Source organism: Hibiscus syriacus, unplaced genomic scaffold (assembly GCF_006381635.1).
Source record: "Hibiscus syriacus cultivar Baekdansim isolate YM2019G1 unplaced genomic scaffold, ASM638163v2 tig00110108_pilon, whole genome shotgun sequence".
Taxonomy (NCBI): domain Eukaryota; kingdom Viridiplantae; phylum Streptophyta; class Magnoliopsida; order Malvales; family Malvaceae; genus Hibiscus; species Hibiscus syriacus.
This window is the reverse complement of record NW_024062592.1, coordinates 325459-397547: the sequence shown is the minus strand read 5'-3', so window position 1 is coordinate 397547 and position 72089 is coordinate 325459. Positions and strand designations below refer to the sequence as shown.

The 72089-nt window shown below is 36.4% G+C and overlaps 2 protein-coding genes, 3 long non-coding RNA genes and 2 pseudogenes across 7 annotated transcripts in view; 3 read left to right on the top strand and 4 right to left on the bottom strand.

Moving 5' to 3' along the window:
* The window catches only part of LOC120214768, a 4542-nt gene extending 1920 nt beyond the window's left edge, over window positions 1–2622 (bottom strand). The window contains exons 1-6 of one of the 3 annotated variants that reach the window (XR_005524898.1): window positions 2367–2622; window positions 1450–1779; window positions 1047–1087; window positions 698–793; window positions 550–613; window positions 318–472 (exon numbers count right to left, since the gene is read on the bottom strand). This is a non-coding gene — a long non-coding RNA (uncharacterized LOC120214768). The remainder of the gene's footprint in view (window positions 1–317; window positions 473–549; window positions 614–697; window positions 794–1046; window positions 1088–1449; window positions 1780–2366) is intronic. The other 2 variants (XR_005524900.1, XR_005524899.1) reach the window with 2 other exon arrangements.
* A 3951-nt stretch (window positions 2623–6573) lies between these two features.
* LOC120214817 lies at window positions 6574–20615 on the bottom strand. The gene is made up of 5 exons (XR_005524903.1): window positions 20050–20615; window positions 19631–19687; window positions 19505–19545; window positions 19250–19404; window positions 6574–6728 (listed from the first exon to the last, which is right to left on the bottom strand). It is a non-coding gene; the product is annotated as an uncharacterized LOC120214817 (long non-coding RNA).
* Window positions 20616–34854: 14239 nt separating this feature from the next.
* LOC120214769 lies at window positions 34855–36292 on the bottom strand. Its single transcript, XR_005524901.1, has 3 exons — window positions 36056–36292; window positions 35714–35783; window positions 34855–34905 (listed from the first exon to the last, which is right to left on the bottom strand). It is a non-coding gene; the product is annotated as an uncharacterized LOC120214769 (long non-coding RNA).
* A 13268-nt stretch (window positions 36293–49560) lies between these two features.
* On the top strand, window positions 49561–52684 carry LOC120214811. Its single transcript, XM_039212618.1, has 5 exons — window positions 49561–49717; window positions 50324–50748; window positions 51549–51595; window positions 51679–52593; window positions 52649–52684. The coding sequence occupies exons 2-4, from the start codon at window positions 50433–50435 to the stop codon at window positions 52570–52572; spliced, it is 1257 nt and encodes a 418-aa protein (XP_039068549.1). The 5' UTR covers window positions 49561–49717; window positions 50324–50432; the 3' UTR covers window positions 52573–52593; window positions 52649–52684.
* A 2322-nt stretch (window positions 52685–55006) lies between these two features.
* On the top strand, window positions 55007–57577 carry LOC120214810 (bifunctional phosphatase IMPL2, chloroplastic-like). Its single transcript, XM_039212616.1, has 9 exons — window positions 55007–55393; window positions 55477–55555; window positions 55629–55723; window positions 55821–55870; window positions 56330–56454; window positions 56599–56665; window positions 56869–56958; window positions 57067–57178; window positions 57302–57577. The coding sequence occupies exons 1-9, from the start codon at window positions 55090–55092 to the stop codon at window positions 57370–57372; spliced, it is 993 nt and encodes a 330-aa protein (XP_039068547.1). The 5' UTR covers window positions 55007–55089; the 3' UTR covers window positions 57373–57577.
* Window positions 57578–58224: 647 nt separating this feature from the next.
* Window positions 58225–62293, top strand: LOC120214760 (annotated as a pseudogene).
* A 446-nt stretch (window positions 62294–62739) lies between these two features.
* Window positions 62740–67808, bottom strand: LOC120214809 (annotated as a pseudogene).
* Window positions 67809–72089: the final 4281 nt, after the last annotated feature.

The window sequence follows — 72089 nt, the reverse complement described above, 5'->3', positions numbered from 1 at the left end:
AACCCTTAGATTCCAAAAAGTAATATCCCCATTTAAATGTCTAATCATTTGGCAAGAAACATTTAATTCGCAAATAGAAAATAAATTAAAACCTACCACATGAAAAATAAATAAAAATAATAATAAAGTGAAATGTGAAGCAACAGAGAATGTGAAACCTAATATTTAGAAAACTGAAAAAATCGCACTTTCCAGGGTAATATGTCTAAGACAAAAGAACAACATATAAACTAAGTTTCATAATTGAAGATGAATATGACCAACCAGGTAATAGAATTGGAACATAGAAACCATTGAATTCATGTAGAATTTCATACCTGAAAGTGAACCGCATGGATCAAATTCATCAAAGACCTCCACTTGATAATTTCAAGAAGCTAAATTACTAATATCAACGGCTGCTTGGTTAGGATTATTGTTGCTAGCAGGAGGAGAAATCCCGAGAGCAATTGCTACAGAAGTTTGGCCAACCCTATCATAAAAGATATTTTTCAGTATGCATCACCAAGCAAAGCACAAGTGAAAGTAACATGTCTTGAAAAGAAATACCTTTCACTATAAGAAGGGTTACCTTCCATCCTGAGAGTGATCATTAGCTCTAGCATCGCTTCCCCTGATAGGTAACATGATCAAGCTAATTACATTCCTCATGTCAAGCAAACACAATTGAAACTAACATTTCTCTGAAAAGAGATACCTTTGACTATAAGAAGGAATCTAAATCTCACTTACTGCTTCTACATAACTGCAAGGAGCACCAGCATTTTGGTGAGAATGCTTGCGCTCATGCTGCCTGCACAAAAAATATTTATTTTTTCAGAAAATTTAAGAAACAAAAAATAAACAATTATTGTCTAATAAAAGATTGATCAACCACAATTAAGGTATAGCCTAGATGTTTTAAGAATACACACTTAAGAGGTGGCATCCAACAAGTCTAAACTTTAAATTTCAACACTTGTAACCTCCTCGATTATTCCTAGGCTGCGATCTCCTTTAAGAAAACTCAACTAATACAAGTTCGTACTGCATCAACACATGGTTACCTTCCATCTTGAGAGTGATCATTAGCTCTAGCACCATTCCCCTGGCAGAGAAGATGATCAAGCTAATTACATTCCCCATGTCAAGCATATCGAAAAGGTAATACCGTACATAAATTTCACAAGGATCCTAAGCATTAAATCTAGAAATGTTATTTGGTTAAATGACACCCAAAGCACATTTGGATAGAAAAATTCCATGGAAAGTTGCCAAGCAAATGCAACATCTAAGAATCCTAATCTAGTGCAACAGAAACTATTAATACTTACACCTTCCATTTTGAATGTTTTTCATTATTACTTCAACAAAAATTGAGAAAAAATGTTGACATAATTTAATCAACAAAATTAATGTTTCATGAAAGAACATAGCAATATAAAGGCCTTAAAGTAAATAAGTGCATACCAAGAAGAAGCACCATCCTCATCAAAAACACTGTCTCTACCATAGCTCCTAGATCTTGTGCCTATTGATAATCATCAACACTTCTACCTCGCTAGTCATCATCCTTGTTGTGGCGGTCTTCATAATCTATGCCATAACAATCTCCATCACAATTGTTTGAATCCTCATATCTGTCATACCGATCATCATCTCTATATCCCTACTCAAGGTCTCTTCTATGACCATTCTGATCGTCATAATCCTTGTTTCCATAATGATCATTATCATATTTGTAGTCATGTCCCTCCTGAATCTGGCTTATACATTCCACCTGTTGATGTATTTTGAAACCTGTAGAACAAACAAGAAAATATTATGGAAGAACTCAACATCCCACTGATCACGTTTATGAAACTAGAACGTATATAAATGAAACTGAATTAAAAAAAAAAACTATATTAAGCTTGGAGCTTTTTTATTTGAGTTCCATTAATATGCTAATATTCTCAAAGTTTTATTACTCAAGAAAGGAAGAAAAAATTGATGTGAATTGGTGAATGCATGAACAATGAATATCTTACAATTAAAGGCAATGATGAGAAAATACAGCTGCACCTTTGGAGAGAAAATCACTTTAATCAATCTCAATAAATTTTCCACGGACAAATTAACGTGACATCAAAATGTAACTGATGTGTAGCATAAACGTGTCTCCCATTGTTATATGAACAACATATACAACATAACACATCAAGTATACTAAAGTTCAACCCTATAAAATAGATAATGTTTCATCTAAACCTTATAAAGCAAATACATTTCATCTTAAGAACCATGAAAACCAAAAGAAACTTCACAAAAGCAAAATGTCTGGCAAATCATATAAAACTTAAGACCTTGAAATCAAATGAATCAAAACAATAAATAGAAAGATGCACCTTGATATCAACACCACCAGCAAATATTCGAAGATCTTTGATAGATGAAAATGTGGCATCCTTGACACAGTTAAGTAGTGTATCCCCTAAACTTGTTCCATTGTCATTTTGGTCCCCTAACAATTTACCTCTGAAGTTTGAACTTCATGGATGCTATAGCAGTAAGGAGTACCTTCAGCACTTGCAGAATTGTAGTCTACTAAAAACAAGGTTAACAGACAAAAGTGTCCGTACCTGTCAGTAGAATAATTATCCACAAAACCACAAACCATAATCCAGTATACTTGTTGAAAACTGAGGAAAAAATTTACCACCACAAACCATTATCTCCCTCAAGATGATCCATTATGCAAAAATCAAATTGAACAAAAAATTAACATGCAATCATTATACAAAAAATTAACATATGAATTTCCAAAATCAAATTGAACAAAAATAAACATGAAATAAGCATTAAAAAATAGCAGGATTTCAGATGAATTATGTCTTCCCTTAATGTTATAAAAAAAACATGAAACTACATAGCAGAAAATAAACATTCAAAAATAGTAAATCGAGAAAGAAAGACTCTACACATATGAAGACAATCCAAAGCAGGTTGAAGGATTTTATATTTCAATTTAAAATCAAAACTGAAATAAGTCAGCGAAATAGTCTTTTAGGTTTTAATTTAAAATTCTCACTAGTATGTAACTAACAGTAGAAGTTTCAGGTCCCCAAAATGTAATATCCCTATTTAAATGACTAACAATTTGGCAAGAAAAATGTAATTCAAAGATAGAAAGTACACTAAAACCTACCACTTCAAAAAAATTTAAAAAATAATATATTGAAATTTGAAGCAACAGAGCATGCCAAACCTAATATTTGGATAACTCAAAAAATTACATTTTCCAGGACGATATGTCAGGACAAAAGAACAACACATAAACTACTTTTAATAATTGAAGATTACTATGAACTTATCCCGGTGGAGGATAGGGTCTGACTGAGATCGTCACTTACTGGTATTTGCAAAGATATTTTTGAATTTCATGTTGTGCATAAAGCATTAAGGAATGAGGGCATCAACATAAAGGTTGTAAGGTGGGGTTTTGCTAAGAATGCGTGCCTGGTTGTGTTCCAATCGGTGGAGGAGAAGAATTTAGCGATGGAAGGAAAATGGGAAGCTTTATCTTTCTGGTTTGAAAGGTTGGAGCCTGTTTTGGATGAGGAAAACATTCCCCAAGCTTTTTGCATTATCTCCATGATAGGAGTTCCTTTAAATTGCTGGTCCGTTCCGTTCTTCACTAGGGTGGTATCCAGGTGGGGTAAGTTAGTGAAAATTAAAGATGAAACTGCTCAAAGAGTTGATTGTAGAGTTGCGTAGATGCTTCTCAGGGTTGTTAGTCCTTTTGACATCCCTGATCATACTACCATTTCTACGAATGGAAGGAAATTTATGATAAAAATTAAGGTTGATGGTGGGGATGATTTCTTTCCTGAATTTTCAAAAATGGCCGAAGAGGATGTTCCAAAAGATCCTTGGGTGGAGAGATCCTCCGTTTGGAGTCTAGAGGATGTTCAGGCGCAGCATGAAGGTCACGTGGGTTGTCAGGATATGTCAAAAACCCATAATAGGGTGCAGGAATGGGTCCTAGGCTCACAACTTGGTAATATCACAGAATCCGAGAGAGTTGTCTCCTCTCAGCATGAAAAGTCAAAAGGCCTTTTTAAAAGTAAGAGAAGCGGGAAAAATACGGGGGGATCTCTATAAGTAGGACAAAGTTGACCAGGAGATTGGGCTTCATATAGGCCTTGGAGAACATCGGTTGAGTGGCCTGGATCAAGAAATTTGCCAACTAACTATGGGCCGACTTTCTTCTTCACCAGTTACAGTTAAGGATTCAGTAAGGACTGAAGATGGAGGGGGGTCTGCGGTTGGTTTTAAGTTGATAAGTTCAAGAGCTGGTTCACAAACATGTTCTGCAAGTTCATTATCCATGAAGACTGCTCCGGTTGGATGGAAATTCATCAAAAGTCACAAGAAAATTTATTGTAGGTCTAAGGATAAAAAGATCTGGAATCAGGTTGTGCAGGATTGTAATAATGTGCAGGATTACAAGGAAAATTTACGAGGGGCATCCAAGGGTGAATTGGGTAGAGCTTTAATTTCTAGAGGTTATCTTTTTGAAATTTAAGAGGCTGTTGGTTGTTCGGTAAAGGATATGGACAGGTCTAGGGCGAACATACCTTACCGGAGACTTAAAAGGTCTCTCATTAGGGAAGCAATATATCATGCTAGTGTTGATATTGTATCCTCTTCAGCTTTTCCTTTGCTGTTGGAGGAAGCAATTGCTACATGGGAAATTAGTAAGATATTGGGAATATCTTTCAAAGAGGGGAAGGAAGCTTTTCTACATAAGATTGTTGAATTGGAGAAAGGGTTTAGTGGGGCTACTTGACATCGAGTTATGTCCTTGGGCTATTTTGGGTTATATTTATTTTGAGTATCATGACTAAGCTAAGTATCTTGTCTTGGAACGTTAGGGAGTTGGGTAAAAAAGAGAAACATAGGGCTGTGCAGAAACTTGTTTCTGAGAAAAAACCATTGTTTCTTTTTCTTCAAGAAACAAAACTTGAAAAGCTACCAAGATCTTTTTTAAGGAGAAGTGGTTTGAATAGGCTGCAGGGGTTCGTTGAGTCACCAGCTATAGGTTCATCTGGTGGTATTTTAAGTTGTTGGGATGATAGTACTTTTGAGGTCGAAGATCAGCATATTCATAGGAGGTTTATTGCTGTCTTTGGAAAGTTCAAGTCCAACCATCTTAGGTGTGGCTTCATAAACGTGTATGGTCCGTATGTGGAGGAAGAGAAGGCTGGTTTTTTTGAAGAACTGGAACTGTTTTTAAACGGGTTCAGTATCCCTTTGTGTGTGGGTGGGGATTTCAATGCCTACTTAAATGAAGAGGAGAAGCTGGGTAGAGCTCAGAACAGAAATTCATTGGAAATTTTCAATCACTTTATTCAGCAATCGAGGTTTATTGATGTGCCACTTGTTGGGGGAATTTTACCTGGAGCAGTAATCGGGAGTTGCCAACTTTTGTAAAATTGGTTTATGGTGAATTCTAATTTCTTAGCAGAATTCTCCGGTATCAGTCAGTTTTTATTGCCTAAATCTATCTCCGATCATAATGCAATTATTCTGGAGATTAGGGAAGAAAATTGGGGTAAGAGACCCTTTAGGCTGTTTAGCTATTTAATGACTGAGGATAGTTTTGAGAAGATGGTTGCTGAGTCTATTAAGGTGTTCAAAGAAAAGAAGTCAAGTGCTACAAGACAATTCATCAGATTGAAATGAGGATGCAACAAAATCTGTCTCCCAATGTTGTTGTCAATTCGATAGAGTTGAGGCTCTTGAGAAATGAACTTTGGAGACTTCTCAAAATCGATGAGCAAATTTGGGTTCAAAATTCGAGAGAGAAGTTGGTTAATGGTGGAAATCGTAATTCTAAGTACTTTCACACTTGCGCATCCATTAGGAGGAGGCAGAATTCTCTGCTTGTTCTCAATGTTGATGGTGTCATTACCAAGGATCCAGGTACTATCAAGTCCAGTGTCAGGGAACATTTCTTTAAAGCTTTTAATTGTTGTTCAACATTGGAAGTGGAGGATATTAAGTTGGACTTTTCGATAATTTCTATGCAACGGAATCTTTTGTTAGAGAATGAGTTTACAAAAGATGAGATTTGGGAGATCATTAATTCTTACGATAGTGATAAAGCCCCGGGCCAGATGGGTTGAACATGGGAATTTTTAAGAAGTTCTGGTTTATATTGAAAGGTGATATATTGAAGTTTTTCCACAATTTCTATTTGGGAAAGGAGTGGGAGCATGACATTAACCATTCTTTCTTAACTCTCATCCTGAAAGGCTTTAATGTTGGTAGCTTAGATAATTTCAGACCTATTTCCCTTATAGGTGGGATGTATAAGATCCTTTCTAAGTGTCTTTCGAGAAGGATGAGATGTTGCATCAATGATATTATCAGTGAGTTGATGCTCTGATCAGAACGAGTTTTGACAAAAGAAAAAGAAGACAAATTTCAGAACCAACAACTACTGTAAAGTCTCAAGACCACAATTTCTTCACAGTGAATGGAAACTTAAACTTTGACAAAAGAGAAGCAAACATTAGGTCTTCAAGATTCGGATCCCTAGAGTTAATTGCAAATATGAAAAGCAATTGCATACTTTCTAACCTGCTGCCGAGCTGAGGCAAGTTTCAACAATTCATCTGCCTCTGAGAAATTCATAAACCACTGGCTGAGTGGATGATCCTTGGTGTTGCCCCTTCTCTTGTCATTCATATTTTCAACTGGTACTGCAGGAAAGGGCATTTGTTAGATCTTAAGTACATAAAGTTGAGTAGAATTTATACTAGACTAAAAAAGTAGAAGAGAAAGAATACTATCCATGGCGAGAGCGAGAGAACGAGAGAGCAGATATTCTGATGGCAAAGATGGAGAGGTTCTTGGAGGGGGTTATTGGTCTGCGTTCGTTGATAATCTTAGTAGGAGAGTGAGCAGAATAACTTTAGGGGAACATTTTAGTTATCATGGAAAAGTTATTAGGGTGTTTATTCCTTTTATTAACAACAGACCGAAATACAAAGATTGTACGTTTGCTTTTGTCCATTTTGCAAGCAAGAAGGATCTGTACAATGCGGTGGAGAAGATGAATAATGTCAGGATTGCCGAGAAGATAATTTCTGTATCAGTAGCTAAATATGACAAGTTATCTGAGACGAAGAGTCGTGAAGGGGCTAGTGTGGAGGGCTTCAAAAAGGTCGAAATAGGAGAGTTGAAGGGTAGAAGATTGACTTCTCCAGCACAATGGAAAGAGAAAATGGAACGAATGAGCAAGTTCCTTGATGGAAGGACTTATAGAGACACTGTGGTTGGGGTGAAAAAAGTTCCAGAGGGTCATCAAATAAGCAGTCAAAGGAATACTAAGGAAGAGAAGAAATCTTTGGAAGTCTTTATCCCGATGGAAGAGAGATTATGGTTGAAATCTTCACTTACTGGCATTTGCAAAGATATTTTTAAAGTAGAATTTGTGCAGAAAGCCTTACGAAATGGGTGCTTTAAAGTTAAGGTGATGAGGTGGGGATATGCGAAGAATGCGTGTCTGGTAGTGTTTCAGTCGGTTGAAGAGAGAATGATTGCAATGGAAGAAAAATGGGAAGCTCTGATGTTCTGGTTTGAAATATTGGAACCAGAGGTAGAGGAGGGGGGCATTCCATTAGCTTATTGTGCGATTTCAATGATTGGTGTCCCATTAAATTGTTGGACGGTCCCATTCTTTTCTAGCTTAGCATCCAGATGGGGCAAGGTAGTAAAAATCCAAGATCAAACTGCACATAGAGTGGATTGCAGAGTGGCGCAGTTGTTACTAAGTGTTGAGAGTCCATATGACATTCCAGAACAGATCATCATCACTACGTATGGGAGAAAATTCATGATCAAAATTAAAGTTGATGATGCTGAGGATTTTTTTCCATAATTAACATATATGGAGGTAGAAGAAGTTGCAGAGGAACCATGGGAGGAAAGCTCTTCGGAGTGGAGCAAGGAAGATGTGCAGAATAGGCAAGAAGAGCAGGTGGGAGTACAAGAGTTGTCAGAACCCCAGAATAGGATTGAGTGTTGGATTAGAAGTTCTCAACAAGGCAAAAACACAACTACCGAGGGAGGTTTGAATTTAAACATAGGTATGGAAGATACTTTTGTTTTGTGAAAAAATGTGACAGAAGTAGGGGATGTCTCCATACAGCAGGAAAAGTCAGAAGAAGTTAATGAAGGGAGAGAAAATGGGAAAAGTCTGGGAGGTGTTCCCATAGAGCATGAAAAAGTTGACTGCGGAAATGGGCTTATTAGGGGCCCAGATTTACATTTGAGGAGTGGGTTGGATCAAGAGGAGGAAAGATTAAGCAAGGGATGTTGTTTTGAAATAGCAGAAAATAATGTTGCACATTGTCAAACACCAGTGCAGGTGGGGTCTGTTTCCTTGTCTTCTTATAGAAATTCGGGGATTGTACCTGGGAGTAGAATGGGAAGGGGAAAATATAAACATGTTTATTCAAGATCTAGGTTGAGGGGAACTAGGAGCTGTTTAGGTACAAGTTCGGAATATGAATATAGAAATGAGGAAGGGGATGGGGTAGAGGCATTGGAGAGCTGGAATGTAAGTAAATTGTTAGGGATTTCATTTAGAGGGGGAAAAAAGCTTTTATGAACAAAACAAATTCATTGGTTAAGGAGAGAGGAGCGCATGGGGGGAATTAAGGGGTGATGGATTTCAAGGTTATGACTGGATATAGATGACTAGTTGGAATTTATTGTCTTGGAATGTTCGAGGTTTGGGTAGGAGGATTAAGGCTAGAGTTGTAAGGAGGGTTGTTAAGGAGAGAAAGCCTGTAATTTTATTCATTCAGGAATCGAAAATGGAAATGTTGACTCCACTGGTAGATAGGAAAATGGGTGGTAATTTGTTGACAGCTTCGGCAGTTTCAGCAGCTGTAGGTTCTGCTGGAGGTCTGATTACTTTATGGAATGAAAAAGAGTGTAAGATTATAGAGGAAATCATTCATAGGAGGTTTGTAGCAGTTAAGGGTATTATTGATGGGTTACAAGGATCCTGTTGGTTCATAAATGTGTACGGTCCAAGTGTCGATTCAGAAAAGGAGGCGTTTTTCGGGGAGTTGTTATCATTCTAAGAGAATATAGACTGTCCAGTGTGTCTCGGAGGAGACATCAATGTTGTAATGTCACAGGATGAAAAGATGGGAGGTGCAGTTAACTTAGTTACAATGTTTGCTTTCAAAGATTTTATGAGCAAAGCTAATTTACTGGATTTGCATTTGGTTGGAGGTCGATTTACATGGTGTAACAATAGGGATATCCCAACTTATGAGAGGCTTGATCGATTCCTAGTGGATCAAAGATTTTTATCATTGTACCCTATGATAACTCAAAGACTCCTTGAAAGGTCTGTTTCAGATCATAACAGTATCTTGCTGGAAAATAGGGGCTGGAATTGGGGCCCTAAACTGTTCAAATTGTTTAATTATGTCTTGGAAGAAGATGGATTTTGTAGGATGATGGAGGGAGAACTGGTCAATCTTTGTAATGTGGAGAATAGACAACCAATCTACAGTGTACTAAAAGGAGTGCAGGATGCAGTGAAGAATTGGTCTGGGAAGGGTTATCTTGAGATCCCCGGGAGAATATATAGGTTGGAGAAAGAAATTCAGGAGATGGAACTCAATCTGCAACAAGGTCTCTCCATGGTGTCTATGAAGAACCTAGTGGAAGCAAAGAAAGAGCTGTGGGACTTGTATAAAAAAGATGAATTGATTTGGCTTCAAAAGTCAAGATTGAAGTGGAGTTTGAATGGGGATAAAAACACTAGATTTTTCCACCAGTGTGCAAGAGGTAGATGAAGGAGAAATGGTATCAAATCCATCAAAGTCGATAATGAAGACATCTCAGATCCAAAATTAATTAAAGCTTCGGTGGTGCACTTTTTCAAGGGGTTGTTTAATCAGGAAAATACATTGGAAGTTGAGATGGACTTGGATTTTTTACAGCTATCGAATCAGCAGAACATGGCACTCGAGAAGCCTTTTTCTGAAGAGGAAATTTGGGGTGTAATCGCTAATTCGGATTGTAATAAAGCACCTGGCCCGGATGGACTGAATTTAGGTTTTTTTAAGAAGTTTTGGTCAAGTCTGAAGGAAATTTTGCTGCTGTTTTTTAAAGATTTTTATGAGGGAAAGGAATGGGACATGGAAACCAATCATTTTTTCCTCTCTCTTATTCCCAAGAGGGACAATCCAGAGGGGCTTGAAGACTTTAGGCCTATTAGTCTAGTTGGGAGTTTCTACAAAATTCTCTCAAAAGTTCTGGCTAGAAGGTTAAGCTTATGCATTAATGAAGTTATTAGTCCTTCACATTGCTCGTTTATAGCAAATGAAGGCATTGATTGTTGGAGGAAAAAAGGATTGAAAGGAGTTGTTTTTAAGGAGGATTTCAAAAGAGCTTTTGATACTATTGATTGGAGGATCTTGCTGAAAATAATGAGTAAAATGGGGTTTGGAGCTAGATGGAGTTCTTGTACAAGTGTGTTTCAACAGCTTCCATTTCAGTTTTGGTAAATGGCACACCTACGAAGAAAATTCACATTACTAGAGGGCTAAGGCAGGGTTGCTCGTTATCCCATTTGTTGTTCAATTTGGGAGGGGAATTGCTACATTTAATGTTGGTAAAAGCAGTGAATAAGGGGTTGTTTTCGGGTTTTGAATTAGGCTCTAATGAACGTTCTTTCATGTTATCTCATTTGCAATTTGCGTATGATTTAATAATTTTTAGTAAGGCTTCTATTCATGATTTGGTGAATATTAGAAGGGTACTTTTAATTTATGAACTGATGGTGGGTTTGAAGTTGAATCTGTCTAAGAGCAAAATTTTTGGAATTAATGTGGGGGATGAGGAACTAGTTTCATGGGCAAAGGAAATAGGGTGCATAAGGGGAGTTTTTCCTTCGGAGTACTTAGGTATTCCATTGGGGGCCAAGAGGAATTCTTTTTCCCTGTGGGAACTGGTTATACAAAACTTTTATAATAATTTGGCTGGTTGGAAGGCCAAGTCTCTATCTCTGGCTGGAAGGGCTATCTTGGTCAAATCGGTGTTGTGCTCTATTCCAATCCACTATCTTTCTATTTTTCGGATCCCTATTAGTGTTCTCAACAAACTAAACTCTATCATGGCATCGTTTCTATGGGGGGGATCATCAGATAAAAAGAACATTCATTGGATCAAGTGGGATTTGGTGTGTAAGCCAAAGAAGTTGGGGGGTTTAGGGATTCCGAATTTGCTGCTTTTAAACAGGGCTCTTATGGGGAAATGAGTGTGGAAATTTGCTGGAGAGAAAAATTCTTGGTGGAAATCAATTGTGTGTTGTGTTTACAATATGGATCCTAATTCTTTGATGATCCGGAATACTTGGACAGCTCGTAGTTCTTGGATTTGGAGAGGAATTGTTAAGAACTTCTTTTCAAGTGATGCATTTGGGGACTGTTTTAGGAGAAATTTGTGTGTTAGGGCTGGAAATGGAGAAACTGTTCAGTTTTGGCATGATGTTTGGTTGGGTTCGGCTCCTCTAAAAGATAGGCTTCCAAGGTTATTTGCTCTTTCGAATAACAAAGAGGGTAAGGTAGCAGAATTCAGATTGCACAATGATTCGGGTTGGGTTCGGGATATTCAAATGAGAAGGAATTTGGTGGATTGGGAGGTTGAGCAGTGGCTGCTAATTATCTCTCTGTTGAATAGCTCTTCTTTGTCTCTAGTAGAGGAAGATTGTTGGATTTGGTTGGGAAATGGAGAGGGTTGTTTTACAGCAAAATCATGCATGAAAACCTATTTTGATAGAGAGGGTATTGCTCAATTAGAAAGTAATTGGGAATGGTATGTTTGGAAGGGAGTAGCTCCACCACATGTGGAATCCTTTGTTTGGCAACTTGCTCATCATAGAGTTGCGATGAAAGAGGAATTGCTGAAGAGAGGAGTTTCTGGGGTTGAAGACTCTGTCTGCCCTTTGTGCAAGAAGTACAATGAGTCGATCTCTCATTTGTTTCTTCACTGTGAAGTGGTATGGGTTTTGTGGGCTAAGTTTTTAAAGTTTTGGAATGTTTTCTTTGTGGTTCCTGGTTCGGTGATGGACTTTCTAATTGCCTGGGATGACTTAGTGCCGCGATCCAATATATGGAAGTTTATTTCAAGAGCAGTGTTGTGGTCTATTTGGAAATGTAGGAATGAGGTGATTTTCCAGAATGGAAAGGTTGATTCAGCGCTGTTGTTCTTCATTTCACGTTTCAGAACTGTTTCTTGGTTTGAAACATCAGTTAAGGATGTTCATTTTCATTTTGATTCTTTGATGGGGGATTTAAAACTAGCTGATCAACATGTCAATCTGAATAAGAGGTATCTTCCTTCTTCTAGGTGGAGTCCTCCTCCGATAGGGTTCTTAAAAGTTAATGTTGATGGTGCAATGGTCAAAGGTTGGGATAAGGGTGGAATAGGTGGCTTGACTAGAGATGGCAGAGGGATGGTGCTTGGATCTTTTTCAGAGAAGGTAGGGGGAGGTCCTCCCTTACTCGCTGAGCTTTTGGCGATCAAGAGAGGGTTGATTCTTATTGAGGGAGTTGAAGCTGATCTCTTTTCAAATCAGAGGATCATTTTGGAATCGGATTCTTCTAATGCTCTGAAATGGATTAATAATCCGAACCTTAGTACTACTTTGTTTCATTCCTTGGTAAGGGATATAGCTTCTACTGTGGAGAGGAAGGGTATCATCACAAGGCTCATCTCGAGAACAGCAAATTGGGAAGCGGATGAATTAGCTAAAGCTGGTATAGGCTGAACTTACGTTTTGTGTAATGGTTAAGGTGTTATGCCTTGGTAGTTCCTTTTTAGGAGTTTCAGGGTGTGTTTTGTTTTCAGATTTATGGTTTTCTGTTTTGTAAGAAGTTGTTAGCTGTTGAGTAGTGGAGGTGTATTATTGTTCTAATTAAAAAAAGTTAGAGGCACTCTTTTCCTCCTTCCAATGTCCTTCATGTTATGTTTGTAACATGTAGGATAAAAAGGGGGTTTTTAATGAGGCCTTATTTTATCTAAAAAAAAGATATTATCGGTGAGTCTCAATTTGCTTTTATTTCTTTTTTTTTTATAAGAATAGAAGGCCTCAATAAAACCCCCTTCGTGATTAACGGAACTTAAAAATAGTTCCTTAATCCGCACAAGGAGGAAAAGAGTGCCCTAGGATTTCATTAAACTCAAATATAACAAAGTAATACAAACTAATCTCCCTCAAGAGATACAAAACCAGAAAGAAACAGCCCTTAACAGAACATAATTCCACCAATACCAGCCTTAGCTAGGACATCCGCCTCTATATTGGCTGTCTTACTAACCCAACTAATAAAACCTTCAAAAACACTAAGCTTTTGAATAATGTCTTTAACAATTTGAACATAAACAACAGGACAAGAGACCACATCCTTAACCCAGCCAACTGCCACCTTACTATCACTCTCAATAATCAATCTATCTTTAAACCTATGACAAATAGATTCATAAAAATCTAAACCCTTTAGGATAGCCTTCAATTCCATTAAAGTTGGGGGCCCCGGACTAGCAGGCTCTTTGAAGGATCCAAGAATCGAACCAGACATGTCTTTCAAAATACCACCTAAACCACTCATCTTCCAATCACTCGAAGTAGCCGCATCCACATTAAGTTTAATAAAACCTTTTGGATTGTTCTTTTATTGCTAATGAAGGAATTGATTTATGGAGGAAGAAAGGTTTGAAGGGCTGTGTATTTAAGGTAGACTTCAACAAGGCTTATGACTCGGTAGATTGGGACATTCTATTTAAAGTTATGGCTAAGATGGGGTTTGGTTCAAAATGGTGTAGCTAGATTTAGATGTGTGTTTCTACTGCTTCGGTATCAATCTTGGTAAATAGGATTCCAACTGCTGAATTTCCTATGGCTAGAGGCCTTAGACAGGGCTGTTCACTGTCCCCTTTGTTGTTTAATCTCGTTGGAGAACTACTTCATCTGCTGCTCCGTAAAGCAGTATCTTCGGGTTTGTTTAATGGTCTGGTGGTTGGTAAAGATGAGGCCTCGGTCAATTTATCTCATCTGCAATTTGCAGATGATCTCATCATTTTCTGCAATGCTTCAAAGACTCAGATTGTTAATGTTAAGAGGATACTTCGTGTGTTCGAGGTTATGTCTGGCCTGAAGCTGAATCTGTCTAAGAGCAAATTATTTGGTATTAATATTAATGAGGAAGAGGTTCGTCAGTGGGTTAATGCTATCGTTTGTTCAGTAGGACATTTTCCTGCGGAGTACTTGGGGTTGCCTCTTGGTGCTAAGAGAAATTCTATGTTGTTGTGGGATCTAGTAGTTCAAAAGTTTCATTTGAAGCTAGCCAGATGGAAGGCGAAGACTTTATCAATGGCAGGGAGGCTGGTTTTACTGAAGGCAGTTTTGGGTTCCCTTCTTATTTATTTCATGTCCATGTTCAAGATTCCTTCATCGGTGATTGTCAAGCTAAATTCCATCATGGCCAGATTTTTATGGGGAGGAGTTGAGGCCAAAAAAATCCATTGGGTTAATTGGACAAAAGTGTGTTCTGGAAAAAGTGTTAGTGGTCTTGGTGCTTTGGACATTAGTTATATGAATAGCTTTATTTGGGATATGGTCTTGGATGTTTGCTAATGATAAAGAGTCAGTGTGGAAGAAGGTAATCTGCTATAAATATAATATGGATCCCAGTTTTCTAATGTTTAACGAGAAACTTCCTGCACATGCTTCTTGGATTTGGAAATCGGTGGTCCATAACCATTTCAAGCAAGATCAGTTTGGAGCTAAGTTTCAAAGTATGTTTAAAGTCCGAGTGGGGGATGGAGGGAGCATCAGATTTTGACTTGATAGTTAGGCACATGATTCCCCTCTTAAAGTGGTTTTTCTCAGAATGTTTGTGTTGTCTATAAACAAGAATGGGAAGCTTATTGAGTTTGGGGAGTTTCGGTCAACAGTGTGGTCTTGGCATGTTCATGTGAGAAGGAATTTGAGTGATTGGGAATTGTCTCAATATGTTGATTTAATGGCTTTGATCCATAATATCACTCTTTCTCAGGAGTTATCAGATGGGTTAGTTTGGTGTGGGAATGGGGAAGGAGCCTATACTGTCAGTTCATGTGTTAAGTCTTGTTGTCCTGCTGGTACATCAAATCCTTTTTGGAAGAAATACGTTTGGAGGGGTTTAGGGCCTCCTAGAGTGGAGGTCTTTTTGTGGCAAGTGGTGTTGCAGAGACTGCCAGTAAAACTTGAGTTACAGAGGAGAGGAGTCGCAGTTATTGTTGATGTTGCTTGCCCTTTTTGTGAAAAGGCGGATGAAAATGAAACCTCATCACACTTATTCTTTTCTTGCTTGGTGGCGTGGTCCTTATGGAACAAATTTATGAGTTTTTTGGGAGTTTCTTCAGTTTTTCAAGTCAACGCTCAAAGTTTTATGGTAGCTTGGGATGAATTGGTTCCTAATTCTAAAATTTGGTCCTTCATTCCGGGGGTGGTTCTATGGATAATTTGGAAATGTAGGAATGCCGTTGTGTTCGAGGGGGGAGGGTAGATCAGATTGATATATTCTTTATGGCAAGATGTAGGTTGGCTGCTTGGTTCTTAGCTTACTACAAGGTTGTATCTATTCCTAAGGACTCTCTCATTTGTGACCTTTCACTTGGGGATTGTTGCTCTTTCTCAAGCTCTCATATTATCAAAATTGTGTCTTGGTCTCACCCTCCAAAGGGTTTTATTAAGTTGAATGTTGATGATGCAGTGACTGCAGACTGGAGGAAGAGTGGTGTTGGGGGCATCCTAAGAGTTCACGATGGTTCGGTGTTGGGTTCCTTTCAAGATGTTGCTGGTCCAAGTCCTCCTATTTTTTATCTGCTGTAAATATAATATGGATCCCAATTTTCTAATGTTTAACGAGAAACTTCCTGCACATGCTTCTTGGATTTGGAAATCGGTGGTCCAGGAAGATCAGTTTGGAGCTAAGTTTCAAAGTATGTTTAAAGTCCGAGTAGGGGATGGAGGGAGCATCATATTTTGGCTTGATAGTTAGGCACATGATTCCCCTCTTAAAGTGGTTTTTCCCAGAATGTTTGTGTTGTCTATAAACAAGAATGGGAAGCTTATTGAGTTTTGGGAGTTTCGGTCAACAGTGTGGTCTTGGCATGTTCATGTCAGAAGGAATTTGAGTGATTGGGAATTGTCTCAATATGTTGATTTAATGACTTTGATCCATAATATCACTCTTTCTCAGGAGTTATCAGATGGGTTAGTTGGTGTGGAAATGGGGAAGGAGTCTATACTGTCAGTTCATGTGTTAAGTTTTGTTGTCCTGCTGGTACATCAGATCCTTTTTGGAAGAAATACGTTTGGAGGGGTTTAGTGCCTCCTAGAGTGGAGGTCTTTTTGTGGCAAGTGGTGTTGCAGAGACTGCCAGTAAAACTTGAGTTACAGAGGAGAGGAGTCGCAGTTATTGTTGATGTTGCTTGCCCTTTTTGTGAAAAGGCGGATGAAAATGAAACCTCATCACACTTATTCTTTTCTTGCTTGGTGGCGTGGTCCTTATGGAACAAATTTATGAGTTTTTGGGGAGTTTCTTCAGTTTTTCAAGTCAACGCTCAAAGTTTTATGGTAGCTTAGGATGAATTGGTTCCTAATTCTAAAATTTGGTCCTTCATTCCGGGGGTGGTTCTATGGATAATTTGGAAATGTAGGAATACCGTTGTGTTCGAGGGGGAGGGTAGATCAGATTGATATATTCTTTATGGCAAGATGTAGGTTGGCTGCTTGGTTCTTAGCTTACTACAAGGTTGTATCTATTCCTAAGGACTCTCTCATTTGTGACCCTTCACTTGGGGATTGTTGCTCTTTCTCAAGCTCTCATATTATCAAAATTGTGTCTTGGTCTCACCCTCCAAAGGGTTTTATTAAGTTGAATGTTGATGATGCAGTGACTGCAGACTGGAGGAAAAGTGGTGTTGGGGGCATCCTAAGAGTTCACGATGGTTCGGTGTTGGGTTCCTTTCAAGATATTGCTGGTCCAGGTCCTCCTATTTTTTATCTGCTGTAAATATAATATGGATCCCAGTTTTCTAATGTTTAACGAGAAACTTCCTGCACATGCTTCTTGGATTTGGAAATCGGTGGTCCAGGAAGATCAGTTTGGAGCTAAGTTTCAAAGTATGTTTAAAGTCCGAGTGGGGGATGAAGGGAGCATCAGATTTTGGCTTGATAGTTAGGCACATGATTCCCCTCTTAAAGTGGTTTTTCCCAGAATGTTTGTGTTGTCTATAAACAAGAATAGGAAGCTTATTGAGTTTGGGGAGTTTCGGTCAACAGTGTGGCTTGGCATGTTCATGTCAGAAGGAATTTGAGTGATTGGGAATTGTCTCAATATGTTGATTTAATGGCTTTGATTCATAATATCACTCTTTCTCAGGAGTTATCAGATGGGTTAGTTTGGTGTGGGAATGGGGAAGGAATCTATACTGTCAGTTCATGTGTTAAGTCTTGTTGTCCTGCTGGTACATCAGATCCTTTTGGAAGAAATACGTTTGGAGGGGTTTAGTGCCTCTTAGAGTGGAGGTCTTTTTGTGGCAAGTGGTGTTGCAGAGACTGCCAGTAAAACATGAGTTACAGAGGAGAGGAGTCGCAGTTATTGTTGATGTTGCTTGCCCTTTTTGTGAAAAGGCGGATGAAAATGAAACCTCATCACACTTATTATTTTCTTGCTTGGTGGCGTGGTCCTTATGGAACAAATTTATGAGTTTTTGGGGAGTTTCTTCAGTTTTTCAAGTCAACGCTCAAAGTTTTATGGTTGCTTGGGATGAATTGGTTCCTAATTCTAAAATTTGGTCCTTCATTTCGGGGGTGGTTTTATGGATAATTTGGAAATGTAGGAATGCCGTTGTGTTCGAGGGGGGAGGGTAGATCAGATTGATCTATTCTTTATGGCAAGATGTAGGTTGGCTGCTTGGTTCTTAGCTTACTACAAGGTTGTATCTATTCCTAAGGACTCACTCATTTGTGACCCTTCACTTGGGGATTGTTGCTATTTCTCAAGCTCTCCTATTATCAAAATTGTGTCTTGGTCTCACCCTCCAAAGGGTTTTATTAAGTTGAATGTTGATGATGCAGTGACTGCAGACTGGAGGAAGAGTGGTGTTGGGGGCATCTTAAGAGTTCACGATGGTTCGGTGTTGGGTTCCTTTCAAGATGCTGCTGGTCCAGGTCCTCCTATTTTGATAGAACTTAAGGCTATTAAGGAAGGGTTATCCTTCTTTGCTTCGATTCAGCAGAGTTTTAAGGACAGGTTAATTGTTGAATCAGATAGTAAATTAGTAGTGGAATGGGTCAAGAATATCGATTGTTGTCCCTATGTGTATTTAGACATTGTGACAGCTATTGTTGATAAGATTAGAGGTTTGAATGGTAGTATTAGATGGGTTGCTAGGTCAGCCAATGTTGAGGCTGATAGTTTAGCTAAGGTTGGTATTGGATAGATACGATGTTTTCGTTTGGTTGGTTGGGTTATCTGTAAGAGAGACTGTACGTTGTTTCTAAGTTTTGTAATTTGTGGTTACCAATGAATTATTTAGGCATTCTTTTTCTCCTTCCGCTGATTAAGGAGCACCTTGTGATCCTTTAATCATGAAGGGTGGTTTTAACGAGGCCTATCATTTCTATAAAAAAAAGATTACTATGACCATCCATGTAATAGAATTGGAACATAGAAACCATTGAATTCATATATAATTTCATATGAAGACAATCCAAAGCCGGTTGAAGGATTTTATATTTCAATTTAAAATCAAAACTGAAATAAGTCAGTGAAATAGTCTTTTAGGTTTTAATTTAAAATTCTCACTAGTATGTAACTAACAGTAAAAGTTTTAGGTCTCCAAAATGTAATATCCCTATTTAAATGACTAACAATTTGGCAAGAAAAATGTAATTCAAATATAGAAAGTACACTAAAACCTAACACATAAAAAATAAATTAAAAAATAATATATTGAAATTTGAAGCAGCAGAGCATGTCAAACCTAATATTTGGACAACTTAGAAAATTACACTTTCCAAGACGATATGTCAGGACAAAAGAACAACACATAAACTACTTTAATAATTGAAGATTACTATGACCATCCAGGTAATAGAATTGGAACATAGAAACCATTGAATTCATATAGAATTTCATACCTGAAACTGAAATGCATGGATCAAATTCATCAAAGACCACCACTTGATGGTTTCGAGAAGCTGAATTATTGAGATCAAGGGCTACTTGGTTAGGATTATTATCGCTAGTAGGAGGAGAAACCCCCGGATCAGTTGCTACAGAAGTTTGGCATACCCTATCATGAAAGATATTTTTCAGTATACATCATCAAGCAAAACAAAATTGAAAGTAACATGTCTTTAAAAAGAAATATCTTTCAATATAAGAAGGGTTACCTTCCGTCTTGAGAGTGATCATTAGTTCTAGCACCGCTCCCCTGACAGAGAAGATGATCAAGCTAATTACATTTCCCATGTCAAGCAAAACACAATTGAAGTCAATATGTCTCTAAAAAGAAATACCTTTCACTATAAGAAGGAATCTGAATCTCACTTACTGCTTCTACATAACTGCTTCCCCTGGAAGAGAAGATGATCAAGCTTATTTTCTTCCCCATGTAAAGCATATCAAAAAGGTATTAGCATCGTACTTAAATTTCACAAGGATCTCAAGTATTAAATCTGGACATGTTATATGGTGAAATGACACCCAAAAGCAAATTTGGATAGAAAAATTCCATGAAAAGTTACCAAGTAAATGCAACATATAAGAATCCTAATCTAGTTCAATAGAAACTATTAATATTTACTCCTTCATTTTGAATGTTTTTCATTATTACATCAACAAAAACTGAGACATGTTCAACATAATCTAATCAACAATATTAATGTTTCGTGAAAGAACGTAGCAATATAATGCCTCAAAGTAAATAAGTGCATACCAAGTAGAAGAACCATCCCCGTCAAAAGCATGGTCTTTACCATAGCCCCTAGATCTTGTGACTATTGAAAATCATCAACACTTCTACTTATACCTCAGGTAGTCATAATCCCTGCTGTAGCGGTTTTCATAATCTCTGTCATAACAATCTCCATCACAATTGTTTGAATCCCCATATCTGCCATACCGCTCATCATCTCTATAACTCTATTCAGGGTCTCTTCCATGACCATTCTGATCATCATAATCCCTGCTCCCATAACGAACATAATCATATTTGACGCCATATCCCCCTGAATCTGGCCTATACACTCTACCTGTTGATGTATTATGAAACCTGTAAAACAAACAAGAAAATATTATGAAAGAACTCAACATCCCCATTATTTAATATTCTCATATCAAGAATGAAACTCCAAAGCAATATCTTTAACAAATTGTTAATAGGAGAAGAAAAGTAATCATACAGATCCCACTGATCATGATCAAGAAATGTAACTGGAATGTACATAAATGGAACTGAATAAAAAAAACTAGATTAAGCATGGATCTTTTCTGTTTGTGTTCCATTTCATTGCTAATATTCTCAAAGGTTTACTACTCAAGAAAGGGGGGAAATGGATGTTAATTGGTGAATGCATGAACAATAAATATCTCACAATTAAAGGCAAGAATGAGAAAATACAACTGTACCTTTGGAGAGAAAAACCACTTTAATTAATCTCAATAAATTTTCCATGGAAAAATTAATGTGACACATCAAAATGTAACTAATGTGTAGCATGCACATGTCTCTCATTGTTATGTGAACAACAAATACGACATAACACATTAAGTCAACTAAAATTCAACCCAATAAATCAGATAATGTTTCACCTAAACCTTAAATCAGATACATTTTCTTGGAGGAGGCTCTGGCCACCTGGGAAGTTAGTAAAATTCTAGGGATCTCATTTAAAGAGGGGAAGAAGATATTCTTGGAAAAAATTATTAATCTTGAGGAGGGATTGGTTAAAGATAGGGAAGGGACGGGCCCGGGGGAATAGGTTTCTGGTTTATTTCTTTACTTCGAGGATTTTCTGTTTTTCGTGTATATATGATGAAGATTAAGATATTTTCATGGAACGTCAGGGGCTTGGGTAAAAAGGAGAAATCTAGAGCTGTAGCAAATATGGTTAAGAAGCATAAGCCGTGTATTCTTCTCATCCAAGAAACTAAGTTAGAATGTTGTTCTCAGGCATTGTGGAGGAGGTTAGGTGGAAGGTTTCTTAATGGAGGAACTTTCGTTCCAGCAGTGGGTTCGGCAGGTGGACTGTTGGTCTTGTGGAATGATATGGTTTTCGAAGTTTCAAATAGCCATTTAACGGGCAGATTCATAGCAGTTTTTGGAAGATTTAAGAATTCAAATGAAGAGTGTGTGATTATTAATGTTTATGGTCCTTCAATTGATTCAGAAAAGGAGGAATTTTTCAGGGAGTTGTTGGATTTTGTCGCGGCTCAAACCGTGGCAGTCTGCATTGGGGGTGACTTAAATGTGTATCTGGATCCGGCTGAGAAGTTGGGAAAGTCTCAGAATTGGCTATCTATTGATATTCTTAGAAATTTTATGGTGCAAACTAACTTAATAGATCTCCCTATGGTAGGGGGAAGATTTACTTGGTGTAACAAAAGAGAGACTTCTACTTGGGTCAGACTTGACCGGTTTCTTATATCTGGGAATTTTCTGTTATGTTTTCCGAATGTAGTGCAGAGCCTATTACCTAGGTCTTTATCTGATCATAATCCTGTCTTATTGGAGGAAAAAACAGTAGATTGGGGTCCTAAACCGTTCAGATTTTTTAATTATCTTCTAGAGGAGAAAGGTTTTGAGGAGTTGGTTCAATCGTCTTTGGAAAATTGGAGGGGGAGTAAGAGCAGAAGGGGATTCTTCAGTTTTTTACAAGGTACAAAAAATCAATAAAAAAGTGGTCTGGCAGCAAGTTTCAGGGGATTGCAGAGTCTATTTCAGAGTTGGAATTGAAGATCCAGGATTTAGAATTTAAGGCACAAGACGTTGTTCTCTCACAGCAGGAATGGGATCAGTTGTCTCAGTTCAGAACGAATCTATGGAGGTTGTATAGGGTGAAAGAAAGTATTTGGTTTCAGAAGTCTAGGACAAAATGGATAAAAGATGGGGATAGAAATACAAGATTCTTTCATCTGTCTGCGTTAAACAGGAGCAAGAGGAACGAAATAACAAGTCTGATGATTAATGGTTCTGTTGTTTCAGACCCGGATTTGATAAAGGCACATATTACGAACTACTTTAAGAATGCTTATAGCTACAAGTCTATAATGGAAGTGGAAGCTTTATCTCTGGATTTCGCCAAGCTGACAGAAAGTCAATCTACAAAACTTGAGGAGCAGTTCAATGAACAGGAAATCTGGCAAGCAATAGCCTATTCGGACAGCTCTAAAGCTCCAGGTCCGGATGGCTTCACAATGGGCTTCTTCAAGAAATGCTGACCGACTCTAAAGGAGCATGTTTTGAGGTTTTTTCAAGATTTTTATTTGGGCAGGGATTGGGAACATGGGGTTAATCATGCGTTCATTACGCTCATTCCAAAGAAACTAAATTCGGATAGTGTGGGGGACTTTAGGCCAATTAGTCTTGTGGGTAGTCTTTACAAGATTCTCTCTAAAGTGCTATCTAAGAGACTTAGCTGCTGTGTTGGTGACGTTATTAGTCAGTCTCAGTTCGCCTTTATACCGGGGAGACAGCTGCTGGATTGTGCCTTCATTGCGAATGAAGGAATTGATTATTGGAGAAAACAAGGGTTGAGAGGAGTAGTGCTAAAAGTTGATTTCCGTAGAGCCTATGATTCTGTGGAATGGCCTATTTTATTTAGAGCAATGACTGAGATGGGTTTTGGTAACAGATGGTCTGCTTGGATTTCACAGTGTCTTTCAACAGCTTCGATTTCAATTCTTGTGAATGGGTCTCCTTCGGATGAGTTCCCAATGGAAAAAGGTTTACGACAAGGTTGTAGTCTCTCTCCATTATTGTTTAACATTGTGGGTGAGTTGCTTCATTTGATGCTTTCTAAAGCAGTGGACAAGGGACTATTCCAGGGGTTTACAATTGGCAAAAATGATAATACAACTAAGCTGTCTCATCTTCAGTTCGCTGACGACCTAATCATTTTTTGCCAAGCTTCGATTTCTCAGCTCAAGAACGTTAAACGAGTGTTGAGGATTTTTAGTATAATGGCAGGTCTGCATTTAAATTTGGTAAAGAGTAAGCTGTTTGGGATTAACATGGAGGACGATGAATTAAAAGATTGGGCTTCACAAGTGGGTTGCTTAGTAGGTTCCTTTCCAACAGAATATTTGGGCCTTCCTTTGGGTGCCAAGAAGAATTCAGAGGCTCTTTGGGATCCTGTTTTTAAGAACTTTAGTGCCAAACTTGCTGGGTGGAAAGCTTCATGTTTATCATTGGCCGGTAGGACTGTTTTACTGAAATCGGTGTTATCTTCCTTACCAATTTTCTTCCTTTCTTTGTTTAGAATGCCATGTATTATTGGTAAGAAGTTAAACTCGTTAATGGCCAATTTCCTATGGGGTGATAAGGAGGGAAAGAGGAGAATCCACTGGGTGAATTGGAGCTTGGTTTGCAGATCAATAAATTGTGGTGGATTAGGTGTTTTTGATTTGAACCTCACTAATCGGGCTCTTCTAGGTAAGTGGGTGTGGAAATTTGCCAATGACAAAAATTCCATTTGGAAAGGCGTGCTGTGTAGCATACATAAGGTTAGTAGGAATTCGTTGTCGATTAGGGAGGTCTCTCATCCTCATTCATCTTGGATTTTGAGAGGAATAGCTAATAATTATCTGAAGGATGATTCGGTGGGAGATTGTCTAAGGTCAAATTCGAAATTGAAAGTAGGAAATGGCAAGTCTATTTCTTTTTGGAATGACATTTGGGCGGATGACTGTCCTCTGAAATTCCTTTTTCCAAGAATTTTTGTGCTTTCCCCTATTAAAGAGGGGAAAGTTGAGGAGTTTGGCAGCTTCGAATCGAGTGGTTGGGTGTGGACTGTTCAGACCAGGAGAAATTTGTGTGATTGGGAATTGGTCCAATGGTTGGAGTTGATGTCTAAGTTGAAGGATATTCAACTTTCAGAACTTGTGGATGATTTTTTATCGTGGACTGCTAGTGGAGATGGATTGTTCTCAGTTAAATCTTGTAGGAATACTCTCGGTATTACGTCTGGGGGTACTGCAGTGTGGTCGAAAGGGCTTTGGCAAGGCTTTGCACCACCTCGGGTGGAAGCTTTTCTTTAGCAACTTGCTCATCAGAAATTAGCTGTCAAAGTCGAGTTGGTCAAGAGAGGTATACCCCTAGGGGATGATATTCTGTGTCCCTATTGTAAGAATCAGGAGGAATCTGTGTAGCATCTATTCATCTCTTGTACGGTGGTTTGGGAATTATGGAATAAGGTAGCTAATTTCTGGGATATTGCCATGGTTCTACCTCAGGATCCTCCTTCTCTTCTTTGTTCCTGGAACGAGTTGAGGGCGAAATCTACGATTTGGAAGTTTATTCCGGGAGCCATCTTTTGGTCTGTTTGGAAATTTAGGAACGCAAGGGTTTTCGAAGGAACTCCTATTGACAAAGTGTCACTATTCTTCATTGTTAGATTCAGGATTGCTAAATGGTTCCTAGCCAAATTTCCGGGTATAACTATACATGAGGATGTGCTGATTGGTAATCCATCTCTAGCAGATGGTGTTTCTTCTAGTAATGTTATTGATAGTGTTGTTTTGCGCTGGTTACCCCCACCAGTTGACTTCCTAAAGATGAATGTAGATGGAGCCGTTAGGCAGATTGATTCGGGTGGAGGTATTGGAGGTTTATTAAGAGATTGGAATGGTTGCACTCTTTTGACTTTCTCCGAGAGTATTGGTCAAGCAATCCCCCCTCTGGCAGAATTAAAAGCTATAAAAAGAGGCTTGGATATTTTTCTGTCTTCTAGGTGGGCTTCGGTAGCTAGGTTGATCGTCGAAAGTGATTGCTCGTCTGCAGTGGAATGGATTAATTCTCCGGTTCTGGCACCTATTTTTTTCATGCCTATTGTTTTCCAGATTTCAAGGCTTATTAGTGATAAGGTTCATTCAGTTAGGTTGATTCCTAGGGTGTGTAATGGAGAGGCAGATATCTTAGCTAAGAAAGGGATTGGGTGATTGTAAGGGTCTTTTTATGATTTTCGTTATTTTGGGTGTAGGTTTTATGACGGGAGGAGTGTTTCAGTCTTATGTCAAGCAATTTAGTGTTATTTTTTACTATTATGTAACTTTCATTATTTATAAAAGTTCCAAGGCACTCTTTCCCTCCTTCCTATGATTAACGACCTTTCTATAAGGTCCTTAGTTAAGAAGGGGGGTTTTAACGAGGCCTTTCTTTCCTATCAAAAAAAAGAACCATGAAAACCAAAAGAAACTTCACTAGAGCAAATGCCTGAAAAATCGTATAAAACTTAAGATTACCCTTTGATGTTTATATATTAGCCATTTTATTCCATGGAAAATCGTATAAAACTCAAGATTACCCTTTGATGTTTATATATTAGCCATTTTATTCCATGGGAAAACATTGTATACAGTCGAAAAATGTTAACAATAAAGTATCATTTTCCCTCCTTCCCTTCCCTTACCCTTCACTCCCCTCGGTCCAATCAAATCCTGCTAATGACAAGGATGTTTTTTCTTGAGAGGTGATCAGGAACACCAGTTCTTTCTTTAGAAACTGGTAGGAACCTAAAATCCTAGTATACTAAGAAAACTTTTGTTAAACTCTCTTTATCATCTCATATGGGACAGAAGCATGAACCAGCAAAAGACCAAAACATAACATGACCCAACTCATCAAGGACTTAAGTTAACAACACAAAATATTGAATCTTACTAAGTGAAATGCAGAAAGCAAAAATTCATTCTGAAGCATGAAGAGATATTACAGAATGAAAAGAGTGCTACAACAAAATTAGAAATGTGGTGGCCACTGCTATCTTTTCAAGAAGAATTAGATTTAGAGATATGAAAACCTTGTTGAAGAAACCGAAATAGCTTATTCAGAAGCATGGTCCAGCAAAACCAATGAAATCATTAAAATCTGCAAAAAAAAACAAAATTATATTTGTAGTAGTAAAAACTTAAATTCATATATAGCGACTTGAAAACTTCAGTCAAGGATTTTTTTTACTTTTCTGCAAGGTGAACCCCGGAATTCCCAATAAACAGGTACACCTCAATTTCTCAAAATGTTTTAATGCATTATGGAACACAAAGGTATATTCAACAAACAAGCTTGTATTTTCCATTTTTTTCAATGAAGCATAAAGAACTTCCAGATGTCATCTCAAGCAGTCTTAAAGAGTAAGAATACCTTTAATAAACCTAGATGAAGATATGGCCATCCATAAGCATAGAAGATTGCTCTAAATAATGATGTACTTCAGCAAGAATTATTTTGCTGATCTTGCCAGCAACTTAATAATTTTTCATGAGATGTAGAAGGATCCATATCAGCCGGCAACAAAAGCAAATCATCAAAATCAAGCAGCTTTAGCAAACCAGAATTCATTGTGGAAGTGATTGATTTGAACATAATATGATCCCAAAAGCCCTACATGCTTCTCTTTGACAACCGAGCAAACATGAAAAATAATAGTATCAGTTTATTTAATATTGGAAAATAAAAAAGGGAAAACAAGAAACATTTTGTACTGGAATATAAAAAATAGAAACAATACGATTTGGCATGGAAGTTTCCGGGATGGCTATGATATGGACAACTGCTAAATGTGATGCAAAAGTCAAGAGGGCCTTGTTGAAGCAGGCGCGTCAAATAGATACACATTATTCAAACTAGGTAATTTTAAGACGAGCATTCCAGTGTAAGGCAGAGATACATCAGTTATTAAGATCTCTATACAACTGCACATGCAATCATCACACCAAGCAAAGAATTGTTATTTTCAGAATATAGACTAAGTATGTATTTCAAAAGTAATGTGGCTTTTTTTAAAAAAAAGAAATGAAAACTAATACCATAAAATTGGATTCCATGAAAATGTCAAAGTTCAGACTTAAATTAGCTTCCGTGAAACTCAAGAAAATCTTCAATCACAACATGGAAAAGATTGGACGTTAAGAGTACATAATAATCCCTAAGTATCCTATTTATATTCAGATGTATTTTTGGTTTTTCCTAGCAATTTTAGAACAGTCATACTTCCAACACATGGCTAATGGTAGAGAGGCTCAACATGAATATCAAACTAATGTAAAATAATTTTTCATTTACCATATCGACTAAGTTTCCTAAAAAGAATTGCTATGGGGTTACCCCAAATTGATTGGATAAGAAGAATTGACACTGAAAATAAAAGAATATGGAGGATCCAAACTCTTTCTGTGTACGAACAAATAAGGAATAACACTACTAAGAGCATATTTTTTAAAATTATTTCTATAAAATAAAAATCATATAACATTAAATAGGCTGGAAGCATGCACGAGAAAAATTGAGATGAAAGAATTTCTTACAGAGTCTGTGTGATGGCATTTCTCAATGTCCATCCAACATAAAGAAGTGAATCTTCCAGTGGGCTACAAGTTCAGCATGAAAAAAGTTAGCCAATAAGTCTCAATAATGAAAGAGAAAAGATATAGACTAAGTATGTATTTCAAAAGTAATGTGGCTTTTTTAAAAAAAAAATGAAAACTAATACCATAAAATTGGATTCCATGAAAATGTCAAAGTTCATACTTAAATTAGCTTCCGTGAAACTCAAGAAAATCTTCAATCACAACATGGAAAAGATTGGACGTTAAGAGTACATAATAATCCCTAAGTATCCTATTTATATTCAGATGTATTTTTGGTTTTTCCTAGCAATTTTAGAACAGTCATACTTCCAACACATGGCTAATGGTAGAGAGGCTCACATGAATATCAAACTAATGTAAAATAATTTTCATTTACCATATCGACTAAGTTTCCTAAAAAGAATTGCTATGGGGTTACCCCAATTGATTGGATAGGAAGAATTGACACTGAAAATAAAAGAATATGGAGGATCCAAACTCTTTCTGTGTACGAACAAATAAGGAATAACACTACTAAGAGCACATTTTTTAAAATTATTTCTATAAAAAAAATCATATAAACATTAAATAGGCTGGAAGCATGCACGAGAAAAATTGAGATGAAGAATTTCTTACAGAGTCTGTGTGATGGCATTTCTCAATGTCCATCTCAACATAAAGAAGTGAATCTTCCAGTGGGCTACAAGTTCAGCATGAAAAAAAGTTTAGCCAATAAGTCTCAATAATGAAAGAGAAAAGATATAGACTAAGTATGTATTTCAAAAGTAATGTGGCTTTTAAAAAAAAAATGAAAACTAATACCATAAAATTGGATTCCATGAAAATGTCAAAGTTCAGACTTAAATTAGCTTCCGTGAAACTCAAGAAAATCTTCAATCACAACATGGAAAAGATTGGACGTTAAGAGTACATAATAATCCCTAAGTATCCTATTTATATTCAGATGTATTTTTGGTTTTTCCTAGCAATTTTAGAACAGTCATACTTCCAACACATGGCTAATGGTAGAGAGGCTCAACATGAATATCAAACTAATGTAAAATAATTTTTCATTTACCATATCGACTAAGTTTCCTAAAAAGAATTGCTATGGGGTTACCCCAAATTGATTGGATAGGAAGAATTGACACTGAAAATAAAAGAATATGGAGGATCCAAACTCTTTCTGTGTACGAACAAATAAGGAATAACACTACTAAGAGCACATTTTTTAAAATTATTTCTATAAAAATAAAAATCATATAAACATTAAATAGGCTGGAAGCATGCACGAGAAAAATTGAGATGAAAGAATTTCTTACAGAGTCTGTGTGATGGCATTTCTCAATGTCCATCTCAACATAAAGAAGTGAATCTTCCAGTGGGCTACAAGTTCAGCATGAAAAAAAGTTTAGCCAATAAGTCTCAATAATGAAAGAGAAAAGATATAAGGCTTTGATATGAAAAAGTTTATCAAATCTTTCTAAAAATGTTGATTATGGAAGATGGGAAATCTAATGAATAAAAAAACAAGTTTTGACCTACATACCTATTTTTCATGCAGAAAATGAATAAAGAACATTACAAGAGATCCAAAGTCATATAGACTAGATCCATGCAATGACGAGAAACCTTTTCAATTTTATTACCATTATACACAAGTTACAAAGATAAGCTAACAATTACTAATTACAATGGGAGAATAAAAGCTATGCAAATATGTAATTAACATGTTGAGTCACAAATATGTAAAAAAAAGAAGATGTAATTAACATCCATGCAATGACGAAAAACCTTTTCAATTGGATTATTATTAAACAAGTTACAAACATAAGCTAAGAACTAATAATGGGAGAATGAAAGCTATACAAATATATAATTAACATGTTGAGTCACTGACATGTAACCTGAAAAAAATGATGAATAAACTAATGCATGAATATCCGTGATAAAGTGACTGAGCCAGGTCCATTATCAGATATATTGCACATCATGATATTTTTAACATATTTAAATAAGTTGTAATTAAAATAAACAGTTTCCCACATGATGCCTAATAACATTTTCACACTTCGTATGAACTCTTCACAATTCCTCAATAATAGTTTTTATTTGTATTTATCTTTTTTTTTATAGGAATAGGAGGCCTCATTAAAAACCTCCCTCATAGTTGGCTCTTGTGAAAGAGGCAACTAGTGGAAGGAGGAAAAGAGCACCTCAATTTATTGATAAACCTTAATACATAAGACCACATGTTACAGCTAACTTCATGAAAAACAGTACAACAACAAATAACACAGAATTTGAACACATTCACCCAATCCCCTCCTTAGCTAACTTGTCTGCCTCCCAATTACAGCTTCTAGGAATCCACATGTTACACAAGCTAACTTAATGAAAAACAGTACAACAACAAAATAACACAGAATTTGAACACATTCACCCAATCCCCTCCTTAGCTAACTTGTCTGCCTCCCAATTACAGCTTCTAGGAATCCATCTGATGATAATATTCCTAGAAAAGATTAACGCCCCAATTTCCCCAACCAATGTAGAGGAAAACGTTGGTGCAGAAATTGGCCTCAAAATCCAGTCAACTGTTATTTTGCAATCACTCTCTAAGATTAATCTTCCTTTCAATACCCATTCAGAATTAATGAATAAATCAATGCCTTGTTTAATGGCCTTCAGCTCAGCAAACGTAACAGGACCTTGTCCCACAGCAGACAAGAAATTGATTAGAGTAGAACAATTCGAATCTTTCAAAACTCCTCCAATTCCACCCCGCGACCCGTCGCCTTTAACCCCCCATCAACATTGAATTTAAAAAAATCTGGAGGAGGTGGAGACCAACATTGAACCTTCTTATTTTTCGAGGATTTCACAGAAACACTGTCTGCAAGTGTTGGATCCCCTACAAGTAAATCAGTCTGAATATTAGCATGAGGAAATTTAGCTAGAAACCATTTGGCCAGCCTAAATCTGGAAATGAAGAACAAAGATGAGCTGTTAAATTTCCAGTCATCGAAAACCACTGAATTCCTAGCCTTCCATAGAGACCACAAGACAACACCTGGGATAAAATTCCATATATAAGAATGCTCTCTAAGATGAGACCAAGAAGAAAGTAGGGCGGAAGGATCTTGTGGCAAAACACAAGAGATATCCCAAAACCTAAGAAATCTATTCCACAGCTCCCCTGCAACAGAGCAAGAAATAAAAAGATGTTGAATTGTTTCCTCATACTTAAGACAAAAAGGACACATAACATCTTGCATAGGAACCCCTCTTCTCTTTAGTTCCACTCTAACAACCAAATTCTGATGACTAATCTGCCATAGAAAAGTTTGAACTCTAGGAGGAGTCAAACCAGACCACACCCACTTGTTTCACTGAAAATTACCTCCAGTACCGCCTGCAATAGTCAATCTGCATGACTTCACTGAGAACAAATCGTCACCTCTCCCCGACCATGCAAGAAAATCATCCACTGATTCGTTCAGAACTATATTCTCAATCAACAACATCAAATTACACCACTGATCCAATTCCCAGTCAAATAGATTCCTCCTCAACTGAATATCCCATTCCCAACCATTATTGGCATAGCAACCAAATTCGGCCAATTTCCCCCTTTTATTAGTCGATAAAGCAAATATCCTAGGAAATTGAATCTTTAGAGGAAATTCATTAACCCAAACATCGTTCCAAAACTCAATTGACCTACTATTCCCCGCTTGGATCTTCGAATGGGACCTCATTTGTATTTATATTATTACATACCATCTCTCGTCCATTATTTTCTAGATTAGTTGTGATTTAAAAAGCATGTGAAGAAAGTTTTTAACTACAAATATTTGACTAGTCCTAGAACTTTTATCTTACTTAGTTATGGATCCAATCATGATAGAAAAAGGTCCAAGCACAAGCTAGCATAATTGGTAAAACCCCAAGGAATTGTACCAAGGACCTTATACACCTTCGTTAGGGATGGAGATGGGTTTGATGAGATTCAACCATTGTCTCCTCTAGCCTCCTTGGACAACAATTACTAAGGAAGAAACATAAAAAGAATACAAGATCACAGACAATAGAAAAACCTATTAGTGGTTTAACGACATTCCTGTTGCTAGCCTCATACAACACATAACATAATAACAAGAATAAGAAAAACATTAGTGTATTGAAGAAGCCTTTTTCTTTGTTTTACCTTCTTTTGGTTGGAAAGACATAATGACAACATATCAACCAACATATCCAGGTAATTTAATAATCTTAAAATAAACATGGAAAACATTAAAATGTAACCTATGGTATAACCTAAATACTTGAAATCATACCTGTTGTTCATAGATTCTTATTTTATTCGGATATATATACAAAACATGATATCCAAAAATAAAACATAGCTTTCTTTAAGAAACTCTAAAACCTGCCAAAAAGGACAAATAATTAATTAGAGTTTGTTCGCCGAAAATTCATTACCAAGTTCCTAAAATTGTTTATGCCTATGTTAAGTGATTAGTTCTATTCATAAAGTACACAAAGAGCAAGATAAGAAAGTTATAATATTAGTGGTTGAATGACATTCCTGTTGCTAGCCTCATACAACACATAACATAGTAACAAGAATGAGAAAAATATTAGTGTATTGAAGAAGCCTTTTTCTTTGTTTTACCTTCTTTTAGTTGGAAAGGCATAATGACAACATATCAACCAACATATCCAAGTAATTTAATAATCTTAAAATATACATGAAAACATATCCAACATAATGACACTCTAAAACTTGCCAAAAGGATAAATAATAATTAGAGTTTGTTCACCGAAAATTCATTACCAAGTTCCTAAAATTGTTAATGCCTATGTTAAGTGATTAGTTCTATTCATAAAGTACACAAAGAGCAACATAAGAAAGTTATAATATTACCTCAAAAGGAACAAGACAAAGCTTTATAGCTTGTAGTTCTTTCTTTTTCAAGAAGAATAATAAGAATGGAACAAACTACTGTCATATCAGCATTATGTAATTGCAAGATGCATTCCACATATGAAAAGATGATTGATATGGAAGAAGAAAATTTACTTAAAGATTTGTTTTTTGCAATATCATTGACTACTCAGTTCAGACAATTTTTAAACTGCAACCAGGAAACTAAAACTAAATGGCTTAAATATTGCTTTCCAATAATATATGCAAAATTCATATCCATTTACACTTGGACAAACATTCACCAATGATACTTGTGAAGGACAATAATTGACCACTCAGAAGTGAAGACAATGTAGGCAAATATAAAAAAATGAAATTGCAAGAAGTAAGATGTTAATTAACTGAAATGGTTTTGGCATCTCAACATTTTGAAAGAAATGATTGTTTCTTTTAGCCCTCAATATTCAATAATATGTTGCATCTTTCCTCCGACTATTTAGATGGATATGGCATTGTACCATAAAAGCATCCATAATGTCTTCTTCTTTTAACTATTCCTTTTTTACCAGGACAAGATGGCATACAATCTTATCATAGGGTTAAAATTTTATATTATCATGCTATATGAGAAGTCAAGCCTGCAAACCTACTTGAATGCATTACATGGTCCACAGAGCAAACATAAACAAAAAATAAGCATGCTTGGCACATTAATTGCAATTTTTAACACACCATTAAATACTTATTGATGAGCAAGGTCAACAACCCAATAAATTATATAGAAGCACTTGATAAATTGGAAGATATATCTAAAAGGAAAAACAAAATACCTCCATTGAAGAGAATGCCTTTCGCAAATGAGGGATTCCAAACATAGTTTTTACAATCCACCATTTATAGAGGACTGTATCACAAAATATGTGTTGAAAACAAATACACCTCAAAGAGAACATGATCGTTGCCTAAATATTTTAGAAACAAACAAACAATATTAAGATACCAGGAAAACTGCTTAAAGTTATGAGCAAAAAGTCAATGACTTAAACGTAGGAAAGCTTACCCGAACCATGAAATGAGAAAATTTTAAAAGCCACTAGTGATATAAGAGAAAATCCCCATGAATCTTTTTCTTCGTAAGCAATATGACATCCACACATGATAAACATGCTCCCATGTCTACTATAAGATGTAGAAGAACCTACTCTGAAAATTTTACCTAGATTTTATATATATGCACGTGTATACATATATACATAATTTTACCTAGATTTTATATGTATACACGTGTTTACATATATACATAATTTTTGAAACATTAGTAAATTTCTCAGGTTAAAAAAAATAAAAACAATCTTTTTGCTACTCCAATAAAAAAAGAAAAATAAACGAGAGCCAAAATTGAAGGGAATGGGGGAGGGAAGGTATGTAGAATATTACTTGCTTAGTTTGACGCATGATAATAAATAAGAAGGATTTGAACTTCAAACCAGAGCAACAGCTGATGCATAAACCATATATTTCCAAAACAATCATATATATTTCCATTCCAAGAGGCATGAAATCATGAAGAATAGGAATTTCTCATTAGACATTATTAAAATGGAAATAAAAGAACATAATGTATATAAAGAAGAATTTACCGTCCAGTTTTTTCGGGCACTTCTTCTCATAAATGTGAAAAAAGTAGCCTGGAATCATTCTTCGAGACAAAATTGTTTTTGAAAGAGAAAAAGCAATGAAAAGGTGTTACATGTAATGTAATCTTAACATAAATAAGAAGAAAAGAAAGCATATTCTTAATTCATGGATTTTATTAGAAATTAGAATAACAAGCCAGTGTAGCAGATTAGGAACCCATTAATGGCTTGCAGTGAACTTTCCAATTGTATTATGCTTTTAATAAGTATGTAAATAAGAATATAGAATAAGGATAAAGAGAAAGTAAACTATTATGACAACAAAATCAATCCTCATGTTATCTGCTTACTAGTGGTCTGGAAGGAATAAAAGAACAAGAATCCTTCACATGTGAAAATTGTAACTTTACTTGATATTGATCTAAACTAAATATATACCCAATGCTATGTTAAACATATCTTTTCTTGACAAACTTGACTTTCGGACACTTCTTATTGTAAAATATGACAGACCGATACAAGGAAACACAAACATAGACAAAATAATAGAGAAATGTATAAAATCATTATTGATTGTTTAGAGAGAAAAAAGCTCACTTGAGAACTAATACTAGGCCTAACGATGTTGCAAGAACATAGCCATCCAAATTTCCAGAACCTGAAAAAAGAAAAAGAAGTTGAAATAGCAAGGTCAATCATAAGTATTCCAACTAAAACTTCATTATAATTATTTATTACAGACCTTAGTTAGTTACAATCAGAGTACAAGGAAAAGTCAAGATGCCAAAATCATAGGAAAACTGTAAAACTTAACAGAATGAGCAGAAGTTAGATTAACTGAATTCATAAACTTTGCAAGAGATAATCAAATTACCGAATATGCATATAACATGAACGCCGACTGGATATCTAAAGCAATATGCATTTAACAGAACATGGTATCATTGATATATGAAACAATTAGCACCACATTAAATAGATTAACTTTCATAATGTTGGTATATAGGCTAACTTTTTATACAGTCGAAACATTACAACAATAAGGTCTCATTTTCCCTCCTTCCCTACCCTTACCCTTCACTCCCCTCGGTCCAATCAAATCCTGCTAATGACAAGGATGCTTTTTCTTGAGAGGCGATTAGGAACACCACTTCTTCCTTTAGAAACTGGCAGGAACCTAAAATCCTAGTATACTAAGAAACCTTTTGTTGAACTCTCTTTATCATCTCATATGGGATGAAGCAAGAACCAGCAAAAAACCAAAACAATAACATGACCCAACTCATCGAAGACTTAAGTTAACAACATAAAACTATGAATCTTACTAAGTGAAATGCAGAAAAAGAAAAAAATTATTCTGAAGCATGGAGAGATATTACAGAATGAAAAGAGTGCTACAACAAAACTAGAGATGTGGTGGCCACTGCTATCTTTTTAAGAAGAATTAAATTTAGAGATATGAAAACCTTGTTGAAGAAACCGAATTAGCTTATTCAGAAGCAGTGGTCCAGTAAAACCAATGAAATCATTAAAAACCTGCAGAAAAACAAAATTGTATTTGTAGTAGTAAAAATTTAAATTCATATATAGCAACTTGAAAACTTCAGTCAAGAATTTTTTACTTTTCTGCAAGGTGAACCCCAGAATTCCCAATAAACAGGTACACCTCAATTTCTTAAAATGTTTTAATACATTAGGGAACACAAAGATATATTCAACAAACAAACTTGTATTTTCTTTTCTTTTTTTCAATGAAGCATAAAGAACTTCTAGATGTCATCTCAAGCAGTCTTAAAGAATAAGAATACCTTTAATAAACCTAGACGAAGATATGGCCATCCATATGCATAGGAGATTGCTCTAAATAATGATGCATTTCAGCAAGAATTATTTTGCTGATCTTGCCAGCAACTTAATAATTTTTCATGACATGTAGAAGGATCCATATCAACCGGCAGCAAAAGCAAATCATCAAAGTCAAGCTGCTTTAGCAAACCAGAATTCATTGTGGAAGTGATTGATTTGAACACTATATGACCCCAAAAGCCTTGCATGCTTCTCTTTGACAACAGAGCAAACATGAAAAATAATAGTATCAGTTTATTTAATTTAGAAAATAAAAAAGGGAAAACAAGACATTTTATACTGAAATACAAAAAACAAAAACAATACGATTTGGCATGGAAGTTTCTAGGATGACTATAATATGGACATCTGCTAAATGTGATGCAAAAGTCAAGAGGGTCTTGTCGAAGCAGGCGCGTCAAATAGATACACGTTATTCAAACTAGGTAATTTTAAGACGAGAATTCCAGTGTAAGGCGAAGATACATCAGTTATTGGGATCTCTGTACAAGTGCATATGCAATCATCACGCCAAGCAAATAATTATTATTTTCAGAATATAGACTAAGTATGCATTTTATCAAAAGTAATGTGACTTCTTAAAAAAAAATTAAAACTAATACCATAAAATTGGATTCCATGAAAACGTCAGAGTTCAGACTTAAATTAGCTTCTGTGAAACTCAAGAAAATCTTAAATCACCAAATGGAAAAGATAGCACGTTAAGGGTACATAATAATCCCAAGTATCCTATTTATATTTAGATGCATTCTTGGTGCTTCCTAGCAATTTTTGAACATTTATACTTCCAACAGATGGCTAATGGTAGAGAGGGTCAACATGAATATCAACCTAGTGTATAATAATTTTGCATTTACCATATGGACTGAGTTTCATAAAAAAATTGCTATGGGGTTACCCTAAATTGATTGGCTAGGAAGAATTGACACCGAAAGTAAAGAATGTGAAGGATCCAAACTCTTTTGGTGTAAGAACAAATAAGGAATAACATTACAAAGAGAACAGTTTTTAAAAATAAAAATCATATAAACATTAAATAGGCTGGAAGCATGCACGAGAAAAGTCGAGATACCTATGAACAAACCATATGATCTCCTCAAAGTTTTGTCGTCCTCAACCTCATGCGCTTTACCTCGGGTGTCCACGTTCGTCCTGAAAGAAATCACCTTTCAGCAGAAAAGAGTAATTCAACCAAACGAAAAAAATTAATATGGATAAAAAGTAAAAGGAACCCCACCCCCATTTTCCTAAAATAAAAGTAGAGTAACATGGTTAGTATACTCATCTTTATACACTTTTTTTTCTTTTTTTGAGAAAACAAAGCATCAACCAAAGCAAGATCATTGAATACCCAAAACAGGAAAAAAGACAAAATCAGTCGTTATTACATAACACATCCATTTTCAATAAGAAGTAGCAACAAATTTATAACATATAAAGTTCTCTTCTTTCTTTCTTTTCCTGTAAACAAGACACTAAATCAAGAAAGACCGAAAATATATGCCATGGGTAAGTACCAATTTTGGCAGGGAGTGGAGAGGATGTTAGAGTAGGTGAGGGGGCGGTCCCAAGCCTCGTCGGAATTGTCGTCATCATCAGGATCGTTGGTGGAGAGGTTGACACAGGAGAAACGCTCCAGGGATGAGAAGAAGGCCGAAACCACAGTGGCGCTGACCCAGCCGGCGACCTCTCCCAACTTCTCGCGGTATCAACCATCTTTATACACTTTAAATCGAGGAGAAACAAAAATAAATTTACTGTTAAAAGAATACGCGGAATTGAATCTTGAATGTAGTTTAGGTTACCTGAAGGATTTTGGTAAAAGGGTTATGAATTTATTTTCTTGGAATATAGCCGTTGGGAGACGTTGGTTGAATCACTATATCACCGTAATATGTTTGAAAGAATACGCTAACCTTTATCTGAAAAAATACTATACCACCGTAATATATTTTTCCCAGCATGCTTCTCTTTGACAACCGAGCAATCATGAAAAATAATAATAACAGTTGATTTAATTTAGAAAATAAAAAAGGGAAAACAAGACACATTTTGTACTGAAATACAAAAAATAAAAACAATACAATTTGGCATGAAAGTTTCTGGGATGGCTATAATATGGACAGCTGCTATATGTGATGCAAAAGTCAAGAGGGCCTTATTAAAGCAGGCATGTCAAATAGAGACGTTATTACATAACACATCCATTTTCAATAAGAAGCAGCAACAAATTTATAACATATAAAGTTCTCTTCTTTCTTTCTTTCTTTTCCTGTAAACAAGACACTAAATCAAGAAAGACCGAAAATATATGCCATGGGCAAGTACCAATTTTGGCAGGGAGTGGAGAGGATGTTTAAGAGTAGGTGAGGGGGCGGTCCCTAGCCTCGTCGGAATTGTCGTCATCGTCAGGATCGTTGGTGGAGAGGTTGACACAGGAGAGGGATGAGAGAATGCCGAGACCACAGTGGCGCTGACCCAGCCGACGACCTCTCCCAACTTCTCGCGGCATCAAACATCTTTATACACTTTAAATTCGAGGAGAAACAAAAATAAATTTACTGTTAAAAGAATACGCGGAATTGAATCTTGAATGTAGTTTAGGTTACCTGAAGGATTTTGGTAAAAGGGATATGAATTTATTTTCTTGGAATATAGCCGTTGGGAGACGTTGGTTGAATCACTGTATCACCGTAATATGTTTGAAAGAATACGCTAACCTTTATCTGAAAAAATACTATACCACCGTAATATATTTTTCCCTGCATGCTTCTCTTTGACAACCGAGCAATCATGAAAAATAATAATAACAATTGATTTAATATAGAAAATAAAAAAGGGAAAACAAGACACATTTTGTACCGAAATTCAAAAAATAAAAACTATACAATTTGGCATGAAAGTTTCTGGGATGGCTATAATATGGACAGCTGCTATATGTGATGCAAAAGTCAAGAGGGCCTTATTAAAGCAGGCATGTCAAATAGAGACACGTTATTACATAACACATTCATTTTCAATAAGAAGCAGCAACAAATTTATAACATATAAAGTTCTCTTCTTTCTTTCTTTTTTTTCCTGTAAACAAGACACTAAATCAAGAAAGACAGAAAATATATGCCATGGGCAAGTACCAATTTTGGCAGGGAGTGGAGAGGATGTTTAAGAGTAGGTGAGGGGGCGGTCCCTAGCCTCATCGGAATTGTCGTCATCGTCAGGATCGTTGGTGGAGAGGTTGACACAGGAGAAACGCTCCAGGGATGAGAAGAAGGCTGAGACCACAGTCGCGCTGACCCAGCCGGCGACCTCTCCCAACTTCTCGCGGCATCAACCATCTTTATACACTTTAAATCGAGGAGAAACAAAAATAAATTTACTGTTAAAAGGGTTATGAATTTATTTTGTTTGAAAGAATACGCTAACCTTTATCTGAAAAAATACTATACCACCGTAATATATTTTTCCCTGCATGCTTCTCTTTGACAACAGAGCAATCATGAAAAATAATAATAACAGTTGATTTAATTTAGAAAATAAAAAAGGGAAAACAAGACACATTTTGTACTGAAATACAAAAAATAAAAACAATACGATTTGTCATGAAAGTTTCTGGGATGGCTATAATATGGACAGCTGCTATATGTGATGCAAAAGTCAAGAGGGCCTTATTAAAGCAGGCATGTCAAATAGAGACACGTTATTCAAACTAGGTAATTTTAAAACGAGAATTCCAGTGTAAGGCGGAGAGACATCAGTTATTGGGATCTCTGTACAAGTGCACATGCAATCATCACGCCAAGCAGAGAATTATTATTTTCAGAATATAGACCAAGTATGCATTTCATCAAAAGTAATGTGACTTTTTTAAAAAAATGAAAACCAATACCATAAAATCAGATTCCATGAAAACGTCAAAGTTCAGACTTAAATTAGCTTCCATGAAAATCTTAAATCACCAAATGGAAAAGATAGTACGTTAATGGTAAAGAGGCTCAACATGAATATCAAACTAATGTAAAATAACTTTGCATTTACCGTATCGACTATGTTTCCTAAAAAAAATTGCTACATGGTTACCCTAAACTGATTGGCTTGGAAGAATTGACACTGAAAGTAAAAGAATGTGGAGGATCCAAACTCTTTTGGTGTAAGAACAAATATGGAATAACACTACAAAGAGCACAGTTTTTAAAATTATTTCTGTAAAAATACAAATCATATAAACATTAAATAGGCTGGAAGCATGCACGAGAGAAGTTGAGATACCTATGAACAAGCCATGTTACTAGCGTTGTTGACAGCAAAATGAAACAAAAAATAAGTACATATACTCTAAAAGTGACTAAATGGTAGGTATTCTCACAGCTTCTATCAATCCGGGGGTATGATTAAAAATAGGCATAAGAATAAAAATTAAAAAAACTTATAAAAAATAGAATACCATGGTTCCCACTATCAAAGGCCATCTTGCTGATAAGGGTAGATTTCCCAGCACCTGCAGGCCCATACAGAGGAACGGGCCACTTTTGACTGATTGCCAAGAGCACCATCTCAAACTTAGCTTTGATCTAGATGTCATGACAAAAGGTATTTTTGCTAATTTATCATCCCTGAATCACAAAATAAATAAGAAAAACACTAAAGCCACCAGAAACCATGAGCTCATTACTACTGCAAAAGTAAATATATAGATACTTTCTATTAACCCAAAATCTCCAGTGATTTTAGGCCAATGTCACATACCAATCAACCAGGCTCCGACTTCTTAAAGGTGGCTCAGTTCCATAAAACTGTGATGATGCAGAAGAGCCAAGGCCAAAAGATTTAAGGAAAACAAACTTATCCTAACCTGCAAACAATCATTGGAGCTTGCGTATCTATGCTGCTAAGGATTCTAATTCTTCGATCTGCAGCCTTGCAGCAGTAAGATCCTCATCTTTCTCTAATTGATACAATTTAACTTAATATATTCATATAATATTTTGTCATTCATAATTTAAATATGAATATTAATATATTTATAAACTATATAAATATATTAATTTAATTTAAGAATACACTAATATAATTTAAGAATAAATTAATTTAATTAAAAATAAATTAATATAATTCAAGAATAAATTAATATAATTCAAGAATACACTAATATAATTTAAGAATAAATTAATTTAATTAAAAATACATTATTTTAATTTAAGAATAAATTAATATAATTCTTGAATTATATTAATTTAATTTAAGAATAAATTAATACAACAAAATGTTTTGCACCGCACCTTTCTGAGCCAGCAAGATCAAGCAGGTTTAATCTTGCAAACCGCAAATTAGTTGTTGAGTCTTTTCCCATCTGCTCTCAATAGTGCAGGTAAAAACACTATGAGAACCAAAACTCTCCTATTTAAAGAACCCTATGAAAAAAATAAACAAGAATTTAAAACAAGAATATATGCAATTTAAATAAAATGTACTGAGAGTAGTGAGCGGCAGTTCCCTGCTATCCAAAGAACTGATAAGGATTGTCATCTGAGATAAAAGGGTATAGCAGATTATGAGATTGTAAACAAAATAAACCTTCCATCACATGTAGAAGGATCCATATCAGCCGACAGCAAAAGCAAATCAAAGTCAAGCTGCTTTAGCAAACCAGAATTTATTATGGAAGTGATTGATTTGAACACGATATGATCCCAAAAGCCCTGCATGCTTCTCTTTGACAACCGAGAAAACATGAAAAATAATAGTATCAGTTTATTTAATTTGGAAAATAAAAAAAGGGAAAACTAGACACATTTTATATTGAAATACAAAAAACAAAAACAATACGATTTGGCATGGAAGTTTCTAGGATGGCTATAATATGGACAGCTGTTAAATGTGATGCAAAATTCAAGAGGGTCTTGTCGAAGCAGGCGTGTCAAATAGATACACGTTATTCAAACTAGGTAATTTTAAGATGAGAATTCCAGTGTAAAGCGGAGACACATCAGTTATTGGGATCTCTGTACAAGTGCACATGCAATCATCACGCCAAGCAAATAATTATTATTTTTAGAATATAGACTAAGTATGCATTTCATCAAAAGTAATGTGACTTTTTTAAAAAAATTAAAACTAATAACATAAAATTGGATTCCATGAACACGTCAGAGTTCAGACTTAAATTAGCTTATGTGAAACTCAAGAAAATCTTAAATCACCAAATGGAAAAGATAGCACGTTATGGGTACATAATAATCCCCATGTATCCTATTTATATTTAGATGCATTCTTGGTGCTTCCTAGCAATTTTTGAACAGTTATACTTCCAACAGATGGCTAATGGTAGAGAGGCTCAACATGAATATCAAACTAGTGTTTAATAATTTTGCATTTACCATATGGACTGAGTTTCCTAAAAAAATTGCTATGGGGTTACCCTAAATTGATTGGCTAGGAAGAATTGACACTGAAAGTAAAGAATGTGAAGGATCCAAACTCTTTTGGTGTAAGAACAAATAAGGAATAATACTACAAAGAGAACAGTTTTTAAAATTATTTCTATAAAAATAAAAATCATATAAACATTAAATAGGCTGGAAGCATGCACGAGAGAAGTTGAGATACCTATGAACAAACCATATGATCTCCTCAAAGTTCTGTCGTCCTCAACCTCATGCGCTTTACCTCGGTTGTCCACATTCGTCCGGAAAGAAATCACCTTTCAGCAGAAAAGAGTAATTCAACCAAACGAAAAAATTAATATGGATAAAAAGTAAAAGGAACCCCACCCCCATTTTCCTGAAATAAAAGTAGAGTAACATGGTTTGTATACTCATCTTTATACACTTTTTTTTTCTTTTTTTGAGAAAACAAAGCATCAACCAACACAGATCATTGAATACCCAAAACAGGGAAAAAGACAAAATCAGTCGTTATTACATAACACATCAAGAAAGACCGAAAATATATGCCATGGGCAAGTACCAATTTTGGCAGGGAGTGGAGAGGATGTTTAAGAGTGGGTGAGGGGGAGGTCCTTAGCCTCGTCGGAATTGTCGTCATCGTCAGGATCGTTGGTGGAGAGGTTGACACAGGAGAAACGCTCCAGGATGAGAAGAAGGCCGAGACCACAATAGCGCTGACCCAGCCGGCGACCTCTCCCAACTTCTCGCGGCATCAACCATCTTTATACACTTTAAATCGAGGAGAAACAAAAAGAAATTTACTGTTAAAAGAATACGCGGAATTGAATCTAGAATACGCGGAATTGAATCTTGAATTTAGTTTAAGTTACCTGACGGATTTTGGTAAAAGGGGTATGAATTTATTTTCTTGGGATATAGCCGTTGGGCAAAAGTAGACGTTGGTTGAATCACTATATCACCGTAATATGTTTGAAAGAATACGCTAACCTTTATATGAAAAAATCACTATATCACCGTAATATATTTTAGGGTAAACGATATTAAGGGTCACTAAATTGTTAGTATTTTTTTCCTACTAAACTTTATAAAGTTATAAACTAATCACTAATATTATCGATTTATTAAAAACATCGTCACTCCACATTTACCTCCGCTAAATTGATGATGTGAAAACGCTAATAAAAGGTTAATATTTAGTTTCACTTCTAAATTATTGCTAAAATATCAAATAGATCCTTAAACAATGATTTTATATCTAATTTACCCTAAAATTTTATAATTTTCAATTTTTTTTCAAATACCCACCACTGCCAACGTATTCCGCCCCTCCCACCTCAAATATTAAACTACACCATGCACCATAGTTTCCCTGCACGGTAATCTGAATCTTTTCAAAGACTTGTGGTCATTTTAAGCAAGAAATAAATTTTATGGAGATTTCCCACCAAATTAATGTTTGACTATCACTCAACCACGTGTTGAAACAACAAATTCACCCATTGAAGGGTGTAACTTTTCCAGTTTATATCTTCTTGCCAGCCAATGACCAGTGTCATCCCATCACGTGCTTTCAACCCTTTCACACAACCATTCACCCATTTATCTCGAGGAAGAGTGGGGAGTAAGTAAAGATCTTTCATGTTGCTTTGAACAAGCATTACTGCAACTGCTGCTGAAAAATTGGTGTAATGATGCAAATTAGATACTAGCACAGTACTAAACTTCTGTTATTTCCATAACACTAACAATGACAAAAGAATGCTGCTTACCCATGGTTGGCACCAATTTGGAAAGGAGGATGTGCGGTGGACAAGTTGCTGTAGAGTCCTCCCTCAAAGTCAGCTTCATGAGTTGGATCCGCCACACTTATTAAATGATTGACCATGCGATAACATGCTCACTATTGTGAAGATGAACTCACAAAGCAGTTTTCCAACCTTCATCCCCTGTTTCAGACTAACTTAAGCAGATTGCTTAAAATATATTAAAAGTTGAAAACAATGTAAATCTTCATATAGTCACTGGCTCTAACGTTTACAGCAGTCGTCAAGGTTCAGTGGGAAAAATACATACTAAGATGATGAGGTTGGAAAGGAGGGGAGGGGAGGAATTCCGTGGTGGTAAAATTAAAATTTTTAGGGTAAATTAAATATAAAATCATTGTTTAAGGACCTATTTGATGTTTTAGCAGTATTTTAGGGTTGAAAATAAATATTAACCCTTTTATTAACATTGCCACATCATCAATTTAGCAGAGATAACAGTAAAATGACCATTTTGTTATAAATCAATAATGTTAGTGACCAATCTGTAACTTGTGAAAGTTCATTGGAGAAAACTAAAATTTATTTAAACTTTAGTGACCATCCGTGTAGTTTACCCTAAATTCTATTGAGTCGGTTTTTTTTTACCGTCGATTATTCTTTTTCAAAGACCAAACATTTTTATTTTACGGTCTAATTCTTCGATTCGCAGCCTTGCAGCAGCAAGATCCTCATCTTTCTCTAATTTCATTTGGTGTGCCAAACTCAAGCCAATGCATTTGAATGAGGAACCATAGCCTCGAAGCTACTTCATGGAAATTTTTCAGTCTTCTTCAACCAGTAGCGCCTTCTATTATCGCTGAAATACAATTGCGGGTTACTGATGCGATGAATGACATGTTAGTTTCATCATTTCGTGTTGAGGAGGTCTGGCAAGCAGTAAAAGGAATGGCTCCATTGAAAGCTTCAGGTATTGATGGATTCTCGGATTTATTTTATCAAAAATATTGGCATGTGATTGGAGATTATGTTACCTCCTTTTGTTTGTCTGTTCTAAATGGGGATTCTGATGTGGGTTTGATAAATAACACTCATATTGTTTTGGTTCCTAAGACTGCTCAACCTGAAAATATGACACAATTTAGGCCTATAAGCTTGTGTAATGTGTTGCATAAAATTGTGGCCAAGGTATTGTCTTGTAGATTTACTCCTGTCCTAGGTGCTTGTATTGATAAGGCGCAGGTGCCTTCATTCCTAGTCTCCAAATCTAAGATAACATTGTGATAGCCTAGGAGGTCTTAAATTCTATGCAGAAGAGGCGTGCTGGAAAAGAGGGATTTTTCACACTTAAAGCTGACATGAGTAAGGCATATGATAGAGTGGAATGGTCGTTCTTGGAAGGAATGTTGTTAAGATTGGGTTTTGCCGAGAGATGGGTTGACTTAATTATGCAATGTGTTAAGACAGTGTCATACTCGGTGGGTCTTCACGGTACGATTGGTACTCGGTTTCGGCTTTCTTGGGGCCTAAGGCAAGGGGACCCTCTCAGCCATGATCTCTTTCTTGTTTGTGCTGAGGGTTTATCTGTGCTTTTAAATGCAGTCAACCGGGAAAAATCTATTAAAGATGAAACGATTGAGCACGATAGATTGGAAATTGGCCACCAGCTCTTTGCATATGATAGTCTTTTGTTTGGTGAAGCTATAATCTCGAGAGCTACCAATATGATGAATGTGCCAAGTGTTTATGGTAGTGCGTCTGGGCAACGGGTAAACTACGACGAATCGCTTATCTTCTTTAGTGGTAATGTTGATCTAAACATTAAGGATCAAATTGGCACGTTGTCGGGGGTGCGTGTTACATCAAATCCTGAGCAGTATTTGGGACTGCCAACAATGGTAGGTAGGAATAAGAATGAGGCGTTTAGTTTTTACATGGATCGCTTTAATAAGAAAGTTGATAATCGGGGGGTGAGTTTCCTTTCAATGGGGGAAAAGAGGTCATGATTAAAAGTGTATTATAAGTTATTACATATACACTATGCACTGTTTTCTTTGGCCTACCACTTCATGTCGAACTATGGAGCAGGTCAAGGCGAAATTCTGGTGACAGAGCGGTGGGATAAGAAAAGGTATCCATTGGTGTGCTTGGAGTCGTCTTACACGTCCCAAATCGTGTGGGGGGTTAGGCTTCCGTGATCTCTGTCAATTTGATGTTGCTCTCCTTGCTAAACAATGTCGGCGGCTTATTACTCAACCGAACTGTTTTCTTGCGTAGGTTATTAAGGCTAGATATCACCCCAGGGTTGAATTTCTACATCCCAGTTTGTATTCAAATCCCTCACATATTTGGAGGAGCATATGGGTCAATATTTAGAATGATCCTTGGTTACCGAGTCCTGGCGACGGTCGAATCAAAAGACAAAACATCGATATCAATTACATACACGACTGTATCTGATCTCATGGATGCTTCAATGCTACCAGGAAATATGATGTTCTGAAGGACCTATTTGATGATGCACACGTGGACAAGATTTGCTCCATCCCTATGTCCAAAGCGGGTTTGAATGATGAAATTGTTTGGCGACCCGATGGTTCTGGGGCTTGCCCGGTGAAGAGTGGCTATAAGTTGCTGCGAGATGACCAAGCCGTTTTCCATGGTATTTCCTAGGTTCGAACTGTGCTAGTTGGGAATCTTGAAAAAAACGGTGGACAGAGTGGTGGGTTCTTTGAACACCTCCGGAGGTTGTCTTGTAGGGTTAGTCTGGCCTTGGGAGGTCCTACGTTATAAAAAAAATTCCTAATTAAATGGTCACTAAATCTTAATTCTTATAATGCGAAGAATGTTCAGTATAGTGAAATATGCAGAAATAACTCAAGACCTTCAACAACTTTATAAAGTATGTGGAGGAGCAAAATACCATAGTATTAAAGGAAAAAATGATAATTCATTTATCAGCTACGATGAGGATGGAACACAAAACTACAGCTAAAATATATAACATAACAGGGGGAAAAATTGAGAGCACATTCCTTTGCTAATGATAATTATCTATGATTGTCATTTTCTATAGATTTAATATAAAAAAATATTTAAATCATACTTACTTTTCTATTTATGTACCTAACTTTATTTGCTCAATTTAGATGTCCACTGTTTCTAATGTTATTATTTAAACATCTCGATTGTAACAGACGTCAAAAAAATCTCATCAACCACTCGAAAAGTGACACGTGACGCCTTTATAAACTTTTAAAATATTTATTTTTCAAATAATTGAAAATTATTATTATTTTCTAAGAAATATCAAAATATTTTTAAAAGCTAAAAAAATCTCAAAATCTTTAATTAGGTAACAAATTCGAATTATAGTTAAAAATCATAAACTTATTCAATGAAGTCGCCTAAAAGAAAACATTGAGGTGAATTATTGAAATGATCATCTAGCTCAGTTGGTAGAGCACAAGGTTCTTAACTTTAAGGTCGTGAGATCGAGTCTCATGGAGGGTATTTCATAATTTGGAGATCTTCCATGGAAGTTGCTCTCCACCTAGTATTGGGGCAGTCTACTATTTTACCTCCCCTTTACTCCACGAACAAGAGACAATCATTTTTTAGGTGAATTATGTCCTAATTCACCAACATCTTCCCTATTCTTTCAAAATGGGAAATTGAGTTCACCTAATTTCATTTGATTTTGATGTTTCAATGATTATTAATTAAAAATACTTTTACCCAAAAGCAAAAGCAAAAGAAAATAAAAGAGACGACGACGGTTAGGTATCTATCCATGAACTTTAAACATCACAAGCAACCTTTTTCTTATAACTATATTTATTTAAAAAATTCAATTCTAATAAATTATATCTTAATTTAATAGATTTATTATCATTGTATTTTAATAATTGTATCTAATTTATTAATTAAATAATCTAAATTTAAATAATGTAGAAACCCATTATAAAATATTAAGGGTGATTTTCTATATCTAAAAATTTAAACTCCTAGCATTATTTACAAAAACTTATTATTATTTTAATAATTTAAAATTGTGGTTTATATTTTATTAATTAACATTCGTAAAGATTATAAGTACTTTAAGAATTACATAAAAAAATCATCATTTTAATCACTGATTTAATATGAACTCGATGTTTAGTCTATTATTATTAAATATTATCTTTATATAGTTATACAAACACTATAATATTAGTTAGACAAAAATAATAATACAATAATTTTCGTATCCATCGTAAATCTTTTTTTTCTCTTAATTTATTTCTTAATCAATCAAATTACAGTGCAAACTTTTTAAATTAAACCAAATAAATTTTTAATAAAAAATATATTAAACTCGAACGTCCATTTTAATTTTTAACTCATTACACATGTAAAGATCAGTTGAGCCATAAACATCAATCCACCAAACAAAGAATTTCCCATCACAAAGTTTGACATTTGTGCTTGTTGTTACACGTCCTACATGCATATTTGACCTAATTCTAATTTTTTTAATTAATCACTGATATCCGATCTATTGATCGACTAATTTAGATTGAGTATTGTAAAGGTGAGGACAACCCTTCCAACCCAATTTGTTCCATTCGTAAGCAATAAGATTCGAACTCTTAACCTTGCTTAAGGGACATAATGTCTTTTCCCACTTAATCATTTGATTGGTTAAACATCATGCAATAAGCCTCATCGTAGTCTAAACCTACCGACTCCTATTTTATTTATAAATACATCAATTTTAACATATTAAATATTACATACATTCATCATGCACCATAAAGTATTAGTATAACATAAAACTAAATTAAATATATATAAATTTATAATTTATAATTATAGTACACATTAAAATTAAAATTCATATATAAATTCAATATTTGTCTTAATATTTTTGGGTAAAATATACTAATAGTCCCTCAACTTCACAGAGTATTATTTTTATTGAATTTTCAATTATTGAAATTTATAAAATAATTATTAACTATAAGATATTACTTTATCGTAAAAGTTATAAAATGGTTGCATTCCTATTTATATGTTTTAAAATCATGTTTTTTATTAAAAAATTTAACGGTTATTTGAACTAAACTCTAACATATTAAATAAGATATGATAAAATTATATTTTAATAATATTTATTAACAAGTCACTAACTCGATACGATAATATTTCAAATACCACATGATGTAAACAAATCCTCAATTGATCCTAATAAACTATCAATGACGATGTTACTAAACCGTCTAAAACTCCTCTATTTCCTCACACAAACAGAAAGATAAAAATAAAAGCACAGAAGAAACAAAGCAGCCTCTTCGTTCCCCCTCTGTAATTTTCCTTTCTGTGAAACCGCCGATATTTCGATCACTGACACAGCGTCTTCTCCGGAGCTCCGGCAGGAATGGTCCGGTTGCGTCAGGTTCTGATTTTACTTGTAGTAATTTATCAAAAGTAGCCGAGAATCATGTAAAATCGTAGTAATTTATCAGTAATTTTTATTTTCCTTCTTTTTTGCCTCTCGAGATATATGTTTAATTATGATTTTTCGTTGATTATTTTTACTGTGTTTATTTTGGAAAAAGTTGTGAAAAACTTTTTAGAGAGGTTCCTTCCACGTTATATTGATAATGAATCACTGCTATTACTTATTTAGGCTTTTATTTTGAATCTTACTTTGAATTCGATTTTGTTCGTTTAACTATATATCTATATCTATCTCTCTCTCTCTCTCTCTATATATATATATATATATAGATATTCGGTGCTTATTTTTTTTAAAAAAATCCACTGTGTTTTCTTTCCCTTGAGATTTGGGTGAGCCAGTGTGGATAACGATTCTGAGTGTGTTATTCTAAGCCTACAAGCTTTGTCTCTTAATATATATTTTTTAACTGATTAAAGTTAATTTTTCTATCAATAATGGTAATAATTTCTTTCTAACTTTAGTAATTATTAATTACTAATATTTTATTTTTAGCCTCTAAAATTACCAATAAGCTTATTGACGATTTTCGTTTTATGTCAGTAAACAAAGGATTATTTTGTTGGCAGTTCTCCCAGATGCTCATTTTCCAGTAATGAGAATGATGGTTCTTTAAATACCGTTATAGCATCGGTTTGAGTTGTGGTGGATCATGGGGGCTGCTTGTTGTGTTACTTCTAGAGACAAAGCTATAGTAAATGGATCAGGCAGTGAACTTTTACATAGGAATACAAGGTGTTCACCAACGTGGAGTTTTCATTGGGATAACCGTGGGCGTGTGGCGGGTGAAGACACTTCTGTAAGTTGGTTTTCAGATGCGATTAGTCGGAATGATGGATCAGAGGTCAAATATGAATCTGCTTGTGTTTCGGAGGATGGAAGTCTGTCTTGGAGTTTTCAGTCTCGTACATGGAAAAAGTGCCCAACTTCAGAAGGAGCTGGAGGAAAATTGAGAACCCCCGCTTCAGGTAATCTGCTTGGATGTTGGTGTAAGTGCGAATCATGCCGCACTCAATAATGTTGGAAATACTTTTAAATGTCAAGCTTATTTTCCTGCTATTACTGTATCATATGGCAACATAACTGAATAGATAAATAGTGGCTGAAGTAGACATAGAGAAGTGTTTCTGATCAAATATCAGAAAACAGATGGGCTCAAGCCCTTGTGAGCACTGGAAGGGAACAGTATTGTATAATTTAGTTAAAGGTGAAAATTTTATGTCATTCTTTTTGAAGATGTGAACCTTTATATTTCATAATTTACTTGGCTAACATCTTTAGTATTCTCCTGAAAATATTGTTTAATAAAGGAGTTGCATGCATAGCAGGATTAGTCTTGGCCTATGTAGGTTGGACCTTCTGGCCTTTTCCGCTTTCCTTTGAGCAGTGCTTTACTTCTTGAATGATCCTACTATACCTTGTTTATGTTCCATACAGTGTGAGTAATGCATGAATGCTTTATATTCAGTTTGTGTTTGTCATGCAGAGTTTTGTAAAGAACGAAATACGATATTTATGGTGTCTATATTGGTTTCTTTGGATGGGTTTTGGGGGTGGGGGGGTCTGGTTCTGGCTCTGCATGAGATTTGCTTCTCTTGTCTCTTTGCTTGTGTTAATATCCAAGTAGAAGAAACAAGTCTTCTGTTAAATGTTAGTCATGTTATTCTATCATTTTGTTAGTTTTCCAATTTTTAACAAAAATAAAAGGATGCCTGAAAGGTTCTTTTGCAGTTGTTATTTCTAACGTTCTTTTACATATATTATGCAGATCAATCTATTTCAAGAAATATCTCTGTTGATGTGAACCTCGAGCAGGTAATGCTATTTCCTGTAGGAGCAGTTTCATGCCCGCTTCCAACTCTCTGATCATCCTTTAAGAATTCTGGATTGTGTTTCAGGTGAGGGAGTCAATGGAAGCCCCAACAGCCACGTGTTCATCTCCTCCTAAGTCATCATTTTCTTTGCCATCAGCTTCCTCCTTTGCTACATCCCCTTTGTCTTCCCAGAGTCATGTGCATCCTACCAGTTCAACGACAACAAGGTGGTCTCTGGAATCGAAATCACTGGATAGGTACTCAGTTCGTGAGGAAAGGCCAGTAATGCCTTCATGGAGTAACGAATCAACCGTTGGCTCTCGTGGTGATTCTTCTGATGCTTGGTCTATGCATGCCTTTTCTGAACTTATGGCTACATCTCGTAGGGAAAGGTGGCCTTTTGATAATGACAAATGGGGTTCTCATCCTGAGAAGATTAGCACGTCCAGTAGCCGAATTTCAGCATCTCCCTCTGTTGATCTGCAAACATGTGGTGTTTGCTCAAAGTTACTATTGGAAAACTCTTTGTGGAGCAGCCAGAAGATTGTTATTAGCAATGAGCATCCTGTCGTTGCTGTTCTAACATGTGGGCATGTTTACCATGCTGAATGTTTGGAACATATGACCCCTGAAATCGACAAGTATGATCCAGCTTGCCAAATATGTACACTCGGGGAGAAGACAACTCACAAATTATCCGAGAAAGCATTTAAAGCTGAAATTGGTTTTAAGGCTAAAATCGACAAAAGATCAAGGAACCGAGTTGTTGATGGTGATATTGACGATGATCCTGTTGTATTTAATCGTCCAAAAACAAATGGACTCGAAGGAGAGGCCTCCAGTTCGAACATGAAAAGCTCGAGCAGACCTTTCCTGTGGAAGCACTTTTCTTTTGGATCAAAGGAAAGTAGCCCCCCTTCAGAGAATCACTCTACCCGGAAAAAGGGTCTTTTCTGGACCAAATCTAGCAAAACATGATCTTTGTGTCTGCTTTGAGGAGGTTAGTATCTCTCTTTGACAAATAAAACTGCCTTTCTTATAGCTTCAATGTCACAGTTATGCATTTCTTTGGAGTTCTGTCGGATAAGGAATTCTTAACATCAGTATGAAGTTTCATCGACAGGATTATATCCGGTGGAACTCACCCTTGTAAAGGAGATATTGCTAATTTACTGGTGAAAAGAATATATCGATATATTGAAGAAAAAATGAATGAAAAAATAAATATAGGCATTACAGTAGTGATCTTATTCGTAGTTTGTACAGATTTATCTGTTTCATGCTTTGGATATTCATACACGAATTGATTCATATGAATTTTTTGTATGGTTAATTGGTTCTGGATATTCGTCCTAGAAGAGCAATTACTTGTTTAACTTGCTCGTCTCCAGTTATGAATGCTAAATGTACGTCGGACCCCACCAGAGAAATTCTTCACTTAACAGCGCAAGTAGGCATGGTAAAATAATATCTGATTGAATATTATTTAATACTTTTAACATTTGATTCCAAGCTCGACCCGATTTAATTTTTCAGTAGATGATCATTGACCTTTTTTTTTCATTATCTTTTTTCTTGTCATCTTTGAGATTGATCTTAAATTTGATGTCGTAGTTTTATATGTTATTTAGTTATTTTATTGACCTACTTTCATTAATATATATCTTATTTTAATGTTTTATTTATATATTTTATAATTCTAAAATGTTGATTGTTGTAATTTAATCTACATTAATTTTTATAAATTTTCTATAATTTTATTTTTATTCAATAAAATTAATTATTATTACTAATTGAAAACCTATACATTTTATTATCAAATCTTCAATGAATATCTCGCACTTTCGGTTGTTATTGCATGCAATTTGGCAATTGTCACCCACCACGTGGCCACATCGATTCTCTGACGTGGCTATACCTTGAATGTATCATTTGCAAACGCCTCGCCACGCCACCTGTAGGACAGAAATTGTACTTGTCATCTCCACCGTCTCATCAAATAAGTATATGAATGTCATCGCCCTCACACTCAATAGACCATAAAGTTTCATATAAAGATGGCTGATTTAAGAGATACATGGCAACCCAATTCAACTCACCGATGTGCACAGCAACCCGGTTCAATTGACCGATGAACATGGTCATCCCATGCGCGTCACTGGTATAGCCACCACCAACCATCAACCTATGCACGGTGGTCAGAATCAGATGATGGAACCCCAGAATCGTCCTGCCTCCGAGTCTCAGCAGCAGTAGTATCGTCAGCTTCCTACACCGCCGCGTTACGAGGTTTCGAACAAGGAAGAGATCCATCCCCCCGCTATTTCCAGCAACAGCTCGGTAATGAATGAACCATCTCCCCTTCTGGTACATATAGTTAACTGCGAGGTTTTTCTTTTTCTTTCTGGATTTGAACTGTTTTCTGGGTTTATACTTCATAGTTCGAGGATGACGAAAAGAAGAAAGTGCAGGAGGACAAAATAATGGAGAAACCAATATGTGGAAATCACAAGGAGGATGAATCTCAGACCACTGCCGAAACCTCCGTCACAACCACCAGAATCACCACACTGCCTGCTCAGCCTCAGCTTGAGCAGGAGGAGATGTGTTTGAGGGAGAAGATCAAGGCAAAACTGCCCTGGTGAATCAACGTGTTATTTTGTACGCTTTACTTCTAAATCGTTCGGGGGTGTATCTATCTTATATATTTTCTATTTTTTATTTTCTCTCCTATTTACTACGGCGACGAAGAATCAAATTATCACTATATTTATTTTTTTTCTACTTCTTCTTCTAAGTGCATGATAATCTCAAGAGATTGCGGGTTTTTTTCTACCAATTGGAGTCCTCTCTTCATCACCTCATGGAGATGGTCTATAGGATTCATAACTACTCCTCTTACTACAGGACGCTTACCTAGTCAACATTTAGATCCGGCTCTACTCAAACTTTTCTGGTTCACCCCAACAATCCCCACTTGTCCAATTGTCGTTGAGCAGTTTTTGAATATCAAACGGACCTCCTCATAAGGTAATTTTAATGTGGTCGATTTTCCTCTTTTACAATTAGTTTCGCTACAGCACCAGCTGCTCTAGCTAATTGTCCACCCCTTTCAAGTGTGATTTTTATGTTATGTATGATCGTATTTAAAAACATATCGATTGAAGTAGATTCTTCTTTTTGATCGATCAATCAAAACCCCTTCTCAAACTATACAAACTTCTTCTAAAGTATACGGCTTCCCGGATATATTATATGCGTGTTTAATGTAAATTTGTGTTTTTATCTTTAATTTTTATTATTTTATTATCGTTACTCGTTTAATTTGTGGTGAATTACTTGTCTTCTTTTTATTTTTGGAGCAATTAATTGCTCGTCTTCTTCTTTGCCTCTCTCTCTAAGTTGTCGGCAGTCATTAGCTATCGCTCCGTTGCCAAAAGCGCTCCCTTATTCTCTTTCTAGCTTATTTGATAAACCATTTTTCTCTCCTTCCAGATGTTCTCTCAATCCCAATCCCATTTCCTTTCATTCCCCTCCAAACCCCTCTCTTTCTCTCCCTCCTCTCCCAACAAAACTCCCTTCCTCTCACGCCCCGCCTTCAAAATCCCCACTATTTCTCTCCGATCTAAACCCATGATTCCCCACTCCAAACTCTCTTCTCACACCGACCCTTCGTTGTTAAACGACACCCATCTCGACCGTTTCGTCGAGGTCGGAAACAAGCTAGCCGATGCCGCCGGTGAAGTCATTCGCAGCTTTTTTAGGAAGAAATTCGACATTATTGATAAAGAAGATTTGAGTAAGTTTCCCTTGCTTGAATTTAAGTAAATGCGAATGCTTTTGGTTTAAATATATTGGGCTTATTGAATTCATCGATTTTAGGTCCAGTGACCATTGCCGATCAAGCTGCTGAGGAATCTATGATTTCCATTATAATGGAGAGCCTTCCCTCTCATGCAATGTGAGAAATGAGTTATTTATTTATCTATTTAAAATCTCTGTTTGCTAAGAAATATTAGAACTGTTAATTGTAGTTATGGGGAGGAGAAAGGGTGGAGATGTAAAGAGGAATCTGCAGATTATGTTTGGGTTTTAGACCCAATAGATGGCACAAAAAGTTTCATTACTGGTACATTAGTTCTCCCTTTCTATTTTCATTCAAAGTAAAATTTTAGTTTAATGGTTGAATTTTGGCCTAAAGCGAGCTTATGCTTCTCGGTTTCCAGGAAAACCGGTGTTCGGTACTCTCATTGCTTTGCTGAAGAACGGTAAACCAGTAAGTTTCGTTTATACCCTCTGCAGCGCTCTTGGGCCTATGCTAATATTCATTGGTGGTGGATTATGGTTCCACCGTCATCCTAGGAAAACCGGTTTTGCAAAGTTGCCTTTTGAGCTTTGCTTAAAGCTGAATCGTATGAATTTGTATTAAGTGCTTTTAGTTTTGCAAGTTGCCATGAATATGCTGTCCTTTTCATCTAAACTTTGTTTGCTTTTTTACCCCCAGCGGACACTTCCATGGGTTAATTTCGCTTTTGATTGTTTGTGACTTATGTTTTGAACATTGTCAAATACTCTATCGTACCTACCTCTTGTATTCGAGTCGAATGCATCATAGTGCATAAGTACTGTGTAATTAACCATCCTTTTGTATAAGAGTCATGCATCGAATTTGAAAAGTGCATCATGGTTCATGAGTTTTGTTTAATTTACGGTCTTTATCATTCCTATTTTCCAGATTCTTGGTATAATTGATCAGCCTGTCCTTGGAGAAAGATGGATTGGAATAAGTGGAAGGGCAACTACATTGAATGGACAGGAGGTGGCTACACGAACTTGTACAGAACTGTCACGAGCGTATTTGTATGTTTTCCGTGTCGTCGACTAGATCTTACTTGACATAATTATGTTCCATGGTTTATATGATAAGAGTCTTCTTGCAAAACTCGAGTCTCCGAAAGGACCCTTTTTACTCTATGCACTTACCTTTTTCTTTATGTGTTTTAGGTATACCACAAGTCCCCATCTGTTCAGTGGAGATGCTAACGAGGCATTTGCCCGTGTTAGAGACAAGGTTGTGTATTTCTGTTTCGAGTGGATTATATAATATAAGGTGTTGTTTAAATTTACCCATTAGTTAGTAACTGATATTAGAAAAGACTTTCCAAAATGAGAAAAAAATTCAGGATCCTTGGTTAAGGTAAGAATATTCATGATAAAAGACTTAAAAGAACAACATTCTTGTGATGTACAGTCTTGACTCAGTTTTTTCAACAGGTGAAAGTGCCACTATATGGCTGTGACTGCTACGCCTATGCCCTCTTGGCTTCCGGTTATGTGGATCTTGTCGTCGAGTCTGGTCTCCGGGTACAAATTTCTTTTAGTGTTTTTTTTAAGATCAGTAAATGCAGTGGAAGTTAGAAAGACATGGAACTACTTAACCTGATGTTTTTCTCTGATCAAAATCTTCGGCAGCCCTACGATTTCCTCGCACTTATACCTGTTATAGAGGGTGCTGGGGGTGTTATAAGTGACTGGAAAGGAAATCAGCTCCATTGGGAAGCTTCTGCAAGTTCGCAAGCTACAAGTATGTCGACACTCATGATTTTTCTTTCTTTGTTCTTTCATGATTTTTTTCCGAATAAGTCTAACCTTGAATTCGACTGTTGGTGGAACATTGCTGATCTGGTTAATTTTGCTCGTCTTCTAGGCTTTAATGTAGTGGCAGCCGGAGACGAAAAGATTCACCGACAAGCTTTAGATGCCCTGCAATGGCAGTGAGACTTTGGCTATATCTTTAACCTCAAGAAATCAACTATGAAACACAATCAGGTGGGACTGCATTTAGCATGCTTCCTATGTTGTATACGCATGTGATGATTCCTTAATGATGAATAATAGAGGTAATAAGGATGTCAGAATCGATCGAGACTGTTAAAAAACGTCGAAATTTTAATCGAATGAAATTTTGTTTATTTGGTATCGATTTAAGCTGACCGGTATACACTGCTATAAGTTGGAGATGATCGACAAGATTCAAACTATATTGAAATATTGTTGGAATGAAATTTGATTTAGGGTAAATTACACTAATAGTAGTGCATATTTATGTTGGTCATTAAAATCAATTATTTTTTTTATTGGAGTTGTCGTTAGAAAAAAAAATTAATTTCGGTCTCTAGACCATGCAGCTTGCATGCCAATAACAGTTGAGTCAATATCTAGACATGGCATTGGAGAGTTCTATTTTATTAAAGAAGAATGGGATCATTAATGGTTTAATGACATTATGATTGAAATGACAAGTTCTTTTAACACCGGCGACTAATGGAAGATTTTGGATTTCAATTATCAAAGTAAAAAACAGTTGATTCATGATCAAAATGGAAACGTTTTAAAAGTTTAGTGATTATTAGTGTAATTTATCCTTTAATTCATTTGGTGTCTAACACCGGTATGGAAAATATGGATTAAGTGTCATTTTAAGGAAATAATTAACATACAAGCGAAAGAAATCCTTGATTTCTGAATTACTGCAAGTCGGTAATTACAGTAATAATTGCAATGTAATGTTAAGATTTTCCAGCAAATCTCTTTCGTCAAAATCTCCGAAAATCACAAGCATTTCCAGTCATGCCAATGGAGAATCAAGACAGGGTTGTGATGGGAATCCCAGTAGATTACTGCTACGTAACACCCCGATATCACGAAGAACCAGCCGTAATTACATCACAAGAGCCTTCTCTGGTGACACCGAAGCCGCGTCCATGTCCGAAACTGTTTGTCATCACACTCGTTGCGTTCTCCTTGCTGTTCATTTCAATCGCTTTCACCGGTTTCTTCTTCACGTATCAACAAAGTAGGCCTCCGATCATTCTCATCGAGTCGATTGCCGCTTTCAATGATACTATTTCTCCCAACAACACCGTCAACCGCCAACTAACTTTTATTTTAGAGAACCCCAACGAGTATGCTTCGATTCGTTACACGGACCTTCGGGTATCCATTTTCGACGGTGGAAAACAGCGCTTTTCTGGCGTTTTAAACGACTATTATCAGGTTGAAAAGGAAGAGGGACGACTGAAAGTGGATGTGTTGGGGTCGGAGACGTATTGGAAGCAGCATGGAATGGCGTTTTCTTTGAAGGTGGACGCTGTGGTTTGTCTGAAAGCTAAATATATGCAGAAACACTGCGAGACGTTAGAAGCTAATTGCGGGGACATCGACATCTGGCCTATGAACAACGTAACGTTAGATGGTAGGTGTGATGTCAATTTCCGATAAAGTTTATTGTTTAATATCGTTCTCGATTTTGGCTTTATTACACTAATTGTAATGGATGATTGACTTTTTTTTTTTTTTAATTAATCGTATCCGATCTATTGACCGACTAATCCTAACCTAATAAATTTTAACTCAAATCTCGGTTAAAGAATCAGTTTCTTCAGGATTTGAGATTGGGATAGGTCGGTGTGCGTTTTGTGAAAGATAGAATCGTAGTTGAATTAGATTTAGATTTAGAGATAATATTAAATTGTGGCTGTGGTCGTAATTACGAATTTATATTGTGGTTAAAGATATTATGACGTGATTTATTTTTTTAAAAAGCAATTAAAATTTTAAGTTGCGAATATAACTATAGTGGCCTTGAAAAATATTAGAATGCGATGGTTATGCTGGATTCAGCCACAATTTAGAACTAAGCTGGAATGTGATAAGTTGATGCTAACCATGGCACCCCACTCCCTGTAAGAAGAAGACACAAGTAAGAAAGTTAACTGCAAAACAAGTTAACAACTGTTCGAAGTGTACAAGCATTAAAAAAAACTTGTCTAAGTTCTAAATTTTGCTCCGCCGTGGACCATGTCCAAAGCTTGTTGTAAACCGTTAAATTTGTTAACAGTTAGCTAACAATGGAGGGAAAGCAGCGATCAATCCAAAATCTTTCTCCACGAACATTGCTCGTAATTAGGAACCATCCGAAACTCCATTTCTGCTGTCGATTCCTTTTGCCATTGATTTTCAAACCAAAAAATAAAATAAATTAAAATAAAACATACAGAGATTTCAATAAATGAGAAAAAAGAAAACATCCTCGTTGTTGGGTTCCGTTCCGACAACATCCAGGAGGAAGGATGGAGATAGATAGGGGGAAAAACGAGAAATCCGGAAACCGACTGTTTTCTATCCTCCATTTTGTCATCACTGTCGCCACCATTTTCATCATCATCTATGGCAATCCTCCTGGTGGTGTTGTTCTTTAACGTCTTTGTTTCATGCTCCGCCGTGACCGGTGTTGATTCCTTCACTCCCGAAGACAACATCCTCGTCGACTGCGGTGCCGATTCGCCACCAGAGGTTCCCGATGGAAGAAAATTTAAAACAGATAAAGAAGCATCTGAGTACTTGAAAACCAAGAATGATGTTCCTTCATCTATATACTTAAATGCCAAGGTTTTCCCCGAAGAAGCAACGTATTCGTTCACCTTGAAACGACCCGGTTACCATTGGGTGCGTCTCCATTTCTTTGCGATGAAAGATAAATGATACGATCTCCGACAATCGACATTCTCGGTGACGGCGAATAGGTATGCTCTCCTGCACAAATTCAAGATCAATAAATAATTCGATACCGATCCTCGAGGAGTACCTGCTTAACATGACTGATCCTACATTTACTCTCAAGTTTCAACCTCTGAATAATTCATTCGCTTTTATAAACGCGATTAAGGTCATTTCCGTGCCCGATAGCTTGATCGCCGACGAAGGGACTTCCCTTCTTTCCGTTGACAGGTTTTCCGGTTTAACCAGGCATGGTTATCAAGTTGTATACAGGATTAACATGGGGGGACCTTTGATCACCTCGAAGAATGATACACTAGGAAGGACATGGATACCTGACACTACTTATCTTGAAGACAAGAATTTAGCCAAGGAAGCCTCGACTTTGTTGAATTCGATCAGATTCCCCTCGGCTGTCACGCAGTTGATCGCACCGACAATTATTTATTTGACGCTTACTGAGATGGCTGATGTATACATCTCGACCAATGTCTCATGGAAGTTCGACATCGATAGAGCGTTTGATTATTTGCATAGGATGCATTTCTCTGACATTGTTAGCAAGGCACTCAATGATCTATATTTCAATGTTTACATTAATGGTAAGATGGCAGTATCCGGTTGGACTTGTTGGGCTTAAGCGGCAGAAGGTTGGACGTTCCATATTACAAAGATACCGTGGTGAACGCTTCGCTCTTCGGTGATGTACTAAAGGTTCAGGTCGGTCCATTGAATCACATTAACCGGAAGAGTAATGCGATCCTTAATGGCTTGGAGGTGATGAAAATGAGCAACTCGGCTGATAGTTTGGATGGGGAGCACGGTGTTGTCGGCGGAGACTCCGAACTGTCCCACAAGGGCACGGTGGTTGTGATCGTCTTTGCGATGGCATTCGGTGCCTTTGTGGGTCTTGGTGCAATGGTCTATAAATGGAAGAAGATACCCCAAGATTGGCACAAGAGGAATAGTTTTTCTAATTGGTTGCTCCCACTCCATGTAGGACATAACAATAGCCCCTTGAACAGGGGCAATGGTTCTAAGAAGAGCAACACTTGCACCGGCTTAGGTCGATATTTCACTTTGGTGGAGCTGCAAGAAGCAACAAATAACTTTGATTCGTGTGCGATAATCGGTGTTGGTGGATTCGGCAATGTCTATTTAGGTACTATCGATGAGGGGACTCGAGTTGCTGTGAAGAGAGGAAACCCACAATCTGAACAAGGTATCAATGAGTTCCAGACAGAACTCCAGATGCTGTCAAAGGCACAGACACTTGGTGTCACTAATCGGTTACTGTGAGGAGAACAACGAAATGATCCTAGTTTACGAGTACATGTCGAATGGACCTTCCAGGGATCACTTGTATGGAAAAAACTTGCCACCATTATCATGGACGCAGAGGCTGCAGATTTGTTTTGGAGCTGCTCGTGGACTTCACTACCTTCACACCGGTACCGCACAAGGGATCATTCACCGTGATGTTAAGACCACCAATATTTTGCTCGATGATGCCTTTGTGGCCAAGGTAGCTGATTTCGGTCTGTCGAAAGACACACCCATGGGACAGACTCATTTTAGCACCGCAGTGAAAGGTAGCTTCGGGTACTTGGACCCTGAATACTTCAGAAGCCAACAATTGACAAAAAAATCCGATGTCTACTCATTCGGGGTAGTTTTGCTTGAAAGCTTGTGTGCAAGGCCTGCCATTATCCCACAATTGCCAAGAGAGCAGGTTAACTTGGCTGACTGGGCAAGGCAATGGAAGCAGAAGGATTTGCTTGAAGAGGTTGTCGATCCTCATCTAGCAGGTTCCATCAATCCAGAATCAACGAAGAAGTTTGCCGCCGCCGCCGAGAAATGCTTGGCTGAATACGGTGTCGACAGCCCTTCAATGGGGGATGTTTTGTGGAACTTTGAGTACGCCTTGCAACTGCAAGAAGCATTCACAGAAGGCATGACGGAGGACGAGGCCAAGCTATCGGATGCCAGCATCACTTCCCAACCTTCTATCTTGGTGTCATCCGCAAGTCCTCCGATCGATAACAACCAGGAAGACAAGGGTCCAGGTGAAGTTCAAGCCATTGATGATCACTCAGAAAATGCAATGTTCGCACAATTTCAAAGCCTGAATGGCAGGTAAAACAGTAAAGACCACTGCTTTTTAACTTGGATATAAATAATTTCACCATTGCAGTTACATTGGGAAGGCATAAAAATGTGTACAACCCATTAATTTCATGTGTATAATTATCACTCAATCATAAGAAAAGGATAGCAATTGTCAGTTTTGTATACAATTACAGAATAGAGATCAATTTTAGTTTTCAAGTTCAATGAGAATTGTTGTCAATCTCAGCTGCAATTTGTGCCATATCTGCATCAGACCATATATATTACACAATATAACTGTATGAATACATCATTAAAATTCATTTCCTCATTTCTGCAATCACATTGGACCACTTCAAATAATCAACGAGGAAGCACTTTCATTGATAATTTTCATTTCACATTGATGTTAAATATGAATACTTGCACACTAACAGGACTGGTTAATCTAAAACTACGACGATTACACGCTGTTGTTTAAACGAAAAAAACGGAATCGACATAACAGTTAGTAACATCTAATCAATCAAAACAATATAGATTCTGTCCTAACATGTATCGATTATGGTCTACAAAAAGAATAACCATTTAGCCTAACGATTATAGAATTAGAGGTCAGATGATGTCCATAATCAATATGTAAAACCTGTTAGAACCTTTTCTTCTTGGTGAGTGATTCATAGTCATCGGGTATAACGAGTTCATCATCCCCATCATCAACATCAAGCTTTTTGAGTGCCTTTTGGTTTCTACTTTCATTAACCTCAGACAGTGCTCTTTTCTTCCCAGTAACAGTTTCAGTCCCCTCTGAAGGTTCCTGAATTTCAATATCCTTCTCACCCTCCACAATCTCCTCTGATGGCAAAGCACTGGATGTACTTTCACCATTTCCGATAGGCTTATTATTGTCCTTATCAACAGAAGCTTCCACCCATCCAGTGAGAACCATTCCCTCAGGTTCTCTCTCCTCGTCAAATCCTTCCCTGCGAGCACAACCCAAATTTATTGATGCAACTTCTATAGAGAAATTAGTCATTGGGAAGGAGAGAAAAAAAGTCTCCATATTAAGTCACAACTTCGAGATCAGCCCTTACTCATCATAATGAAACAAAGTAACAAATCTTATTTGTCAACTTGTAATCACAAAATATATTTTATTTTAGAAAAATAATTTCATCATATGTTAACCAGGGAGTTCGATACAAAAGGCCAGGAACAAAAGATGCAACTAAACTAATTTGACGAAGCAAATTCAATGTTCATCACATACTTTAAAAGAGCCTTCAAGCCATGACAAAAGGGGTTTAAATTTTTTACAGTATGATAATCAAAGTAAATACAAACCTGTGCTTGATATTGTTACTGCACGAGAACTCCTGTTGAAGATCCTCTACAGTGAGAACAGTCCCACTAGTAACCGGAGAAGGCAGCTCAGATAATGCCTGTGACAAGAAACAAACGACAATTATCATACTGCCTTAGGTGCCAAAGTGTAAAAGAACACCTGTGATTTCAAGACTTTAATCCACATGTATTTAATCGCACAAAAGGAAAAATAGACTCGTATTAGAGGATTTGGTTTGAAAGAAAGGGAAAAAAAAGTTTTACTTTCTCAAGGTTTGCAGCATAAATTGATACCATATCCTCTTCTAGATCTTCACCAACTTCATAAAGAATACTCGCCCCTTGCATAATTACAGGGAAGTTCATGCCAAGTTTGCCTTTAACAATCTTTTCAATGAAATCCCGCAACTTAGAATGGTTGGTATTAACCTCAAGGGATAGTGGTGTCTGTTTTAGAGAGATTAAATATAAGCAAGTAAGAATCGAAACAAAAACAAAAGAAATTCCAATCAGAAATCTGTTTTAGATATACCTCTGAACAAACATAGCAAGACTTGTTCGGTTCATAGGGTTCTACAGGCATTAGAAGCAACTTTCTTGAAGGATGTTCTAGACAATAAGTCATCCTGAATAGGCATACAAAAACGATTAGAACTGATGTACATATAATTATTATAAAAAACAATTTGTAAATATAAATCGAGGAGTTTAGAAGTATAATTCCAAACAAATGACTATGACTGCTACAAATCATATTAATCTAAACTGAAGTATATAATTACTTTGTGTTTAGGAACCTCAAAATAACCAAAAGAAAATAAATTCAACTACGAACAAATGAAACTGAACTAACCCTGTAATTGTTGTTATCATTTTTTTAAAACCTTGATTGCTTCAATCACAATCAACCCAGCTATGATAGCATTTGTTGTCGCAACAGCATGCACAATATTACCAGCAATTCCTTTAGCTTCAAAAAGACTATGTAAAGGAATCCCAAAAGAAGAAGCACGGATATTTGCAGCAGCAGTAACAAATTCCACAGCCAATTGATCATCTTTATCAAAAGTAAGGTTCCCTATTTCCTGTCAAAAGATAAAACAAATCAGTCTAGCTTGGTAGGAGATGACTAATCTGTTTTTCAAAAGCAAGAGGTTATCATTGACCTTTCTTCTCTTCGAGAAAAATAATCTCAAAGCCTCAAAGAAAACTCTTGAGTTTTCAGCAAGGCTCCATATATCCTGAGGATTCTTCAAGCTCAGAGATGCCATGGCCGAAACATTGTCTGTGTCCCCATTCTCTTTAGTTATTTTCATAGGCAGGATGTCTTTACTATATATAGGTCGTGGTTTGTTTCGGTTTTTCCATGTTTCTTCATTAGATAGAGCAACTTCTATGTTATGACCAAATATGTGATCATATATTCTTCTTCCATATTGTTCAATATCTTCATCTTTTCTACATTCAAATACATCTTCTGAATGCTCAGACGAGTTTGCAGTCTCATTAGAGCGCATATTCAAATCATTTTCCTGATTCTTGTCCCCAAACAACTTCGCAAAAAGCAGGTCCTTTGCCCACACGATACAATGAACAAACTACAAATTGAACAAAATGATTAGAACTTGAGGCATAACAATTTCTAGGCAACAATATAACTAAACATGATATCATAATTCTAGCTAGTGACTATTAGTTGCTCAAAGCCAAGGAAAGAAGCAAATGACTCCCACATCACTCCCACCCAAAAGAAAATGTCTCAGAAATGAATGATTACCTTTGTTGGAGTGCTTGTAATCGTACAAACAGGATAAGTCTTTGGGGCAGGTTTTGGCTGACACTCATAGCACTCTGTTTTTCCCTTCAAATGTACAGTAACCTGCACCCAGAATAGTTATAATCATACAATATGGATTCAAAAACAAGCAGATAAGCTAAATAACATGGAGGTAATACTAAATCCAAGCAAACGAAGGTGTAATATCAAACCATAAGCTTATATCGACTGAGAGATAGAGATGAGTTGATAAGAAATGAAACACAGAAGCTCATGTTATTGAAGTCAAATAACCAAAAAAAATATTCAATAGTCAGACAAGATGTCAATGAAACTTTAACCTTCAGAATCTAAAGCGATGATAAGGCTCAGTTTTTAAATGTTTATAGAAAGACAAAGAAGAAAATACATGGGCTCATATTGAGTACGTAGTAAAGAAACACTTCAAAGAAAATCCTAAATTAAATTGATAAAACAAACTTTTTAAATATTTTTCAGAGATGCATCTCTGCATATTAATATTAGTAAAGGACCTATTTGATAAAAAAAAGTTATGAAGCCTTAAGTAGAACTTACCAAGAGAAACAAGCTCCGTCCAAACAGAAACTTAAGATGTTACTAACATATAGCCTAGAACATGTCACCTGTTCCAGTGGCGAGTTCCTTCAATAAGTAATTATTTGCATAAAATAGAAAAACCTAAGATTATTGGTCATACAGCATGTAAGATCAATACAATTGAGAGGATTCATATATACATGGAATACAGAAAATTCGATGAAGCAAAAAATGAGCAATCCAGACACAACCTATTTACAAGATAAGAACCAGAAACATTATAGCTAAAAGACATGTAAAAACCTAGATTACCTGTCCCAAGAACCCTGTGGTCCCACTTTCAACCAATGGGACATCAGCCGCCAAGCAAAGACGATTTACATGGCGCCTTGCATCTAGTTATCCAACCCATTCAACACAACACCAAACTCTTTAAAGAAATCAACATTGAAGCAAGACTCCTTAACATTTGCATGGTATGGTGTAATGCTTATGTTAGGCCTGAATCTTAAGACTGCATCTCGAGCAACCTGATTAAAATATTGATGAAATACACTTCATTAACTTATAAATACCAATTAAGGCAAACAAGTAAAAAATGCTTGTAAATGTACATGCCTTGGCCTTAGACTGTCCGACATGGGATTGCCGGAACAAAAATTGTCTGTTCAGGTTGCTGACTTCTATAGTGTCCATGTCAATCTAGAAGCGGATATATAATTGCATGAATAAATAAATTCCAAAAAAGAAATTATACTAGTTACTGAAGCCAGTAAAAGACAACACCCAGGTAAAACTCTTAGAATCACCAGCTATATAATTGATAGCTCCCCTCTCACAGAAAACTGAAACCCAACACGTCAACGACATATTATCAGCACCTGCCACCATCTTACTTATCCATCTAAGTTTTTTTTTTATCATTGTAACCAATCCCAAATAATCACACCACTGTAGAAATCAGTATAGTAACCAGTAACCACCACTACCACCATCAACATCCTAAGGGAAAAATCATACTACCACCATCAACATTCACTGCCAGTTTAAACTTCCGGTATTTCCTTGTTCCCAGCATGATGGCCTCTGTGCTGCTACAATTTCTTATTTCCTATAGCATGCATCAAAGCACCACAGATTCCACCTTGACTCTCACTACCACCATTACCAACCAATTGTATCAAAACCCCAGAATCAGTTATATATCAAACAGATTTTGTCAACTCTTCCTAAAACACGCATCCTATAATCTTCAGTACATGAAACCTCTAGGGTCATCACCCATAGAGACAGTAGAAAATCACTAGAGAATATTTTATGATGATTATCTTGATATTTATTGTCAAAAATTATACACATAGAGCGGTTTCGATATGAAACACAAACGAAACTTGAGACCCATGCCGTGAATTCTAAAACGAGCTCCCGCGATACCAAATGTCTATAATCACCTAATTCTAAAAGAAAGCGAAATTAGACTGTTTATACTTTAAACCCTAGAGGTAACTCCAATTAGGAAGAATTTAACATTTTGAAGAATTTTTTTAGTAAGTAACTTACAATATGAATATCTTGAAACCCAGAGAGTGCAAGAGTCTTGAGAAACTCACAGCCAATCCCTCCCGCCCCTACCATAAGCACTTTCGCCTTCTACCATTCAAGAGAAAGAAAGGGTTAAACTATAGTTACACAAAATGCTTATTATTATTATTATTATTGCTTTGTTTCATGAGATATTCATTCCGTACCTTAATGGCGGATAACTGTTCCTCAGAAGCCATTTCCAGTGTCAAGCTAGAGAGAACAAGAAGAAGAATAAAAGGACCCAGAAGTGAAGAAAAGAGTGAAATTGAAATCGGTTCTTTCCACTCTCTTTTCTTAAAAAGAATAAGAGAGAGGTTTTCCTGGAGTTTGTATAGAATCGAACGCGGGACGTGAACCGACAATTAAATCCATGGGCGGGTTAAGGAGAGCCATACTAAAAATTACAACAAAAATAAAACGACAAATTACACAAAAGGTCGTTTTTGTTTGTTTTAGTAATTCAACTTTCAAAATAGTCACTTACGCGGTAACTCCAATGAAATATCATGATAAATAAAAGAGAAAATCGCCTCAGTGACCAAAAAAAAGTTATAATATACGATTTTAACCAACTTTTTTTGGATTTGCCAAAATGACCAACAAAATCGCAACGCGAAATAAAAATCGCAACGCGATCCCCAGAATCGCAAATCAATTTCCAAAATCGCAACGCGATTCTTGAAAATCGCAATGCGATAGTATAAATTCGCAACGCGAATATGAAAATCGCATTGCGATTTTCCAAAATCGCAACGCGAATATGAAAATCGCAACGCGAACACATAAATCGCAACGCGTATCCGTAAATCGCAACGTGTATCCGTAAATCGCAACGCGTATGGGTAAATCGCAATGCGTATCCGTATATCGCAACGCGTATCCGTAAATCGCAACGATAATACATAAAATCGCAACGCGTATCCGTAAATCGCAACGCGATATTTAAAGCGCCATTATAATCGCTACGCGTATTTTATTTTCAAAATTACAAAAAGAATATTAAGACAAAATCCCGTAATCGCAACTCATAACCTAAAACCTAAAATCACAACTCAGTCCCATCTCCATCTCTCACTCTCTACGGCGAAGAAATCCGTCCCCATCTCCGAAGATTTCCGTCCCCATCTCCGGCGAAATCCCTCACAACCATTCACGGTCAGAAATCCCTCACAATATTCAGAAATGGAAAATCAACCTCCGAGGGTTAGTTTTTTTAATTATTTTTATTTTGAAATGTTTGCATTATTGTAGGTTTTTCATATTGAAACTGATGATAAGTTTACTGGTCATTTCAATAATAGATTAACCATTTCACTTAGATTTCATTTCGCGTTACGATTCTGTCGTTGCGATTTTCATTTCGCGTTGCTATTCTCTCGTTCCGATTTTCAAGTTTGTATTTGTCTTTGTCTTTGTTCTGTCTTTTGGTTGAAGTAATGCAATCCATTCAAGTTTCAATTTGCAGAAGAGTCGCAACGAGATAAATGAAAATCGCAACGAGAGAATGACTGTCGCAACGAGAGAAATGAAAAGCGCAACGAGTGCGATTTTCATTTCGCGTTGCGATTCTCTCGTTGCGATTTTCATTTCGCGTTGCGATTCTCTCGTTGCGATTGTCATCTCGCGTTGCGATTCTCTCGTTGCGATTTTCATTTCAACCAAAAGACAAAACAGTGTTGCAAATTTTAGTTTCAAGAATAAACTACTACTTTTTATGTTTATTGTTTTTGGTATATCTTCACAGTGTAGTTTTTGGTATATCTAACTTGGTATGTTTATTGTTTTTGTAGAAATTTTTTTCGGCTCAATTGACCTTGAGAAATAAAGTCAGCCTGGCCACTACAATTGCAAAGAAGCTTTCACCTGCTCAAAGACAATTGTTTGAGGAAACCTGCTTCGGGCCATGGCTGAGAGTACAGCATCCGGGTGGAGATGCTAATTTGACCCATTTGTGGCTTCAGACCATGACATCAAATCTACCCGACAGTATACAACGTGGTGAGGAAGAGATATGATTTCATTTTCCACCAGCGTATACTTGTTTTGGGCGGAAGGAGTTCTGCTTAATCACTGGTCTACGATTCGGACACGATGATGTAGGCCGGTACACTCGTCATATCGCCCGCCCATCATGGTTATCCCGGGTTTTTCCGGATGAGTCAATGGAGAAGCCGAACCTACATGTCGACGACCTGAAGAAATTGTTTAATAAGAAAGCTGGTTTCACTCGGATGGATGACGTCGATGTTGTCCGAGTATGCCTTCTACTACTTGTGTATGCCGGCTTTTTAGGCAGAGAGGCCAGACAACCTATTCATCGGGAGCTAATAATATTGGTAGAGGACCTGAATGCATGGAATCTGTTTCCGTGGGGTTCATATATATGGAAAGCTACCTGGACTAAGTTGTCGTCTGCCTTTGATAGTATCGTTGCAGAATGAGGTTCATACTCTACGCAACGAGGTAAGTTTAAGATTTTCCATATTTAACTTAATGATAAATTTACTCGTAATTTCACTTAGATTAGCCATTTCACTTAGATTGCTTAGTAAATTTATTCGGTTGCTGCCAATTCTGCTAAACTGTGTATTCTTTAACACTGAAATAGTATTTGTCTTTGTTTTGTCTTTTGGTTGAAAGTAAATTTGTTCGGTTGCTGCTAATTCTGCTAAACTGTGTATTCTATAACACTGTGAAATAGTATTTGTCTTTGTTTTGTCTTTTGGTTGAAAGTAAATTTGTTCGGTTGCTGCCAATTCTGCTAAACTGTGTATTCTTTAACACTGTGAAATAGTATTTGTCTTTGTTTTGTCTTTTGGTTGAAAGTAAATTTATCCATTCAAGTTTCAATTTGCAGAAGAAGAAATAGTTTACTTTCGCAACACGAAACTTAAAATCGCAACGCGAAACCAAAATCGCAACACGAAATGAAAATCGCAACGACAGAATCGCAACGCGAAACCAAAATCGCAACGACAAGATCGCAACGCGAAACCAAAATCGCATTGCGATTTTCATTTCGCGTTGCGATTCTTTCGTTGCGATTTTCATTTCGCATTGCGATTCTGTCGTTGCGATTTTCATTTCGCGTTGCGATTTTGGTTTCGCGTTGCGATTTTAAGTTTCGTGTTGCGAAAGTAAACTATTTCTTCTTCTGCAAATTGAAACTTGAATGGATAAATTTACTTTCAACCAAAAGACAAAACAAAGACAAATACTAACTTCAGGGTATTAGTTTGAAACATATTTTTCTTTGTTATCTGATGCATTTTGTGAACTATGATAGAATAATGACTTGGGTGAATACAATGCAAGTTTGAAACATATTTGTCTTTGTTTTCACTGTTTAAATATCATGTCTGTTTATTTACTGATTTTGTATTTAATTATTTAGCGGCCCGATAGAGTGGATGCTTTACGTCGGGTTATGCTTGCACGACGGAGTTCACGCATCAGACAGCGTGCACGTGCTATTAAGTCTCCGTACACCCCAATAGTGCGAAGACACCGCAAGAAGAAGCCCGACTCGCCTGTCATCCCTCAAGAGTCCACTCCTATCGTTGAAGAGGCCCCCCTATCATTCCTCGAGAGTCCCCTCCCACCGTTCAAGAGGCCACTGTCATCATGAAGAGGTCCCTCCCACCATTCAAGAGCCCGATTCACATGGCGTCATATGTAGGCTTCTTGAGAAACCCTCTGACGTGCCGGACATGATGGATTCAAGTTGGCTCTTGTATGAGTTACCGGCCAGTACCATACCGGTATCTGAAGAGGAGAGGGAACAACTACCGGACACAATTCTGGATAACACCCTTTGGGCTAAGACCGCTGTTGATTTTTATCTACATGAGCGGAGCCAGGGGTGTTTCACTGACATATGCAAGCTCACCGATGATATCTATTTGTTGCTTGATCGGTCTTGGTGGGGCGTATTATTAGGGGTCGAAGACAATGGCTATTTCGATGGGGGGGTAAGTCTTATATTTTTCTTATATTTCAATTTGATTAATTTTTTTTTTAAATTTATGTAAGTCACTAATATATGTCTTTTTTTGTAAAACAGCATATCGATGCGTGGGTAACACGTCTTCTAATAATAAGAAAACTTAAGAAAAATAAAAATATACGATATACAATTATGCCGACGTCTTTTCACGCCGTTCACTTGAAGAATGCACGAAATGAATCATTTGATTTGGGCAATGGACAAGCTAAACTTTATCCTGCATGGTGGGAGGTCGATAAGGTTAGTATTATTTTAGATTGAGTTTAAAGGTTTTATGAAATAAGTGCGCAAATGAATGAATTATTACTTATGATTGCAGGTGTTTATCCCTGTTTTGGAACGTAAACATTGGATTCTCGTCGAGCTTCAGCTCCCATCCCTTAAGACAATAGTGTATGACAGCATGATAAATTACATATCATTGGCTGATTTAAGAGATGTTATTAAGGGATGGAGCTCTCATTTGGCTAAATTCTTGGATGCGATCAATTATTGGACTCGTTCTGGAAACAAGAAGCCAAAGAAGCTCAATATTACAGTTATTAGAGACGAGACCGC

What these genes read in the sequence shown, in the direction of transcription:
- LOC120214811 (XM_039212618.1), top strand. Translation starts at nt 50,433, where the DNA reads ATGGGGGCTGCTTGTTGTGTTACTTCTAGAGACAAAGCTATAGTAAAT. An exon ending in ATTGAGAACCCCCGCTTCAG is followed by an intron (nt 50,749 to 51,548) that starts GTAATCTGCTTG and finishes TATATTATGCAG; the next exon opens with ATCAATCTATTTCAAGAAAT. An exon ending in TTGATGTGAACCTCGAGCAG is followed by an intron (nt 51,596 to 51,678) that starts GTAATGCTATTT and finishes ATTGTGTTTCAG; the next exon opens with GTGAGGGAGTCAATGGAAGC.
- LOC120214810 (XM_039212616.1), top strand. Translation starts at nt 55,090, where the DNA reads ATGTTCTCTCAATCCCAATCCCATTTCCTTTCATTCCCCTCCAAACCC. An exon ending in TCGTCGAGTCTGGTCTCCGG is followed by an intron (nt 56,959 to 57,066) that starts GTACAAATTTCT and finishes AATCTTCGGCAG; the next exon opens with CCCTACGATTTCCTCGCACT. An exon ending in TGCAAGTTCGCAAGCTACAA is followed by an intron (nt 57,179 to 57,301) that starts GTATGTCGACAC and finishes CTCGTCTTCTAG; the next exon opens with GCTTTAATGTAGTGGCAGCC.